General features: G+C 37.6%; 2 protein-coding genes and 1 pseudogene across 2 annotated transcripts; 2 read left to right on the forward strand and 1 right to left on the reverse strand.

Annotated features, from left to right (window-relative positions):
• Positions 1 to 3,878: 3,878 nt before the first annotated feature.
• On the reverse strand, positions 3,879 to 4,282 carry LOC116468405 (ATP synthase subunit g, mitochondrial-like). The gene has a single exon (XM_032753972.2). It carries the CDS (start codon positions 4,238 to 4,240, stop codon positions 3,929 to 3,931), a length of 312 nt encoding a protein of 103 aa, XP_032609863.1. The 5' UTR covers positions 4,241 to 4,282; the 3' UTR covers positions 3,879 to 3,928.
• A 4,175-nt stretch (positions 4,283 to 8,457) lies between these two features.
• On the forward strand, positions 8,458 to 58,718 carry LOC116468383 (transmembrane protease serine 11E). The gene is made up of 10 exons (XM_032151979.2): positions 8,458 to 8,518; positions 23,622 to 23,746; positions 26,695 to 26,816; positions 29,213 to 29,280; positions 31,661 to 31,824; positions 34,901 to 34,939; positions 36,423 to 36,600; positions 37,529 to 37,788; positions 38,977 to 39,119; positions 57,769 to 58,718. The coding sequence occupies exons 1-10, from the start codon at positions 8,508 to 8,510 to the stop codon at positions 57,928 to 57,930; spliced, it is 1,272 nt and encodes a 423-aa protein (XP_032007870.1). The 5' UTR covers positions 8,458 to 8,507; the 3' UTR covers positions 57,931 to 58,718.
• On the forward strand, positions 55,521 to 56,447 carry LOC116468392 (small ribosomal subunit protein uS2-like; annotated as a pseudogene).
• Positions 58,719 to 72,089: the final 13,371 nt, after the last annotated feature.

Here is a 72,089-nt window from a genome sequence, read left to right on the forward strand (position 1 = left end):
TTATTTATTTTTGAGACGGAGTCTCGCTCTGTCGCCCAGGCTGGAGTGCAGTGGCGTGATCTCGGCTCACTGCAAGCTCCGCCTCCCGGGTTCACACCATTCTCCTGCCTCAGCCTCCTGAGTAGCTGGGACTACAGGTGCCCACCACCGCCCCCGGCTAATTTTTTGTATTTTTAGTAGAGACGGGGTTTCACCGTGTTAGCCAGGATGGTCTCGATCTCCTGACCTTGTGATCCGCCCTCCTCGGCCTCCCAAAGTGCTGGGATTACAGGCGTGAGCCACCGCGCCCGGCCTGCTTTTCTCTGTATTGTAACCAAAATCATTTGATGACTTCCAAACAGGGCAACATATGTGTCAAATACGGTCATATTTAAATAACCGTGCCAAGGTTCTGCAGTTCAAGTTCAGTTAACTTCATTTAATTTGGACACTTCTAGTATTAGAAAAATATCTTTTTTTGCTATCATCCATTAAATCATTAATATTTTTAAAGATTCACTTCCATCTCTCTTTTTAATAATGAAGTGTTACATAAAACTATAGATAAATAAATTTGAAAAAGAAAGCAAGTAAGGCTGAGTGCAGTGGCTTATGCCTGTAATCTTAGCTCTTTGGGAGGTCGAGGCAGGTGGATCACTTGAGGTCAGGAGTTCGAGACCAGCCTGGCCAACATGGTGAAAATCCAACTCTACTAAAAATGCAAAAAATTGGGTGTGTTGGCGTGCACCAGTAATCCCCATTATTTGGGAGGCTGAGGCAGGAGAATTGCTTGAACTCAGGAGGTGGAGGTTGCAGTAGGCTGAGATCGTGCCACTGTACTGCGCCACTGCACTCCAGCCTGGGTGACAGAGCAAGACTCTGCACCCCCACCCCCCCAAAAAAAGCAAGCAAGTGCAAATAAGACTTTGTATCTCTGATTAGATGTTGAATAGTGAATGTCTCTTCCCAGACAATTTAGATAATTTACATATATTCTTTTTCTGGTTAGCCTTACAGATTAAAAAATGGTGGCCTTTTAAGTTTTAAGTTGAGTGACTTATCAAAAATACTTTAAGACTTGAAGACCACCAGTCTAGAAGTTAGAGATGAAATATTAGAATATGGCAGTAAACAGTCCAGCCTATGAACTAGAACTAGATTGACTGGGTTCAAAGCTTAGCCACCTACTAGTATGAGACTTAGGTTAAGTTAAATAAGTCCTTGTATCTCAGTTCTCTTATTTTTAAAATGCTGATAACAATAATGTTTGTAAGATGTGTGGGCATTAAATCAATAAATATATGTGAAGTGCTTGAAAAAAGGTATGGCATAGGCAAACATTTCATAGAGTGTCACCTATTATCATTTTTGTGTGAGTGTGGGACCTGCTATCCAATGACATCAGTAGTCTCCCACTGTTGACACAAAAGGATTGCATACAAAGAAATGCCTAATAAATAATTCATTCATTCAAACAAGTATTTTTGAGAGCCTAAATTCTAGATTCTGGGGATAGAGCCAAGGAAGACAAGCCGAAGTTCTCAGTTTTAAGGGACTTTCATCTGAATGAAGTAAACTGATGATAAACAAGAGGAACAAACATATATAAACATATTAAGCATTAATACCTACTTTGAAGAAAAAGAAAGCAGGCTAAAGGGATAGAGACTAATAAGGAATAATAATGGACAAGCTGTTATAGATGGGGGGATTTACACTCTTTTGAGGAGATGATATTTAAGTAGAGATATGAATGAAATGAGAGTGAATGCTGGGAAAATCAACAGGAAAAGAATTCTAGAAAGTGGGAACAGCAGAATAAAGGCCAGGAGGCAGAAGTGGATTTAGGGGTTCAAGAGTAAACAGAAGGCCCATCGTGGCTTGAAGTAAGATCTAGTATTCGAAGATGAGGTAGAAGTAGTCAAATAATTTTGGATTAATAACAGATACATTTAATGACTCAATCAAAATGATGAGACATCATGCTGAAAGGAAGCTTAAGATACATTTGTAAACATGATTATAAGATGTTGAGTGGGACTTTTTTTGTTGCCCATAATTGAAAATAACAAGAGCTAAGTAACCCCCTTTCTATGAGAAGCTCCTAACAGATGCCAAATATTGAGGCCAGACACTGTCCCCACCTACTAAAGGGTATGCTACGAGGCGAAAAAAATTCTCTCCTACCAGCAACTAGCACCCAGCTCTGGTTACGCATAAAGAGAAAACTAGAGAGAGAGAATCAGTGCAAGTCAGCAGACAGTGCTCACAGGGAAAGGTTACTCCTCTTCCCAAGGGGAACAGAAGGATTATTATTTTTTTCTTGCTGAAACCAATTAATGGGAGTCCATCAGAGAATGTTTAGAGATTGTGTGCGAGTTTGTGGGAAGGAAGATTGGCAATTCATTTCTCAGGTGGCTGGATGGTAATTTACTAAACACACCCGTCCATCTGGAGCGACTATGGCGGATCAGGGGCGAATGTCTCCGCGGAGTTGTGTATTTGCTACCTGAAGTTTAGGATCACCCGTGAATCCAAAACAGCTGCTAGTCTTAACATTTCTGAAGGAGAGGAAATTGCTGGAGTAGCTTATGATAAGAGAGTTAGAAGGAACTGTGGTTTACAGTTTGTTCTTGAGAGGGGTTAAATTCCCTCCTTTATCCCCATCCTGCTCTTTTGTGGCCCTTGGAGCATTTAGAAGATGGTCTCAGAGGTTATTGTGGCTCAATGCAAAGCAGCATGGTGCTAAGGAAGGGAGCAGAATAGCTGGTAGTGAGGAGACACTCCAGCTGGGAAAGCAGTTAGGGGCATGGTCTGGTGTCAGGGTCCAGGCTTTTCTCTGAGGGATTCCTCAATGAGTGAGGGGGCAAAGCAAAGACGAACAGTGTCTGTAGAAAACCAAGCACACCACCAGCACAGATTTCTCAACACCACCATCTGTTAGCAACAGACACAACTAGACTGAACCAGAGAAAAACCCAGGACACTTTCTCACGCAGACATATAACTGATTATGTAAGATCTCTACCACCCTTGTCTTCTCTCTCTGACCCCAAAACTAGAGGAGCTCAGCAGCGGGGAGGGTGGTTGTCTCAGAGTCAGACCTCCTTCCAACTTCTCTACTCCAAGCAGTCAGCCTCACAGTTTGTGTTGAAGGGAAAGAAAGGTAATCATATTTATGTTAGTTTCACAATCCAAGTTTTAAATTGGACAAAAATAAACTTCAAATAACTGAAACTGGTAGAAAGTTAGAAGATTTGCACTTTGGGAGGCCGAGGTGGGCGGATCACGAGGTCAGGAGATTGAGACCATCCTGGCTAAGACGGTGAAACCCTGTCTCTACTAAAAATACAAAAATTAGCTGGGCGTGGTGGTGGGCGCCTGTAGTCCCAGCTACTCGGGAGGCTGAGGCAGGAGAATGGCGTGAACCCGGGAGGCGGAGATTGCAGTGACCCGAGATCGAGCCACTGCACTCCAGCCTGGGGGACAGAGGGAGACTCCATCTCAAAAAAAAAAAAAAAAAGAAAAAAAAAAAAAAAAAAAGAAAGAAGACTTGCTAGGATTTCATTAAAGGACACGAGAACAAGATTTGGCAATCATGATTGGAAGCCTTGATTAGAATAAAAAATATAACTAGTTTGTATTTATGCTCTTGTTGAGACATATTACATGAGTAACCAAATGATGAAACATAACACTATAAGCCACAGCACATCTATGGAGAGATCAAAATGCACTAATTGAAAATTATAATTTCATGGGACAGTTTATTTAAATGTAAAATTTCACCTGGCTTCTCAGTTTTGATAAAGTAAAGATTCTGCCAATTGCTTCTTTCTTTCTTTCTTTTTTTTTGACAAATATTATTTTATTCAGATAGTCTGATCACATATGGTCCAACAACACTCAAATAATAAATCAAATATAATCAGATGTTAAAGATTGGCCTTCAAACATCATAGCCAATGATGCCACGCTTGCCTATAATCTCTCCGACATAAAACCACATCAACACCTCAGTGGCCACCAAACCATTCAGCACAGCTTCCTTAACTGTGAGCTGTTTGAAGCTACCAGTCTGAGCCCTATTGACTATTTTTTTCAGGCTCTGAATAGCTCTAGGGCTCTCAGCAGGGGTGGGAGGAACCAGCTCAGCCTTGGCGTAGTACCAAAATGTGGCCAGTGGAGGCTTCGAGTAAGTCACAGCAGCGTTCACCAGCGCCGGGGTCTTCTCCACAAGGTTACGGACAAATTGGGCCATGGTTCTGGGATGGAGAGTCTGTCGCCCCGAACCGCCGGCTGAATGTCACTCGCCGGCACTTCTTTCTTATAATAAAGTGAGTCAATCTTCCTTCCATCAGCAACATATAATACAAATTCTTCAGGCCATTGTCAGGAATATAAACTCCTATTTTCTCCTATTCCGTTTCTAAAAAGCTCTTCTGAGAGAATATTTAAGAAAGTTCATCTAAGGAACATTGTACCCTTTGTCTAAGTACTTTGAATTCTGCCTTTGAATCAAGCTAGACCACTGGAAGTATATGCACCTGACCACAAAAATATATCTCCTTTAAAAATCTGTCACCAACTTTAACTTCAAAATTTTATTCTTAGGCTTCTTTGAATTATCATAAGAAAGTTTATAAACTTCTCTTCTTTTGGTTGGTAAAAATATTGCTGATATTATTCAATGTGTTGCTCAGTGTCATCTCCATATGAGAAATTTCTCCATCAACTTAGTGGCAGGAAAAATTCTCTCTTGATTTGTTTCTTTCTTTTAAATAATGAGAATTGTGAAACAAGTTTCCCTTGTAATTCTTGCTATCAGCAAGTTCAAAGCCAAATTTGCAGCTCTGTCAGAGCAAGTCTCTTAAACAATATGTACAATGTATTGCACTTCTGTTTTTTCTTGAATTTGATCCTTATTTTATCAGTATATTTTATATTTTAGGGGCGGTGTCTATCTGTAAAGAAATGGAGTATAGGTAAATAAATTTGGTTCGTGTGCTAGGAAAAGTTGGTTCAGATGACTGAAAGTTAATCTCCTAATGTGAAATTGATTAATCTTTGAGGTGTTTTTCAAAGACTACTTGCAAAAAAAAAAAAAAAAAAGAGAGAGACTTAAAACGGCTCCCAAAATGTTATCTTCATTCATTAGTTTAATAACATTAACCAGGCTATACTGTATATTCTAATAAATTGAACAATAATAGGATTATTTTAACATTATGACTGTCAGTTAATTCCAAAAACCTTATCTCTGGTTTTTATTATATGTACCATTATATATTGAAAAGCTTAGCAGATCCTCACATCAATGCCCAGAAAAATTATCTCCAGCATTATGAAGACACTTATATCAGTTGTAGAACATCTTATAGAAGAATAGAGAAGAGAGGTAATTTTTTTTTTTTTTTTTTTTTTGAGATGGTGTCTGGCTCTGTCACCCAGGCTGGAGTGCAGTGGCGCAATCTCGGCTCACCGCAAGCTCCGCCTCCCGGGTTCAGGCCATTCTCCTGCCTCAGCCTCCCAAGTAGCTGGGACTACAGGCACCCGCCACCACGCCCGGCTCATTTTTTGTATTTTTAGTAGAGACGGGGTTTCACCGTGTTAGCCAGGATGGTCTCGATCTCCTGACCTCATGATCTGCCTGCCTTGGCCTCCCAAAGTGCTAGGATTACAGGCGTGAGCTACCACGCCCGGCCAGTAATATTTTGGGTAAGAACGTAGCACAAGGAAAAGGAGAGTCAGTGACAGAGTAGTGACAGCTTATCTCTAAATGCTAATTAATTATATTGATCCTCTTTGTTTTCTCAACTTAAACAAAATAAAGTGCATGTGAACCTTCAAAACAACACATGTAGAAGGGAATGGATTCACAAATGACAATAGCTGTGTTTACCGGGACACCTAGTTAATTCACTAGTTTAACAATATTGGCCAGTCTGTAATGTACATCCCAATAAACTGGCCAACAAAAGGATTGCCTTAGCATTATGCAAATATAACTAAAGTATAAGTTTAAGGGCTTCCATAAATGAATCAGATAGGCATTTATGTATTATCAGGTATAAGAGAACTTTGTTCAAGCTAGGAGATATTCAAACAATGATAAAAATCATCTATGACCAGCCACCTGGGAAGTATACTTCTGTAGTTTAAGGCCATAAGATGCCTCATTGCTTTGACCTTGCTAAGTATAAACAGGACTGTGGAATAAGTTGCTGGCGATAAAAATGTCTGTGGTCACATTGCTGTTTTATTTATTATGCAGTGTAAGATATCTACTGTGGATTTCTAAGAGACTCAAGTCCACAAATATATTTCTCCTGACTGTTCCTGACATTGCACAGAATGACACAGGTAACACAGACCAACACAAAAAAAGAAGAGTAAGTCTCCGAAAACATTTTCTTCACATGTAGTTTAGGACAAAAGTATTGCGGAATAAAATTTATGGTTTTAGAAAAAACAGCAACAAAAATTTGAATGAAAGACAACTTTTGCTTTTTTGAACTTTTGGAAGACAAAATTATGACTCTAGTGTTTCATTCCTTCTTTCCTTGCCATTCAAATTTCTACTGAAGTGTAAGATATATCATAAGATTTGATAATATACACCGCAATGCCCATTGAGCAGATGGCCGTCCCAGAAATAAGACAAAGGCCATTAATACAGCAAGGAAGACGTAGTTTTAATATCTTTAGTCTGACATTCACTTATCCTTCATTTACACATGCTTAATCTCTTAATTTTCTACAAGTTGTAGCTCATACTCACAGAGTTTTAAAAAAATTCATGAGAGCCCTCTTATTTTCTGTATCTACAATTCTAGGTTATATATAAACCTAAGTATACGGTCCATAGGGCTATATAAAGAATTTACTTGAATTTGAAATCTTGATTTTGTGAAAGAAACAAACGTCTTGAGATTTTGTTAAAATAAGTCTGGCAAGTCTTGGCGCAAAGTTACACTGAGAGGGAATCTGTTTCCTTTGAAAACAAAAGTATAGTCAATATTTTCATAAAATGTGAGTATAAAATAGAATATAGTGTTATTAAACCATATTAACATTTCATTGGCAGAGATTTCACTTTGTTAAAGGCTGTATAAGAACAGCTTAATCTCACAACCCAGAAGTTTTGCTATTGTTGCTTCTTTGTTTTTGGCTAAATTGTAATTTTTAAATGAGTATACAGAAACACAATGCTATATATTGAATGACTTTAAGTAAATAAATATCCATGCTATTCATCAGGGTAAGTGATCTAGTGACCAGAATAAAAAGGACATACGTTGCTAGCCCCTAGCACAGTATGCCTCAGCACAGAGGTTTCTTGGGTTACTGCTAGAGAGTGATTCCAATTCTTGGCAGTCTGATCCCACACATTATATACATTCCAACTCCTGCATCTGTTTAGGTGAGCTGTTGGCTAAATGGATGTGTAATGAAATTAAACAATATTTTTAAAGGTGATTTTTAGGATGGGTTATACCCCCTCTTTTTCTCCTCATTTCCTTGCAATCCGCCCTCTACTCATTCTTTTTATGCATATTTTAGAGAGCCTGAATATGCTAGGAACAGGATTTCAGTCTGTTAAGAATTCACAACCTTGTGGAGTTGAGATACAATTAATAAAAAATTCTAGTATAATGAGGTAAGTATTATGATACCATCAAAGCACAGAGGAGAAACACCTACTCTGTTTTGTGAGGATTAGGGAAAGCAATTTAGAGATTATACCTAACACAAACACACAGATATTTGCATAGTATGTGAGCACACATTAAAAAAAATGTTATTTACATCCCAGAAATAAGACAGTAGGGACTCAGTGTGAGCTGATATGCCTGTCTCCACTATAATGAAAGAAATATAATGTCTCAAGGGTGGGTTGACATTTGCAAACTACCAGATTTTTCTAGAAGAATGATGCCACATAATTTAAAAATATTAAGGCTTTTCTAATCTCCAATGTATTTTCAATGGCTAACATAGTTAAAACCAAAGGGAAACTTTTATTATGTACATAATCGAATGCAAAATGTGTCAGGCTAGTTTAAAAAATATGAATGTCAGTCCTGGCTTGGCAGTTTAATAACTATTTGGTTTTTGACCAAGTCATTTAACTTAATTAAACCTCAGTTTCTTCTCTGGAAACAAGCGAAGGTCAAGCAAGATAGTTTTAACATTTCTTTCCAAATTTATATATCTGACTTTTCTAAAAATCTGATTTACACTAATAGTTAAAATAAATTATCGTAAGACATAGTTTTTAAGTTCCCACTCCTAGGAAGGGCTTATAAATTAGTTTTTGCTCTTGCTCCCTGTAAAATTTGTCCTTGTCCTGCTCGTCACATATAGTCCCCACTACACCAGCGAAGACTCGTCAGACTGGTTCTGCTGAGATCATCAGTGACTTATTTCCTCACTTCAATTCAGCCCACAAAGTCACTGATAGAGCTGGATGCACACACTTGGATGTAGACCTCAATCTTCACAGGACTCTTCATTGCTGGTCAGCAATGATGTATCGGTGAGTTTCTTTTTCTTTCTAGAAGTCTTAAGGTAACTTTTAGTTTAAAACAGCATGAGCCACACCAAGGAATGTGTAGATCTACAGTTTCTTATTTTTTTAAATATAGAAACATATTTTTGAGATTTTGCATAAAATATGTCAAGAAAAAGACTTCTTTCTGCATTAGTGTTTCCTGTCCTCTCGTGTTGTATCCCAGTGTTTTCCTGTTACTTTTAGAAGGTTTCTACACAACGTAAAGGTACATGGTGTTTGACAGCTGTCTTTTAGTTAGTTTGCCCATATGTTTCAAGAAAGATATAACATATTTTTAGCTTGGGCTTTGTTTGTCTTATTGAGAAATACTTTTATTTTAGAAGGTGTACATGAAAAAAAGTCTGAAATAATGCAGATAAAAATATGTTTATTTCTGTAACTAGTTAAAAATTCAAAAATTCTAGATGTTTTGAAAGAATCAGAAACAACTGAAGAAAATAATATGACTAAATTATTATAGCCTGATTTAAAAAATAAATCCACTGATACGCCTGGTCATAGTCAACTTCTCCAAAGATAAGTCATGATCCTTTTGAGGTTTTCTTTCAAAGTTAGGAACTAATCAGTAACAAGGTTTTGGGGTACTAGTTTTGTCTTTGAAAATAATTTTATCTTCTGATGAAAGTTTATTTTCTCTGATTCACATATTGACCTATCATTTTTTATTAGTTTTTACTTTGAGAACAGTTTGAAAATGTTAAACTTTGAATGAAATCTGTGGTCTTCATTTAACATGGAAAAACAGGTTCTGTCATCAGTTGAAAGTTCTACATACTTGTTATTAGAAGTTTAATACTCTTCTGTACATATCCATGAAGCAACTGAAAGCTACGGATACTAAAAATTTTGTCAGGCTTATCAAGGCTCCCTGCCTTTCGCAAGTATTTCTTTACGACCAATGATGGTTTTGTACCCTATTCTCTTTTTCTCATTAACTTTACTATAGAAAACAGTTCTTCAAGAAAGTTTCCAATAAACTTAACATACTAAATAGATTCCAAGCCTTATCTATGGTATATGTCAGATATTTGGAATTTGGTTATAAATGTGTAGAAGAGGTATAATGTGGGAATACTGGAGTCAATTTTTCTGAGTGTAGTGTCTAATTTGAAGCAAAAGATGTGCCTATTTTTAAAAATCCTGCTGCAGAATAGATGCAAGTAATCTCTCAAGGAAAAAAACAAAAACCAAAACTAAACATCCAACAAACAAATACATCTTCCTGATCTGAAGATTGTATAACAGATGAAGCACATCTATGTTTGAGTGGGTCTAGATGAGATAAAACGTTAAGAGCATGTGCTAGAGCGAAAAGGGATTAAGTTTATTATTCACATTTGCTGTCGTAAATGTGCCAACAGGAGTGTTATCGAGGAAGAGGGATAATTGAAATCCTAGGATATAAGCAGACAATTTCTTTTTAAGGTCATTGGTTTTACTCAGAAAGAATATAAGAAACAGGTGGGGAATTTTATTAAATAGTCAGATTTTGGATCGCCTTCTCCCTGACTCTACCTGAATAAGAATCAATTTTTTTTTAGAGTTTAAGGGTAGGAAAAAATTTAAACTGGGTAAACATTATTCTTCTTGTACTGCCATTTTCTCCAAACTCTTATTTTGGACTATTCTTTGAGCATGAAGAGGTCAACACATGAATTTTATAAACACACAACAGAAAGTTAAAGAAAACTTTATCAGGCATAAGCTTATAGAAAACAGATTTGGGAAGAGAAGAATGTGTCCATTAAATATACTTATTGGTGATAGGGGTGTATACTAACTATATTTATCAGCAACCACTGAGAAGTAAAAATAAGCAGACTGAATTTATAGGCATTGACATGCACACATATTGAGATGGCTGAAGGTGAAATGAGTAATATTCAAATGAGACAAAATGGACAACTTTAATTTTTACTTAATAGGGTAAGCACTGTCTCTAAAAGTGTGGTCCATAGACCCGTGCATTACAGAGCTTATTAAAAATAGGAAAGTCCAGCTCTCATCCCAGAAATTCTAATGAATCTCTGGTTGAGACATGGAAATTATATTTAAAACATTTACACAATGTAATTCTTATTTACCCTAAAGTTTGACAAGCACTAATAGTGTAAAGACATAGAAAAAGCAAAAGAAACGTGTAAGCCTGAAAAAAATTAAACCATAAATGAAATAGGCCAGTTGTTAAAAGTAGTTCTTTGTTTTATTTAAATTGGTGTAATTACATCTTAATGGGAGGTGCTCTTTCCCAGTCACCTTTCCCTTCAAGGGAGAAGAGTACTCATTTATGCAACATGGTGATGATTAAGAAAGAGAGGATAATTTCAGGAAGGATGGGAAACTGAGAGGGGAGAACATAGACATTTTTTGGTTAATTTGTGTCTGATAAGGGGGATGACTTTATTTGGATCATAAAAATCTATTTGTTTACAGGAAAAACCATGGTATAAAATTAATCTAGCAGTGTTACCCTGTGACATTACTCAGTAGGGATACTGAAGGGAAACTCCTTTGAGGCTTAGGCCCAGAGGTGCTATGTGATTGTTCTGTAAGTATTTAACATGTGCTCATACTTCCCCTTCAACTAGAATCAGCCCTGATCCATATAACAACTTCTAGTGTGTTCTCATTGCATACTGAGTCCTGTGTGGAAGAGACTATCTGTTGAGCATCTACTATATATTGTGTATTTTATACAACGCAATTTCATTAAATTTTGATAATGCTTTGATAAGTGGTTATTGCTTTCATTCGTTTTAAAAGATGAAATACCTGTGGCTCAGATTGTCTAGGCGGTAAGTGTTGAATCTAGAATCTAACCTTGATCTTTCTGATTTTAAAATCTATACTTTTTTCCCCATAACATATTGTCTACCATGTGTAGGAAGCTAAAAGTAGAATCTTTGGAAAGTTTACAGAGAAAATAGATGGCAACAGAGAAATAGAAAATAAACCCACACATATCCACACATGGAGAAAATGTCGCTGCATAGATTTAAAAAACCAGAAGATGTAAAGACTAATATGAAATCATGCACATTTATGCTGAGGAAAGAAGTGTGGAGGTATAATTTTACTTTCATTTATAAGTTTTAAAAACATTTTTAAAAATGCACTGCCTGCCCTAATGCAACCGACTTTGTATTTAAACTAATTAAGCAGTGATTTATCTTTTCTGCACTGTTTCAAAGGTGATCAGGCTATAGCACTTTAACTACATCATCTCTGTTTTCTAAAAAGGATTACATTTGCTATATTGTGAAAATCATGTGTATCTTAGGGCAACATTTCATGGAACGAATTCACTGGTCTGCAGTAGCTGTCTGCTTAATGAATCTTTGTTGTTCTGTCATTGTCTGCTTTCCTCCAAAAATATGTCATTGCTTCAACTTAAAGAGAAAATAAATAGAAACAATCCAGAAAAATATGAAAAATAGCAGTATCGTGTGTTTCCGTATTAGCACTGAGATTTACAAGCATGCCTGATGGTTTTAGTGCTTGTGAATAAGGTAGACTGAACAGTCGTGAAGCAGGTCTTCTGGAAGGGTAAGAGTTGAAATGGGTTCTCTGCCTTGTTTTATGGCTCTATCAGGGTTAGAGTTTAGAGAAACTGCACAGAGAAGTTCTTCAAGTGTACTCCTTTGGATCTGCTCTCATTGAAGACAATAGATAAGAACTGTGAAGAGTACTTTCACATTTTCAGGTTTTAATAGGTTTAAAATGACTGGATTAGAGAGAAGGAAGGTTTTAAGAGGTTGAGAAAGAAAAATGGGCTGCAGAAACACTGAGTCATGCCAGAAACTGTGAGCCCAACCTTCTTCTCCCATGTACACACATGGCCTGTGTGGTAGGGCAATTTCTGAGATTTTTAGAATTGTAATTCTAAGATGATAGAACTAATCTTAGGGGGATCCAAAGTACCATACAGGCATATTTAAATTCTATTTTGCAACCTTTTATCTGAAGATGTCAGATGATATCTCTGTTTTGAAGCTGCAAAAGCAGACACAGAGGGATTTAGCACTTTGTTTAAAGTTGAACTGTGAGTCAGTGCAGGACAAAATAATAATTGCTATCTTTAGTTTCACATGTACTATCTGCCAACTACTGTCTTAAAACATCGCATGCATTTAAACTTTATATCAACCTATGGTTATATTATCATACTCATTTCACAGATGAGAAACATGAGGCTCAGACAGGTAATTATTTTTTTTTTGCCCAGGGGTAATAATTAAAGGCAGAACTGATGGTTAACCAGGGTCAATCTGACTTCAAAGCCTATGCTCTTAATCACAATGCTATACCACACTCACAATGTCTCCTTTGTCTGCCTAAGTGGTTCTTTTACTATGATTGAACTGACTTACTGTCTTAAAAGATGAAAAATTTACATTTTCAAGAAACATTGTTATGGATGATCTTTGAAGTAGACCTCTAAGGCCAGCGGATAGGAAGCATTGCTCTCTGCATTCTCTAAAGGAAGGGAACAAAATGCTCAAAGATGAGATCATTTGCTTGTGGCCACAGGAATGGGTGAGTCAGTCAAGACAGAGATAGAGTCCGTCCTCCCACTTCACCTGTATACTGATGTCAATACAGTCAAATAGAAGAGTTAAATTAACACTGGTGACTACATGACCCAAGACGTATTATTGTTATTTTTATTACTATTACCATTTAAGCTTGTATGAAAATATATGGCCCATTTAAAATTAGTTACTTCACATCAAATCTTGTCAGGTCACAGTTAGTAAAATTTAGGGAGGGTACATAATGTAAAAATAAAAATATTATTTGACATAAATGTGCTACATATATAATTTCAACATATGTTTTCTCATTTAGTACTTTACAACCCTGAGAATCAGATAATTTTAATATTACCATGACTTTACCGCTAGGGAAACCAAAAATTAGGAAGACTGAGACTTCCAAGTGTCTGCTAAATGACTGGTAGAGCTGGAATCCGAGCACACCTGTTCTCACATCAGCCCTGTGCTTTCTAGTCCTGTCTTCTGCCAGGTCATGATTCTGGGATCAGAAGTGCTTCTTTGGTGAAGCACAGATAACTTACCTTGGCTTTCAAAAAATTACTTTATCTTAGTGTTTCAACTTTCCTAATTCAGAAAATACCAAAGATAATAAATGAACACTTTAAAAATATTTCAAACCAATCTTTTAATTATATAGTACATTCAAGTCATTTTTAGGCATTTGGGGATACATTATTTGATTCAACAATAAAGCTATATTTGGCCTTTTAAAAACAGGGCACTGAATTCTTGTACTAAACTGTAGGGCAATTGGCAGCTGCCTGACTCAAGTCTCTGAATTGTATGGGTCCGAAGAGGAATGCTTCTTAAAGTTTTCTTTACTAGTTGAATCCCTTTTTGCACTGGAAGCTTAATGCAGACCCTGGATGTTTGGAGCAGAATTGCTGTGGGTGGAGTGGGATAGAGGCTAGAAGCTTCCTCTACCTTCCTTTTATTCCCTTAGGCATATGTGAGGCATCTGGGTGGATTTTTCAACCCACCTTAAAACTAATTTTTCATTATGAAAGAGGAAGTAATGACAATGGCCAACTTTTGTGGTGTATTTACTGTGTGCCTGGCATGGTGCCATCTGCCTTGTGTTACTTTAATCTTCAGAAGAATCTTCTGAGTTAGATTCTATCATTGTCTCCATTTGTGGGTGGGGAAATGTAGATTTAGAGAGGGTGAGTAACTTTCCTAGTGCCACCTAGCTAGTAACAGGCAGTTAGGACTAATCCCAAGCTGTTGGATGCCTAAGCCCAAGTCTTTATCCACTAAACAAGAAAATGGAAGTCATTTGCTTGAAGTCGTAGACAAGGAGGCTCTTGACTAGAACCTTGGTCTTCTGATATATTAATATTATAATTAATCATATCTCAAAATTATGCTGCTAGAGAAAATTAAGTTAAAATAGTTTACCATCTTTCATATATACAGAATTCGCAAGAGAATTAGTAAATATGTGTCTTCATGTCCTCTTTTCCCAAAGATCATTATGTGAAAATGGCAATTTCCCTTGATTGCAACAATCTGATTTGCATATTATAATAGTATCGGATTTAGCTATGAGTGTCAGGAAACCTAGAGTAACAGGGGATTACATGAAATGGAATTTTGTTCTGTTTAATGCGAAACAATTCTGGAGATAGGCAGGGAGGAGCTAGTAGGGAGGTTCACAAAATAATCAGGAGTCTAGGCTCCTACTGTTGTGCTGTTCTACCAGCTTGATTATGTGTCTTCCAAATCCTGGTCTACTGTGGCAACCTGTGCTTCCACTAGCACATATGTATTCTAACTGTGAAATGCACATTAGAATTCTAGCTGACAAAATAGAGACTCCATTGGAAAGGAAGTATTCACATGCTGACTCTTACGGACAAGGGGCACTATTTGATTTTTCTGGTGGCTGTGTGCCTAACCAAAGGTCAAGGTTTCTGTTATTAGGAAAAAAAGAATAAATATTTGGGATAGGCGTCTAGGAGTTTCTAGTACAGCTGTATTAAGTTTGAACGGTAAGAGGTATAGCCCATTGTGATGAACATAGGCTGGTCGATATATAGTTCTGAAGTGTAGGCAAGTGAGCTGAGCTGCAGTTGTGGATTTGGTAGTCATCAGTATATAGATATGAATTAAACACATGGACATTGGTAACTAAAAGTATTTGTTCTTTTGGGTAAAATAATGCATTTCTTATAATTTTTATGGTATTAATTTGCACAGAAATCCTACTTTATTCTAATATGAACCTGAGCTTATTTTACTATGTTATTATTAAATGCCAATATACTAGAACATAATTGTCAAGGTGAGTATATAATAAAAAATTTCATAAATTTTGTGTACCATCCAAAAATTAAAACTGAATTCTTACATATATTTCAGGTCGGTAATTCAGGCAGAAAATTCTTTAATCAAGAAAACTCACTTTTTTTTTTTTTTTTTTTTTTTTGAGACAGAGTCTCGCTCTGTCTCCCAGGCTGGAGTGCAGTGGCGCAATCTCGGCTCACTGCAAGCTCCGCCTCCCGGGTTCACGCCATTCTCCTGCCTCAGCCTCTCCGAGTAGCTGGGACTACAGGTGCCCGCCACCATGCCCGGCTAATTTTTTGTATTTTTAGTAGAGACGAGGTTTCACCGTGGTCTTGATCTCCTGACCTCGTGATCCGCCTGCCTCGGCCTCCCAAAGTGCTGGGATTATAAGCGTGAGCCACCGTGCCCAGCCACTCACTTTTCATTTTGGAAGAATTATTTAAACATCGACAGGGTCTATACATTTTTCAATTTCTCTTCATTGCTGAATTAATTCAGATAGAATTTTGTTACATGTAGAAATTTCTAGATTGTCTAAAGAATTCTTAGTGTATGGTTTAGAGTGCTTTCTAAGGAAACAGCAAGCCAGAGGACACAACAGGGTGTTAGCATATGGCCCAACTGTCACATTCAGGCACAATTTAATCAGGGTCTAGAGATTTAAAAAAATTGGTGTATAGTAGTTATACATATTTTGGGGGTATCTGTGATATTTTGATGCTTGTATGCAATGCGTAATAATCAAATCAAGGTAACTGGGTGTCTATCACCATCTTGTGTTGGAAATATTACAGTTCTCTTCTAGCTATTTTGAAATGCACAACAAGATATTGTTAACTAAAAGTTCCCTACTGTACTGAATAGTAGAACTTATTCCTTCTATCCTTACTTTTGTACCCATTAACCAACTTCTCAATGCAAGTAGTAAAGTATGATTTTCAAAGTCTGGCTTTCTTTCTCAGGTATGGTATTTAGATCGTTTCAAATAACTTGTAGTCTCTTAGTTTGACTGCAAATTATTTCAAATTATCTGACATTGTAGTCAACAGAAAAATGAGGCATTTGAAAAATTACCTGGAGTCTGATTGTTTAATAAATGCTGAATTTTTTTTTTTTTTTTTTTTTTTTTTGAGACGGAGTCTCGCTCTGTGGCCCAGGCTGGAGTGCAGTGGCGCAATCTCGGCTCACTGCCAGCTCTGCCTCCCAGGTTCCCGCCATTCTCCTGCCTCAGCCTCTCTGAGTAGCTGGGACTACAGGTGCCTTCCACCACGCCTGGCTAATTTTTTGTATTTTTAGTAGAGACGGGGTTTCACCGTGGTCTTGATCTCCTGACCTCGTGATCCGCCTGCTTCGGCCTCCCAAAGTGCTGGGATTACAGGCATGAGCCACCGCACCTGGCAATAAATGCTGAATTTTAATTAGGATATTTAATATTTTTGTGTTATGTGAGGCATGGAACATTAGCTTGGATGGCAATTGAAGAACATTTAGATGAATTTAAATTTCCACTGATTTTTTAACATGTGAAGAAAAGGAGAGCTCTCAACATCATACAAGTTGGGGCTCAGGGGATGCTAGAACTCGTGTGATGTGTAATATGCTCTCAGATTTCTCATCTGTTTGAACTAACACTAAGACATAGGTTACTGGTTTTCCAGTTTAGATCTACTTCCATTGTATCACGCAAACTGTCTTGGAGTCATCTAGACAATGTCAAGAGGAAGATTCGGTAGTTTCTGAAAGTCTCAAGCTATCTGTCAGCAGCCACAAGAGTGTCTCTAGCTCAGGTTTCCCAATCATTTTCTTCTGATACACTTGCCACGATATCAGCACACTGCTTGTTAATTCTTATTTTTCTTTCACACTTTGAAGTGTGTAGAATTCCCTATGATTGTCTGCAATGGCATCCCTCATTAACTTTGCTGTGGGATATTGTTGCGTATAAAGTTGCTGACTCAGATAATGCCAGTTTATTATCTTGAACTAAAAAGAGTTTGAGGAGAAGAAAGCAATTATATCAGTAGAATTCAAACTTCAGTAGCTTAATTTAAGTCTATAAACCCATAACTAATTACTTAATAATATCTTTAATTTTTTTGCAACTCACCTATCTGTACCTAGCTGCAAATTTCTAGAGATTAGGCCAAGTGTCAACTTAAATATCAGTTTGTAGTCACCTGTGCTGTACCATATCTAGCTGGGAACTTAAATAAAGACCTTGATGATAATCACAGTGGAGGTCAGAGACATTCCTTACTGTTGAGTTGCCACTAATATTTATGTAGTACACTTATCTAACAAAGTCTGTTGATATCATATGCAATCGTCACAACCTCCTTTTAAAGGTAGGGGAAAGATACTGTCACTTAAGTTTTATGGTTGGTTAAATAGAAGTAGTTAAATTCTGGGTTTTGTAACTTCTCTATGAGAACTAGCCGTAATTACTATGGTAGGGAATGCCAACATTGTAATTCAGCCCAAGGGCCTGGCTGATGCTATTAGATACTTATAGATGTGTTTTATCTTCCAGTGGATAAGGCAGAAATATGTTATTTGTAATTTTATATGGAGTAATTTGCTTGTATTTCTTCTTTAAAAAAAAGCAATGAAAATATATACTCCATGTACATATATATAATATTCTTTTTTAATTCTACTGTGGATATTTTTATAGTCTTGTTCTAGAAAGTGTGAGAAGGATGAATGATGTTACCAATGCTTGCTGGTTTGGGCTTTTCACAAAGTAAAACACATCTCAAATACTTTTGCTGATAGGATAAGCAGGCACAATCCTATGAGCTAAGCTACTGTCAAATACGTAACATATGCCAAAACAGATATATAGACAAATGGAACAGAACAGAGGCCTCAGAAATAATGCCACACATCTGCAACCATCTGATCTTTGACAAACCTGACAGAAACAAGCAATGGGGAAAGGATTCCCTATTTAATAAATGGTGTTGAGAAAACTGGCTAGCCATATGCAGAAAACTGAAAGTGGACCTCTTCCTTACACCTTATACAAAAATTAACTCAAGATGGATTAAACTAAAATGTAAGACCTAAAACCATAAAAACCCTAGAAGAAAACCCGGGCAATACCATTCAGGACATAGGCATGGGCAAAGACTTCATGACTAAAACGCCAAAAGCAATGGCAACAAAAGCCAAAATTGACAAATGGGATCCAATTAAACTAAAGAGCCTCTGCACAGCAAAAGAAACTATCATCAGAGTGAACAGGCAACCGGAAGAATGGGAGAAAATTTTTGCAATCTGTTTATCTGAGAAAGGGCTAATATGCAGAATCTACAAAGAATTTAAATTTACAAGAAAAAAACAAGCCCATAAAAAAGTAGGCAAAGGATATGAACAGACACTTCTCAAAAGAAGACATTTATGCAGCCAACAAACATGAAAAAAAGCTCATCATCACTGGTCATTAGAGAAATGCAAATCAAAACCACAATGAGATACCATCTCACACCAGTTAGAATGGCGATCATTAAAAAGTCAAGAAACAACAGATGCTGGAGAGGATGTGGAGAAATAGGAACATTTTTACACTGTTGGTGGGAGTGTAAATTAGTTCAACCATTGTGGAAGACAGTGTGGCGATTCCTCAGGGATCTAGAACCAGAAATACTGTTTGACCCAGCGATCCCATTACTGGGTATATACCCAGAGGAATATAAATCATGCTGCTATAAAGACACATGCACATGTATGTTTATTGCGGCACTATTCACAACAGCAAAGACTTGGAACCAACCTAAATGCCCATCAGTGATGTCTGTTATACGCATCTCCTTTCTTCTTCAATGATAGACTGGATAAAGAAAATGTGGCATATATACACCAGGGAATACTATGCAGCCATAAAAAAAGGATGAGTTCATGTTCTTTGCAGGGACACGAATGAAGCTGGAAACCATCATTCTCAGCAAACTAACACAAGAACAGAAAACCAAGCACTGCATGTTCTCACCCATAAGTGGGAGTTAAACAATGAGAACACATGGACACAAGGAATGGAACATCATACACTGGGGCCTATCAGTGGGTGGGGGGCTAGGGGAGGGATAGCATTAGGAGAAATACCTAATGTAGATGACTGGTTGATGGGTGCAGCAAACCACCATGGCACGTGTATACCTATGTAACAAACCTGCACATTCTGCACATGTACCCCAGAGGTTAAAGTATAATTTTTCTTTTTTTAAAAGACCCACTGTTGATTGGTGGTATTGCTGTGAAGAGGCTTCTTCTGGTAAATTTTTCTTTGAAACACTGAGCCTTGACTTGTCATTATTACCTTTAGTACCTTTTTCCCCTTGTCTTTTTGCTGTTGCTGCTGCTTTTCTTTTTTAGCACTATTGTAAAAATGACACATTAATAAGTGATAATAATAATGCAGCTCTAAACATATTGCTTGTTTTCTGGTAATTTGGGGCTAAAAAAACATAAGCATACTTTAACTGTTATATTCACTTGACTTGTCACTAATTATACATGTCTCCAGATTGAAAAGAAAATCATATAAAGAAAGCAATTTGATATTACTAAAGCTATTAGAATTCAATCAGTCTATCTGAAGGTGATTTTACATGAATAGGTGCACATAAGTTTTGACAGATGAAAATAATGACTGGACAAGTGTTTATGTATGTTTAGGAGGAGGTTAATTATACAAATGTCTGTTGATATGTAAAATAAATTTATTCCTTCACTTTACTACTTTCTTTGAGCATACTTTTTTCACATCTAATTTGAAGGAATTCAGTATTGAATCACTTACTGAGAAAATAAAAAAGTAATTAAGAAATAGGGTCAATTAGATCTCAAAAAAGCTAAAAAAATAGTGTGAATCAGTTTGAAAAACAATGCTATACAGACTGGGAAAAGAACAAATAATGTTTCAAATGACAAACATCTTAGTAATGTGGTCACTACCACTATTACGAATAATTAAAATAATGATGATGATAATTATCATCCTTGTTATTTGTACAATGATTTTTCCACTTGGGAGCTCAAAGTACAAACGGCCTTATCATTTTTATCTCTACCTAGCTCATTAGGTTAAGAGGGGTCTGGACTTATTATCCTTGTTTTTCATATGGAGAAATTAAGACAGATGATTGAATCTGTGCGTACAAGACTATATAATAAATGAGTTGGTGGCAGGGCTCAGAAATATAATCTCTTAATTGTTTATTCAAAGTACTTTTGACTGGATTCTCTTTTTTCTTTGTCCCATGTTATCCCTTTTGTCTTCTTCTATCCAACCAGGACAGCATGTCACTAAAATAGTTGTGAGTAATGTGGGAAGGTGGGGGTCAGAAAAGGAATCACAGCGGTACCTTGGACACTGCAGTGATGTAAATTCCATGAAAATACATATATAATCTTCCTTAGTTTTTTTTTCATATTTTAAGAACGTCCTATGTCTCTCTCTATCTTTTTTAATTCAAAAGCCATAATGTTGTTCTTAAAAAATCCACCATAAAACAAATAAAACCGTAAATTAAAATTAAAATTTCTTGCTTATTTGTTATTCTGCTTCTTACTAATAAATATTTGTTGTGTCTTCTATATATTTTGTTACGCACACATGTATATAGTTTTATTTATAAAAACTGAAACATGGAATGCATATTATTCTATAACTTTTTAAAATTAAAACTTATCATTAACCTTTTTAATGTTAATACATGAAACCTACCTCATCAATAGAATGGGTGCATTGTCTACATTTTTGTCTTGATTAAAACTTACTGTAGCCAGGCGCGGTGGCTCATGCTTGTAATCCCAGCACTTTGGGAGGCCGAGGTGGGCAGATCACGAGGTCAGGAGATCGAGACCACGGTGAAACCCCGTCTCTACTAAAAATACAAAAAATTAGCCGGGCGTGGTGGCGGGCGCCTGTAGTCCCAGCTACTCGGAGAGGCTGAGGCAGGAGAATGGCGTGAACCCGGGAGGCGGAGCTTGCAGTGAGCCGAGATTGCGCCACTGCACTCCAGCCTGGGCGACAGAGCGAGACTCCGTCTCAAAAAAAAAAAAAACAAAAAACAAAAAACTTACTGCAGAACAAATAGAACGCGTCTAATATTTCACAATTCTACATAACAATCATATACTTTTGATGATTTCATGTTTTCTACAAGCACACATTCATATTCTTCATCTGACATGTTTTGATATTAGTTGAGAAACCCTCCTCTCCCTGTATTCCCCCTCAAAGTTTTGCTTACGTCTGTTACAGGCATCTCCTTTCTTCTGCAACAGATTAATAGCAAGCATTCAGGGATGAAGGAACAGGAGGCAGTTTTGCGGGTTTCTTAGGCACAGTTGCACGTAAAACGTAACCTCATTGTGGAGAAGACTTTTTATATTGCAGTAATTGCCATTCTAGGAACAGGTGTTTGGAATTCTACTCAAGGGAAAACTGGAGATGGGAAAGGTTGGGAAGAGTAAGATAAAGCTTCCCTGGTTACGGCCCTGTGGAAAAATCACAGGAACAAGGCAGGAGAACAAGCAGAGTCCCTGGAGCCTCCTTCCACTACATCTCAGTGCCTTTCCCAGGGACAGGATTGTATAGCGATGATAACACCATTGACTTCTGTGCCAATGCTGTTTATTTTGTGTCCAGCCAGAGCCAGGATGTAATGATGGTGTGATAGGGGCCAACGTGATAATATCATCACTTCCTGATCCTATATCATCAGGAAACAGAGTGTTCTTGATTTTTGTAAACAAAAAGTATTTTTTGTGAAATGCTTTGCTGTTTACACATTCATGATCTAATTTTAGGTCCCAAAGTGCTTTAGATGGAACGGTTATCCCACTCTTTACTGATACATGGAGAAATTGAGCTCGAAGTTTAAATGATTTGTCCAAGTCGCAGATCTGTTATGGAAAGGGCTGCACTTAGAATTCTCCTTTTTCTGATTCAACACCCAGTACTCCTCCAGGAGAATATCATGTTTTCCTCAAGTCCTCATGTAGCAGACAGCACTCTAGAAAAAAAAAGCACAGCACACACTGGCATAGTAAATGCCTCAAGAAATCTAAAATAAGAGTATCGTATTCAAACTCCTTAGTCATCTCTGACTTACTATTTCACATTTCTGGCTTTAGAGTTTGCTTACCAAATATTATAACCCAATGGGACAGCAACTTTACCAATCAAACAAAAATCATGTGGACCAATGTTTTTCAGTAACTTGTATTTTTGAAGGCAGAACAAATAGAAGAAGTTGAGGGAATCTCATGCAAAAAGAATTTCCAGTGGCATCTTTTTTTTTTTTTTTTTTTTTTTTGAGACGGAGTCTTGCTCTGTTGCCCAGGCTGGAGTGCAGTGGTGCGATCTCAGCTCACTGCAAGCTCTGCCTCCTGGGTTCATGCCATTCTCCTGCCTCAGCCTCCCGAGTAGCTGGGACCACAGGCACCCACCACCACGCCCGGATAATTTTTTTTGTATTTTTAGTAGACATGGGGTTTCACGGTGTTAGCCAGGATGGTCTTGATCTCCTGACCTCGTGATCTGCCCACCTCGACCTCCCAAAGTGCTGGGATTACATGCGTGAGCCACCGTGCCCCGCCTCCTGTAGCATCATTAAAGCTTAGAGGTAAATATTAGCTCAAAACCTCGGGGTCTTTAGGAAGCGGCCTCTGGTTGTCTGTTCTATGTATCCTCAAAGTTTGGTTTGGTAATAGATCAGAAAATTAGAAGAATAGAATTAGCAACTCTATGTGAAACCTGGTATGCTTCAAGCTATAACACATTTCAAAGGCTATTTAAGATTCTAGAGTGCTAGAGAAAAGGCTCAAAATATTTCTGTAGCTCCTGAGTGTCTAACTCTATATCAAGTACATGGCTGGCTCAACAAGTGATAGCTAACATTTAATATTGCACTTTGTACATGTCAGGCATTGTTAGCCCTAACCCTAACCCTAATCTTATGAAATAGGTACTATCATTGTCATCTTCCTTTTGTGGATGAGGAAACTGAAGCACAGAAAAGTCAAACTACTTGCCCAGAAACAGGAGTCAGAATCAGGATTGGCCTCAGCAGCCTAGAACCAGGGTGTGCTCTAAACCCAGACAGTACACGACCCTCCAACTGAATGTCCTTTATTCCCCAAAAATATCTGTTTTGTCTAAGGAGTGGATGTGTTGCATGCTCTGAAATAATCTATCTATTTACTTTCTTCCTTAGGCCAGATGTGGTGAGGGCTAGGAAAAGAGTTTGTTGGGAGCCCTGGGTCATCGGCCTCGTCATCTTCATATCCCTCATCGTCCTGGCAGTGTGCATTGGACTCACTGTTCATTATGTGAGATATAGTGAGTATAAGCTGCCTTGGCATCATGTGATTTACCCCAAATATTTCCTCATACTTTGCTGTTTTGATTTGTCTCAGGCTTATTCATTCATTACTATGATTCATTTGCATAGCCTGTACAAAGGAATCTTTACCTGCTTTGTCTCTTATTTAGTCCTCATAAGTCAAGGAGGATTCTTTTTTCTATCTTTGATGTAGTGATGCTTTCTGCTGGGAACAGCATGCTTATTTGCATCTTCCTTAATAAGCAATAAGTGAATATTAATCAAGGGAAAACTACAGGATAGCTAGAACCAATGTCTTGAGTTGTTTGAGGTCACAGGGCAAGCATCTTGATTTAAAATAATTCTGACCGGGTGCAGTGGCTCACGCCTGTAATCTCAGCACTTTGGGAGGCTGAGGCGGGTGGATCACTTGAGGTCAGGAGTTTGAGACCAGGCTGGCCAACATGGTGAAACCCTGTCTCTACTAAAAAAAAAAAAAAAAAAAAAAAAAAAATAGCCAGGTGTGATGGTGTACACCTGCAGTCCCAGTCCCTGGGGAGGCTGAGGCAGGAGAATCACTTGAACCCAGGAGGCGGAGGTTTCAGTGAGCGGAGATCACACCACTGCACTCCAGCCTGAGCAACAGAGAGAGACTCGGTCTCAAAAAGAAAAAAAAAAAATCCAACTCGTTGAAATCCTGACATCCCAATAAATCAATGACACAATCTGGAGTCATAAAGAAGTAGGCTCTATTCTGTACCAGTAAGTTACAAAAATAGTCATAGTGATGTATTGTTGAGTAAGTGCCTATTTCTGTTATTAAAATCTCATCTTAGGATATATTGTAGGTGATTAAAGAGGATAGGGTATGCCAAGAAAGCTCATTATAAAGACGTTCACCCTGCGGTTATCAGGTACCTCATTGCTAGATGAACTGTTAGTTGCTATGTTATTAGAAAGGTCTCCAGGGTACTTCAGAACTGTTCTTCTGGGATGTAACAACCCTTCTGAAGTTCCCTCCTACTCTGCCTAGGGTTTTAATTACTTGACTCAACCATGACCTGTTAGTTTAATATCTTCCTCTGTTACTAGATTATACTTGGATGTTCAAGGCACCGTAACCATAGAAGCTAATAACTTGATTCTAATTTAATTGGGACCTTGTTGAAGTTGCTTTCCAGTAACGAGAACGAGTACTCTGTAACCTGGTTATCTTTCTCTACTATCCATGCAAGTGTAATCTCAATTTCCAAAGCAAGGAAATTGTAGGTATGAAATGAGAACCAAAATGATGTTTTTTTTTGGTTAACTATAACAGAGAGTTATAGTTAACCATGAGGCAGATGTTAAAAAATACAAATGTAATAGAACAGTAGTTTACAGAGATAGTTATGAGTTAATTCCCAGTATTTCAATAAATTTAAAATCTTACTTGAAGTTATGTATATTTCCAGGTACCTGCCTGAATTTCATGTCACCCTGGCCATTCAGAGAAAGGGAGGTGAGGAAGGATGGAGGAAGAGTAAAACCTCCCAAGTCCTTCACTTAGGTCTCTTGTACTCTGGCGACTCAACTTTCAGTGTCTCCTGCCTGCCATTCATCTCTTTTATTCATCACCAACCACACCCCAGCCCTTGTCAGAGTCTGATGGCTGCTTCCCTCTCTGTCCCATCAAATCCTCTGGATGGCCAGGGTGTTTTATTTTTGAAATATACCAGTAGTTTTTTGCATAACTTTTATACAACAAAAGACTTGTCCTCTAGCTTCAAAAAGTGGCTTTTTTCCCTACTCTAAGAAGCAGCATGTGAAATAAGTGGGTACTTTGGAAGTTAGTCTTGGCTATGTCCTGCTGGCCTTGGGCAAGTTATTTACATTTCCAAGACTGTAATCTATTAAATGTGGATGACATTGCCTTTTCACGGAGTTATTGTAAATTAAATGAGATATGTGAATGTGCTGGGGACACTGGTGTTCAGTGTTCGTTTCCTTTTCTTCTGTGGTTTAACTGAAGAGGGAAAGAATAGGGAGGAAGAGAAAGGAGGAGAGAGACTGTGACTGGATGAGCCACACTCTGCTTTCCTATAGTAATTATATACAACTGTCTTGATCACCAGTGTATTTCTAATGCTTGACACAGTGTCTCTTGCTGAAAAGTGGTTGGCATTAATATTTGTTGAATGAATACATTAATTTTCTGAGGGCTGTGTGCTTGCTTTATGCACTGGAGGGTGGAGGAAAAGTTATATGACATTAACTTCTCAGCAGGTCAAAAATGTGGGTTGCTTAAATTGAATGCAGAATGTAGAGACAGTGGCTAAAGCAGACAAGCCAACCCCTGTAGTTGGTGGGAAAAACATACATGCAGTGACAAGGAACCAGGTGAAACTAAATAGTGACCCTGGAAGGTTATGCCAGGTGGCAACTTTAGCTCCCTAAACTTCTATTTACTGAATCCCTTGCATTTTAATTCCTAACCTCATCTTCCTTTTCAGCCAAAATAAATTTTCTCAAACTAGAGTTCTTGTGGCCAGAATTGATGTATAGTTGATGGAAGGGAAGAGAAAATCTATGTTTGGAATATAAAAATGCAGTGACCCTTGGGAGGCTTCTGAATCCATCCCTGTTTGTATGCTCAGATGGCATGACTTGCTGTCTCTTGTGGCTTACTTAGGAGTGAGTAACACATGAATAATCAGCCCACTCTTCCAATGAGCTACTTGGACAGTACTCCAGGAACACCAGGCATTTCTTACAGCTTTTATACTCTAAATCACATGATGATAAATGTTGTTTTTTTTTTTTATCCTGAGATAACTACGAGGCCTGGGGCAGGATGATGATGGTGACCTGTGCTAAGAGCACTCCTTCCTGTTTCAGTCTTCCAGCAACCACCAAGCGGGGAAATAATGATGCTTTACACACATCTGATAAAAATTATGATAGTGTTTTGCTTCTTTCCTTGTAGATCAAAAGAAGACCTACAATTACTATAGCACATTGTCATTTACAACTGACAAGCCATATGCTGAGTTTGGCAGAGAGGCTTCTAACAATTTTACAGAAATGAGCCAGAGACTTGAATCAATGGTAAGCAACTTGTCCTCCACTTCTAGTGCATTTGCTGTCACTTTTTACCATATTTTTAGCATCCTAGCTTCTAAAAGATCCATTCAACTAACGGATCCCTGTGTATTTGCAAAATGAAAAGAGGCCCTAACCCAAGGAATATAAAACAAAACGGACAATACATCACTTAGCACAGTATGACTGGCAGGGCTGAACCAAAGAAACTTTAGCCATTCAGTCAGGTCCTTCTTACTCACCTTTCCTTAGCTAGTGCTATACTCTTGAGTGTGGCTTAAAATACATTTGTTGTATCCTAGACTTCCTAAAAAAGATACCCTGAGCAGAAGATTGCCGAGATTGAAACTATTTAGGCACATACCTAAATAGTCTGTTAGTTTTTAAAAATATCTAACCTTCAACCAGCTTTTGGTATATAAATCTGTAGTAAATCCACAGATATGCAACTCTACCCAGTTTTTTTTTTTTTTTTTTTTTTTGAGACGGAGTCTCGCTCTGTCGCCCAGGCTGGAGTGCAGTGGCGCAATCTCGGCTCACTACAACCTCTGCCTCCCGGGTTCACGCCATTCTCCTGGCTCAGCCTCCCGAGTAGCTGGGACTACAGGCGCCCGCCACCACGCCCGGCTAATTTTTTGTATTTTTTTAGTAGAGACGGGGTCTGGATCTCCTGACCTCGTGATCCGCCCGCCTCGGCCTCCCAAAGTGCTGAGATTACAAGCATGAGCCACCGTGCCCGGCCTACTCTACCCGTGCCCGGCCTACTCTACCCAGTTTTTAAAAACATTTAACCTTCGACTAGCTTTTGGTATGTAAATCCACAGATAAGCAACTCTACCCTTAACGCATCAACATTCATCTTGAGGGATCAATTAAATACTTAAGAAACTGGAAAAATTAGCAGCAGGGCCAAAAGAACAAGGGCCTAAGTGGCAACTTCTTATCATTATCAGATTAATTAAAGAATAATGTAACTTTTCCTGGCAACCTGTGAGGTAACTCGTGGTATAATGTGATGGAAAGAACACTGAGCTAGGAGCTGGGAGGCACATGTAGCTCCAGTGGTATCTACTAGCTAATGATACATCACTTGGAATATTAGTTTATCATTCTGGACAAAGTTCTGTATATGAAAATTAAGGCATTAGATTAGATAATTTCCAAATTGTCTTCCAGTTCCAATAACCTGAATAAGAATGGAAGTGAGACCCTGGAAACCGCCCAGTAGACAGAAGCCTGGGGATTTGGCCACCTTGTTGAGACAGTGGTTGAATCCTGGTTACATTTGTACTTGAAAACACCAAATCAGGGAAATATTTGACCAGGCTCTCCTCTAAGGCTAAATACATATGCAAAATGAAGGAAATGAAATTGAATTAAAAAGGTCAAAAAGAGATGCCACTTTGTGCCATTCATTCAAATAAATTTTATTTAAGTAAACAAAATCCAGACAGATTTAAATCTAAAGGAATATACACAAGGCTCTTTAATGCCTTCAAAATTAATAATAGTTTTGAAGTTACTTGACAAAAATTAACCCTTAAATAAAAATTTTCTTGTGAATACTGCCGTCCTATTCAGAGGACTTGTGCTATGCAGCTTTGTCTCATAATTGCAAGAACTGTCCTTAGGTAAAAAAATTCAGAATTAATAAGACGTAAGAAAGAATTAAAAGGCTCATTTCTCCTGTTAGTCACCAGCAAGTCGTAAGTGTTTACTAAATATCCACATACTGGAAACAAGAAATCTTTGAAGTGTTTCCTTACATAAACTCCTAACTAAAAAATTAAGTTGCCTAGAATTCTTATTTAGAATAATAACTAATGTCTCTACAAAAATAGATTCTATCACTTTAGTAGAGTAAAACTCATAGGTGTGTCAGGCTAAGTATCCCAGTTCACCTGGGCCTTTCTAAGAGCACTTGGAGTGCTGAACTTGGTGTACATTATGCCAGGATACCTGACAACTTTGTCACTAGGTTTGGGAAGCATTTGACATGGTCATGCACTCATTTCTAGAATCCAAGTATTATGTGGCAGAATTATTTCATTTCCTTTGTCTATGGGCAGTAAAAGTCCTTATTTCAGTGTAAACTTTCTCACTGTTAATTTTCAAGAAACAGCATGTTCATTTTCTTTGGTCTCTCTCTGAGCATTAGTACAGCAGATGTCACTTCTGGCCCCACCGTGGTTCCCTACTCCTATCATCCCTAAGACAGAGTTCAGTTGAAATCACTGAGAAAACCACAAGAGATTCCTCAAGCTTCCTCAAGTTCCACTCACTGCGAAATGTCAATGTTTTTTGCTCTGTTTTGCTTTTTAATTTTCTAAAAAGCTTTGAATTAATTTGTGGAATTTCAGAAAGTTGTTCTTGCTGATATATTTTGAATATTTTTCAAACAGGTGAAAAATGCATTTTATAAATCTCCATTAAGGGAAGAATTTGTCAAGTCTCAGGTTATCAAGTTCAGGTATGTAAATCTGAATTGCTGACTTCTGAATTTAAAGTTGAAGCTGTTAATCTGCTCAGCAATAAATATGTTTTGAAGTGTTAAAGATATAATTCAATCCAACAAACATTTGACACTTGTCCTGTGTAAGTCATGGGTTACAAAGTCCCTTATTCGTTCCTTAAATCCCAAAGAAAGCATTTGCAAGATGATTGCTGGAGACAGAGAGATAATTGGTGCCTATGTTATAAAATTGTTTTCTGGGAAACTTACCAAGTACAGATAGTACTAAATACAGATAGACCTAACACACATCCTTGGTTTAATGGCAAGTAGTGCCCCACGTAAGACAATATAGTAGATCAGGTTTGTCTTTAGCTCTTCTTCCTCCTATTAATTCATCTTCTTTACCTTCTTCTATTCCATCCCTCTGTTCTCAAAATATGCAGCTGAGAAGATCTCATCTGTCAACTAACCATTGATAAATGAGTTTAGAACATAATGTTAAGGAAAATATTATAAGAATTTTCAATAAGATATTGACATAATACAAATTATTTGTATTAAAAAACAGAACAAGAACTATTTCCAGTATTATTCCAATGACAAAACTTTAAAAGTTTCCTGCCATTCTATTACTTAGCTGATATCTCTAAGGCATTACTTTGATCACTGTCTTCTAAAAATTCTGTACTCTCTGGTGTTTGAGACAGTGCCCTTTCTTGGATCTGCAACTAATTCTGTCATCTTTAAGTTTCACTTTCTCAAAGGGACCTCATTCACCCACATGGCCTCATATGCTATTGAAATACAAGTTTCTATCTCCAGTCTGAACTATTTTTCTGATTTCTATTTTAACTATATACACATCCCCATGTGGAAGTACCACAGAAAATTCCCTAACTCAGGAAGAATCCAATCACATAAATGAGAAACCTGGAAGTCATCAAACACTCCTTCCTTTCCTGGTCCCCTCATACTTTATGAATAACTAAGTTCTACTAATTCAATTTTCCCAATAACTTTCTAATTTGCTCACCTCTTTATTCCAGTAATCTTGCTACTGCTACTCATTATTCTGTCTTCTGTTACTGCAATAGTGAGAAGAGCAAGTTTATTGGAAAGATGAAGTCAATTTTGGAGATGCTGAATTTACATACTAAAAGACCATATGAACCTGAAAAATGAGTGTGACTTGGTAGAGGGAAATGGAACTGAGCAGAAGATAGAAATTTGCTCATGACCAACTCAAAAATTTGGAAGCATGGGCGTAAATTTCTCAGAAAAAGAATAATAAAAGGGAATAAAAAGGATGATGAAGAAAGCTTGAAGAACAATATTTAAGGTGATGGAAGGAATATAGGAACCTTAGATATAGGGAAGGGCAGGAAAATAGAAAAATCATGACAGAAGCACCACTGATGCAAAAGATAAGAAGTTTCAAAGAGAGTGTGGTCAGCACTGACAAATATTCCTGACTGAGTAATATAAATACTGAAAAGAATCCACTGGCTTTGTCAACTAGGATACTTGGGTTGTTACTTATTTTCCTGTCTTGAAAATAGTGTTACAGTTAACATGTTTATAGGTATGTCCTTGCACAAATGTATGAGTGTATCTCATCAAAAGATGAGAGTAGTGGTTGGTGCAATATATAGTGAAGGGTTAGATTCTTTCAGAAGTGACTATGAAAAGGAGTGGGTAAAGTAGCCAGCAGGATGATTCCAAGGTAGTAATTCATACAAATAGTATTAAGACTAATTAATGCTCTGTGTTGAAAATACAGTCACATGAAGTCAGTACAATTTGGTAAAGCGGTCTTATATCTTTAGGATTAGGAGTTGCTTAGGATAGCCTGAAGATTGTTTAGGGGAGGTTAGTACACTTGAGTCACAAGAATAAAACCTGAAATTCAAAACCACAGTTGATTTCATATTTAAGACACATTGTATTTGATAATTTTGAATGGTTTTTGACAAGGTGTCTTTTTATATTAATAGCCATATACTTAACTAGACCTTTTGATGGTAAGGGAGACCATGAACAGACTAACTCACTATATGAGAGGCTGAATTTGTGGTTCTTCACATAGTAAACAGTAGCAATATAGAAGGAAACATTTATGGATGTATTTTATGTGTGCATTTCATGTAAGTGATAAAGATATTACTCTTCTTTCTTTTCTTTTTCTTTTCTTTTCTTTCTCTCTCTCCCTCTCTCTCCTTCCTCCCCTCCATTCCCTTATCTTCCCTTCCTTTCCCTTCTCCTTCCTTCCTTCCTTTTCTCTTTTCTTTCTTTCCTCCCTCCCTCCTTTCTTCACTTCCTCCCTCCCTCCCTCCCTTCCTGCTTTTCTTTCTTCTTTTCTTTTCTTTCTTTCATTTTCTTCTTTTTTGGCCCACAGTCAACAGAAGCATGGAGTGTTGGCTCATATGCTGTTGATTTGTAGATTTCACTCTACTGAGGATCCTGAAACTGTAAATAAAATTGTTCAACTTGTTTTACATGAAAAGCTGCAAGATGCTGTAGGACCCCCTAAAGTGGATCCTCAGTCAGTTAAAATTAAAAGTAAGTTAATTTCTCTTATTTTTCTTTCATAGAACAGCTTCATGTTAGGTTTGATCTTGGAATTTTTTTGATGTCCTTTAATTCTGGGGTCTTGCCACCAACAGTATATTTCTTTGGAACTAAATTGGTCCTAATGAAGTATTTTAATTTTTAAAACTACCCTAAACTTAGGCCTCCCATGCAAGCTTTTTATTAACTCCTTAGCAGTTTTCTTTATATTACACTTTATACTTTGGCTATAGAATCCAATTGTAAGTGAAGAGAATGGCTTTGTATTTTCTTCTTTTTCTTGTTGCTTTCATTGTATGTTCTGAGGGTATGGTGTATGGAAAGGTTCATGCCATTTACACATTTGTTTTCAAATGTCATTAATATACCTTGCTATACTTTCTTCCCTTAAACTTTTCACCAGTGAAACATTTATAATAAACTTATTTTTGGTATATTTACAACTATAAATGAAAAATTTAGGTAGATTTTTGTTGTTCTTGTTGTTATTGTTTGTAGGGCCACATGGGACAAAACAAGTGATGATAGGTCCTCACATTTAGAAAATGAGAAATATGAGATCCTTAGTGGAAATTAAGGTCTGGCTAAGGGCTGGGTCATATGTTACAGAACAATGAAGGTCTATAGAAATACTATGTGGGCACAAGTATAATGTTACATTTTCCAGAAGTTACATTAAAAATAAAAATAAACAAGTAAAATTAATTTTCAATAATTTGTATATTCAACCCAATATGTCCAAAGTATTATCATTTAAACAAATAGTCAATGTAAAAATTATTCATCGAATATTTCACTTTTTTTGTAGTAAGGCTCTGAAATCTAGTGTACGTTTTATGCTGATAGTACATTTCCATTTAGACTAGCCACACTGCAAGCGCTCACTGGCCACATGTGGCTAGTAGATACAGTAGTGGATGTGGCAGCACTGGAAACTACAGAATAGGGAACAAGTAGAGAGAATGAATACAAACTGCTAATATAAAATCTGATAGATCTAAGTAGATGCCTAAATTGATGGCCAGCCAACCCACTTGCTTAGGAAGGAGGCTTCAGTAGTCAGTGACAGATACATAATTTGTTCACCTTAGCACAAAATGAAAATGCTAGACCTGTTTTCAAAAAGCAAGAAAAAAGTGCTCTTAAAAGTACAAAGATAAGACTTTTCTTTCTTCCCTGGTCTCGCTCTCGACTTTCCATGGTGTTTTCATTTGCTGATTATTGTCATTCTAAGAGAAAAAAATTAAATTTGTAGATTACTAATATGGGTTTAGTTGTTTATATCATGCAATGTCGATATAAATGCATATATAAGAATATTTAACTTGTATTTCAAATCATGGAAATTATGCAACTATATTTCGTAGCTTATACATACATGTTTTTCATTTTTGCCTCAATGGAAATAGTACAAAAGGCTAATGACTCTTTTTATTTTCCTGGTTAATATGAGAAAATTCTACCAACACTCTCTGCCTTCAGCTTATTGAGGAGTGAGGAAGGACTAGAAGGAAAAGAAGATCTGGGTTTCCCTATCTTTCTCTTTCTACGTTGTAGTTTTCAGCAAAAGCTGTTGGCTGATACACAGAAGTAACAGAAGCAAGAAAGGATATGACAGGATCTGTTGTTCATTTGTGTTAATTAGAATGCTATTGTCTTTTCTATGGGTTCTAAGCAAGTTTTGGTTCAAACAGAAAACATGGCCTCCAAGGCATGTCAGTCCACCTCTGTTTACTTAATGGAAGGGATAGCACACTTACCTTGTACTTGCTTTGAGTCTTGCTGAACCCCTGTGGATTGTGGGTCCACTAGAATTCTGATTCCATAGGGAATTGTGAATGATATAGGCAAATGGGGTAGGAAGAAACTATGGACACACTTATTGCACATATGTTGTCTGCCAACACTATGATCTATTATCCTATTGAACTTCATTTTCAAAATACAAGTTACAGGATAAAATTATTAAGGATGTCAAGTGAGCAATAGCAGAGCATTGTACCAGGCACAAGGCCATTGTGAGTGTGAGACCCAGTGCAGATGTATAAGTCACACATGAAGCCAGACTTGTCAGTGCTATCAATACACAATGCTTGACATTTTCCTAGGAAAACCTTGAGATGGAGAACAGGTTATTTGAAACAAAGAGATCAGAGGTGGTCCTTTTAATATTAACTGAGACTAAATTGTAAATTCTTCCTTATTTTTGCCATTTTCCCACAAGTAGCCAGAATAAATAAAGTCAGAAAGAAGGCTTTCTAGCATATAGATTTCCACTTCATTCATACTATTAAATACTAAAGAAAAAAATTAACACTAATATTTTTGCATTTAGAGCATCCATCCTTCCATGTACAAAGAATAGTTTTGGTCATTAGAACTCTGCTGAGTCAGGAAGTTTGAGCTTAGAGTTTTACGTATCTATTGGCTGGGTTAGTGTTTGCATAGGGTTTGAGACTGACTAGTGAGAAGTCAGCAAGCTAAGAAGTCATTGGCTGGAGCTAAATGACAATTTGAGGGCAGACTGTCTTTTCAAATTTGACTTCAAAAGGGGTAACATTGTTTTTAACTGTGAGTGAGTACAAATTTATGGAGATGCTACACAGGTGTGTTATACAAATGGGACTATGCTTATGAGCTCAATGATACCATCTGAAATAATGGTTAATAAAGGTATTGTTATATTTGGGGAATCAATACTATGGTTTAGAGTAGTATTTCCCATGGAGGGGCTGTGAACTCTCTGCATCTTATTTACTGGTATAAAATCCAGATTCTTGGGCTTCATTACAAGCTTCTGAATTAGAGTTACTGGGAAGGGGAACAGGAGTTTACATTATAAATATGCTCCCTATGTGACTCTTACCCACATTAAAGTATAACACACCATTCACATTCTCTGCAATGCGATGATCATCCTATGTCTACGACAAGCTACGTTGCCTTCTTTATAATCTAGAGATACTGTTTTATAATAAAATTAAGCAGCCTTTTAGTGTTTGAAATACTCGGAGGCATAGTATAATTCTGATGTGTTGACCCTATTTACCATTTGTGTGTGTTTCAGAAATCAACAAGACAGAAACAGACAGCTATCTGAACCATTGTAAGTTTAACATATTTATTAAAATAGCATTACCTGAGGGTAAAAAGCTAACACTATAGGTCATTTAGGTTTACTTTGTGTTGATATCATAGGGACAGCATAGATAAAGTTGGATTAATTTGTGTACAGTTCATGGTGCTTTATCATATCTCGGAGATACATTTTATTAGTAAAGGGTAGCAAAATTGAGATAACTTTGGAGTGGATGTATGGGTGCCTGTGGCAGATGTGTAGTGGAATTGAGTTGTACAGCTGTTAAAGAAGAGGCAAGAAATGTTTACTTATCCATGTTCTGTTTGTAGATATCTATAAGATAAAACAAATCTGTACATTGTGTTTTTCAGCTAGAGGCAGAAACTTATTGTCACTATATCCTAGATAAAATCTTCCTGATGTTATTAATCCTATGGATTATACGAAAGTGCAGGAAATTATCGGGTCATGGAAAAGTCACAGAAAGTGCAGGAAATTATGGGGTATATTTTAATAAAATTACTAAAGACACATAGATAATATCTTCACCTATATTTTAAAAGTGCTGAGTCTAGGCCTAGCACTTTTCTTCTCCTATAGCCAAGTACGCCACCGTGATTTACAGTATACATTCAATAGTTATGGGGTTGTTGCACATTACATTTCTCTTAAAAGGTGGAAAAATATGTGCTACTCACCAGCTCATATAGTTGATTAATTTCTAAAATCAACTAAACACAAAACCAAAAGACAGTCTCATTACCTAAATAGCATATATTCTCGCCACCAATATTTATTGGGAACCTACCAAGTGTTAGCACTGTGTTAGACAACAGGCATTCAAAATGGATAAGATATAATCTCTACCTAAAGCACCTCATACTCTAATGGGACTAGATGCATGAGACAAATTCATGAACACATGATTCTTAAACAACACTTCTCAACCAAGGGAAATATTGTTGACCAAGCTATCATGCCCCACTGTGGCATTTTTGTCATGAATATAGGGGGAGGGCTACTGGCATCTAGTATATATAGGCCAAGATCTTATGATGCATAGGGCAGCCCCCTACAACAAAGAATTAAATGGTTCAACATGTTAGTGGTGCCAAGGTTGAGGAACCCTGTCATAAACAATGTCAGTATGTATACATACACATAAGCACACATACAGAGTGTTTGTTATACACATAAGCACACACACAGAGTGTATTTGTTACTATTATTATTTTGGAAGCACCAAGAAAGTAATAACTAATCCAGATTGGAGACAGGGGAGTTAGAGAAAGCATCCTAGAGAGGTAACAACTGATTTAAATTTTACGAAATGAACAGGAGTTAGCTAAATAAAACATTACAGTTTACAGAAAGGTAAGAGCATGAGAAAACATTTGATCCTTTTGGAGCACAAAGTAGAAGAAATATGGGACATAGTAACACAATTTGATTCTTAAAACAACTGCTAATTAATGCACCCACCAATGCACCCACTCTCTCTCTTTTGCAGGCTGCGGAACACGAAGAAGGAAAACTCTAGGTCAGAGTCTGAGGATCGTTGGTGGGACAGAAGCAGAAGAGGGTGAATGGCCCTGGCAGGCTAGCCTGCAGTGGGACGGGAGCCATCGCTGTGGAGCAACCTTAATTAATGCCATGTGGCTTGTGAGTGCTGCTCACTGTTTTACCACGTAAGTCTTGAAGCTCGAGAATGACTGGGAATGAACAAAGTGCACTGGGTTTTGGTGGGAAAATACCTCATGAATTTTGGGAGATATGAGTTTAGCATAAATTAAAAATAATGTGTGTATCACAAAAGACTGGAACATTTGTAAACATTAGTAAGAGGTTTTAAAGTCTGGAAATGGAAATGGAGTCAAAGTATATGTAAACAAATAATCTTTTGATAAATACACAATAGTTTCTCAAAGAAAGCAGGGATTTTAAAGTCATTTTTGGATTTGAATTTGCTGTCAAACAGGAGTGCTCTATCTCTCTGCTGAGTATCTTAATCAGACATAGAGTCTGGATAGGTTGTAGGTTTGATCCTAAGGGGGAAATTTCACATGGTAAGAAAAACAATTAAATACGAAGAATTATATAATGAAGATATGAAGAATTTGGAAGTAGCAAGTTGTACAAACGAATAGATTGACTAATTATATTGCAAGAAATGGAGGACCCTTCAATTGATTGTCAAAATGTCTGTAGTATATAAAATAGTAATACTTTAATTATTGTGTGGACTTTTTGGTTTTCAGAGAAATGTGTATATTTCTGGGTGGGGTACATGAGGCACATAGAATATATTAAGTTCTCTTATTCTGTACAGGGTACTTTCCATAGGTCCCTTGGAGTCATTAATATACAGAAAAATCAAAAAGCCCTAGCATTTGGAGCGGATGACCTGGCCTATGGAGTGGCATGTATCTTATAGGAAATGATGGCTTTTTCACCTGGTCGGAACCCTGAGCCTCATTCTCAAATTGGAAAGAGTTCTATACATCAAAACTACAAAAAGAAAAAAAAATCTACACCTGTAGACTAAATTATTTAATATAAATTATTCGACTGGTAGCATGGTAAAAAGAAATTTATTCTTCATTTTTTTCTCCCCAGATATAAGGACCCTGCCAGATGGACTGCTTCCTTTGGAGTAACAATAAAACCTTCGAAAATGAAATGCGGTCTCCGGAGAATAATTGTCCATGAAGAATACAAACACCCATCACATGACTATGATATTTCTCTTGCAGAGCTTTCTAGCCCTGTTCCCTACACAAATGCAGTACACAGAGTTTGTCTCCCTGATGCATCCTATGAGTTTCAACCAGGTGATGTGATGTTTGTGACAGGATTTGGAGCACTGAAAAATGATGGTGAGCATCGGAAGAGAAACTCAAGTAAAAGTTAAATTGGTATTTTATGGCATTTAAACAATGAAATGCCATTATGCCAAAAGATGTCAGCTGTGTGGTCATATGACCTGGACCAAGTCAGGCCCTAAAAGTGAAGTAAATAACTTGGAAGACACAAAAATTCCTTCCTCCCTAAGTTAATATCAAGCAAATTGCTACTACTGTATACTACAGTCATAGTACTGCTAAGATGTCTGAAAAAGCAAGTATGTCTCCTAGCCATGAACTTTTCTTTAGAGAATTAACCAGTTTAGAGATTAGCAATCAATAATATACCCAATTCTGAAGACTGGAGAATCATAAAGCCACCATTCTCCCCTACTGAAACTTCCTTCTAATCTTAACAATGGAATGACATTATTTAGATAACTTGTGGTTCTAGGCACCCAACCTTTTGCTCAAAGTAGGAACAAATTATCTTCCCAAATATTATTGTTCTAAACATATGTATTCTAAGATTCTGCATCACTATCTTTTTTTTTTTTTTTTTTTGAGACAGAGTCTCCAGGCTGAAGTGCAATGGTGCGATCTTGGCTCACTGCAACCTCTCGCTCACAGGTTCAAGCGATTCTCCTGCCTCAGCCTCCCCAGTGGTCGGGACTATAGGCACCCGCCTAATTTTTCTATTTTTAGTAGAGACAAGGTTTCACCACGTTGGCCAGGCTGGTCTCAAACTCTTGACCTTAGGTGATCTGCCCTACTCAGCCTCCGAAAGTGCTGGGATTACAGGCGTAAGCCACCGCACCCGGTACCCCCTGCTTTTTTTTTTTTTTTTAAGACGGGGCTTCTCTCTGTCCCCCAGGCTGGAGTTCAGTGGCTCGATCTTGGCTCACCGCAACCTCTGCCTCCCGGGTTCAAGAGATTTACCTGCCTCAGCCTCCTGAGTAGCTGGGATTACAGGTGCATGCCACCACCCCTGGCTAATTTTTGTATTTTTAGTAGACAGGATTTCACCATGTTGGCCAAGCTGGTCTTGAACTCCTGGCCTCAAGTGATCCTCCAACCTCGGCCTCTCAAAGTGCTGGGATTACTGGCGTTCGTCACAGTGGCTGGCCTGTATCACCATCTTATTCCTAATCATGAAACATTTTCTTCAAGTTTATAAAATACATGTATGTCTACAAATACAAAGCCTTTTTTTTCTTTTAGGTAACAGTCAAAATCATCTTCGACAAGCACAGGTGACTCTCATAGACACTGCAACTTGCAATGAACCTCAAGCTTACAATGACACCATAACTCCTAGAATGTTATGTGCTGGCTCCTTAAAAGGAAAAACAGATGCATGCCAGGTAAACGGTTTTGACCGTTAGTATGTTGTGTAATTTTTTGTTTACTTTTCTTTGAAATAATTATATATCTACAGGAAGTTGCAAAGCTAGTACAGAGGAGTCACAATGTCTCACCCAGTTTTCTCCAATGATTACATCTCACATAACTATAGTTCAATATAAGATCTGGGAAATTGACAGTGGTACAAAGTATGTGTCTAATTCTATGGCATTTTATCACATCTGTAGATTTGTGTAACCACCACCACAGTTAAGATGAAGAACTATTCTATCACCACAAAGATCTACCTCTTTCCCTCCTCCTACTATCCCTAACATCTGGCAATCACTAATTTATTCTCCATCTCTATAATTTTTCGATTTTCAGAATGTTATATAAATAGAGTAACAGTAGCTTTTTAAACAGAATTTAATTTTGGATCATCTATTGATATTTTTGGCTTTTTTTTGTAGAAAAATTTTAGTGGTTCCTGTAAGTTATATATATGTGTATATAAATATATATTTATTTATATATACATACATAACTTATCACTGTCTACGTGTATTGAAATTTTACTAGTTTTGGTGGAGTATAGAATAAAAAACTTACTTCCCCTTAAATCCCTTTGCTTTTCCCTCTTTAATATTAAACATTAATAAACATAAACATTAAATATTAATAAATATAAATATTAAATATTTACTTTATATTTTGAGAACCACAGAAGACAATGTTTTGCTTCGACTGTCAAATGTAATTTAGAAAACATAAGAGGAAAAGGAAAGACTATTTACCTATAGATTTCTTCTTTCCTCTTTCCTGATTCCTTTTTTAGAAACCATCATTTCTGTTTTAGGAACTTCTTTTAGCCACTCTTTTAGTACAGGTATGCTGGTGAAAAATTCTCTTAGGTTTTCTTTGTCTCTAAAAGTCTTTATTTCTTCTTCATTACTGGAGCATAATTCAGCACTGACAGTTCTTTTCTTTCAGCATTTAAATCATTGCCTCTGTGATTTCTGCAAGGAATTTGCTGCTATTAGAATTATTTTTTTCCAATAGATGAGGTGTTGTTTCTTGCTGTGTTCAAGAGTTTGTCTTTAGTTTTCAGAAGGTTGATTATGTATCTTGGCATGGATTTCTTTGGGCTTATCCTGTTTGAGGTTTGCTCAGCTTTTTGAATATGTAGACTTATATCCTTTGTCAAGTTTGAGAAATTTTCAGTCATTATTTCTTAAAATACTCTTTCAGTCCCACCTTCTTCTTTCCTTCTGGAACTCTAACCACAGCAATGTTTACTCTTTTATTATAGTCCCAGAGTTTCCTAAGCTTCTGTTTATCTTTTTTTCCACCCTAGTTTCTCTCTGTTGTTGAGATTGAGTAATTTCAATGTATCTTCAAGTTTACTGATTCTTTTCTCTGTCTTCTCTATTCTATGTTAAGCCCATCCAGTGAGTTTTGAATTTTGCTTATCATATTTTTTAGTTCCAGGGTTTTTCTTTGTTTCTTCTTTTTATATTTACTATTTCTTTGTTGACACTTCCTATTTCTTTTCCTTTGTTTTAAACATGATGATAATTGCTCATTGAGATGTATTTATGATGGCTGCTTTAAAATCTTTGTCAAATAATTTCAACATTTGTGTTATCTCAGTGTTGGTATCTGTTGATTGCCTTTTCTCATTCGAGTTAAAAATTTTTATATTTCATTGTATGATGACTGATATTCAGATATATCTTGAGCATCTAATTATTATTTATTCTGTTTTGTTATTGTTGTTGTTATATCATGCTTTTAAATTTATATTATTTTATTTAATTAATTACTTTGTTTGTTTCTTCCAACTTTTATTTTAGGTTCAGTGGTTACATCTGCAGGATTGTTACATGGGTAAATTGCGTGTTGCTGGGGTTTGGTGTACAGATTATTTCATCACGCAGGTAGTAAGCATAATAACCAATAGGTGGTTTTTGGTTCTCATCCTCCTCCCATCCTCAACCCTCAAGTAAGCCCCAGTATGTGTTGTTCCTCTCTTTGTGTCCATATGTACTCAATGTTTAGCTTCCGCTTATAAGTGAGAACATGAGGTATTTGCTTTTCTGTTCCTGCATTCATTTGCTCAGTATGATGGCCTGTGGCTGCATCCATATTGCTGCAAAAACCATGGTTTCATTTTGCTTTCTGGCTCCATAGCATTCCATGGTGTATATTTACCATATTTTCTATATCCAGTCCACTGTTGATGGACATCTAGGTTGATTCCATGACTATTGTGAAAATTGCTGCAATGAACATATGCATGCACATGTCTTTATGGCAGAATGATTTGTATTCCTTTGGGTATAATATACCCAGTAATGGGATTGCTGGGTCAAATTGTAGTTCTTTTTTAATTTCTTTGAGAAATCTCCAAACTGCTTGCCACAGTGGCTGACCTAATTTACATTCCCACGAGCAGTGTATAAGCATCCCCTTTTCTCCACAACCTCAACAACATCTGTTGTTTTTTTGACTTTTTAGTAATAGCCATTCTGACTGGTTTGAGATGGTATCTTATTGTGGTTTTTAATTTCCCATTTCCCTGATTAGTCATGTTGAGCATTTGTCCATATGTTTGTTGGCTGCTTGTGTGTCTTCTTTTGAGAAGTGTCTGTTCCTGTCTGTATTAGGATGTTCTTACACTGCTATAAAAAAAATACCTGGGTCGGGCATGGTGGCACATGCAGGTAATCTCAGCACTTTGGGAGGCCAAAGGAGGTGGATCACTAGAGCTCAGAAGTTCAAGACCAGCTTGGGCAACATGGGGAAATCCTGTCTCTGCTAGAAATACAAACATTAGCCAGTGTGGTAGTGTATGCCTGTAGTCCCAGCTACTTGGAAATTATGAGGCAGGAGGATTGCTTGAACCCAGGAGGTCGAGGCTGCAGTGCACCCACTGCACTCCAGCTTGGGTAACAGAGCGAAACCCTGTCTCCAAAAACAAACTAACAAACTAACAAAACCAAGTAAACAAAAAGCCAATATTAGGTAATGTATAAAGAAAAAAGGTTTAATTGGCTCATGATTCTGCAGGCTTTATGGGCAGCATGGTGCTGGCATCTGCTCGGTTTCTAGGGAGGAAGCTTACAATCATGGCAGAAGGTGAAGTGTGAAATGGGAGGGAGCAGGTACATCACATGGTGAAAGCAGGAGCAAGAGGGATAGAGTGGTAGGAGAGGTGCCATACACTTTTAAACAATCAGATCTCACAAGAGCTCACTCACTATTGCAAAGACAGCTCCAAGCCATGAGTGACTGGCTCCCATGACCTGAACACCTCCCACCAGGTCCTACCTTCAGCATTGGGGGTGACAATGCAACGTGAGATTTGGGCGGGGATAAATATCCAAATTATATCATTCTGCTCCTGGCCTCTCCCAAATCTCATGTCTTCTCACATTGCAAAACACAATTATGCCTTTCTAACAGTCCCCCAAAGTCTTAAGTCATTCCAGCTGTAACTCAAAAGTTCAAAGTTGGCCAGATGCAATGGCTCACACCTATAATCCCAGCATTTTGGAAGGCCAAGGTGGGTGGATTTCTTGAGCCCAGGAGTTTGAGACCAGCCTGGGTAACATGACAAAACTACATCTTTACAAAAAAAAAAAAAAAATTAGCTGGGCTTTGTGGCATATGCCTGTAGTTCCAGCTATTTGGGAGGCTGAGGAGGGAAGATTGATTGATCGTGGGAGGTTGAGGCTGCAGTGAGCTGTGATCACACCACTGCAGTCCAGCTTGGGTGACATAGAAAGACTTCATCTCGGGAAAAAAAAAAGTCTGAAGTCCAAAGTCTCATCTGAGATAGGGCAATTCCCTTCCACCTCATCAACCTGGATTTCACTGTCGATATAACTATCAGCATTTTGGTCACAACCATTTAACCAGTTTCTAAGAAATTTCAGATTTGTTCTTATCTTTCTGTCTTCTGAGCCTTCAAAATTCTTCCATCCTTTACCTGTTACCCAGTTGCCAAGTCGCTTTCACATTTTCCAATATCTTTATAGTAATGCCACACGCATAGTTACCAATTTTCTGTGTTAGGCTGTTCTTGCATTGCTATTAAGAAATATCTGAGGCTGGGTAATTTATTAGAAAAGATGTTTAATTGGCTCATGGCTTTTCAGACTTTATAGTAAACCTGATGCTGGCATTAGCTTGGCTCCTAGGGAGGCATCAGGAAGCTTATAATCATGGTGGGAGGTGAAAGGGGAGCAGGAACATCATGTGGTGAAAGCAGGAGCAAGAGAGAGAGAGAGTGGGAGGAGGTGCCACACACTGTTAAACAACCAGATACTGTGACAGTTCACTCGCTATCGCAAAGACAGCACTATGCCATCAGGGATCCGTTACCCAAACAACTCCCGCCAGCCTCACCTCCAGCAATGTAGGTTAAACTTCAACATGAGATTTGAGAGGGGACAAATATTCAAACTGTATCTATGTTTTTTTCCCCATTTTTAAATGGAGTTGTTTGTTTTTTGCTTGTTGATTAAAGATTTCTTATAGATTCTGGATATTAGACCTTTGTCAGATGCATAGTTTGCAAATATTTTTTCCTATTCTGTAGGTTGTCTGTTTACTCTGTTAATAGTTTATTTTGCTGTGCAGAAGCCTTTTAGTTTAATTAGATCCCAGTTGTCAATTTTTGTTTTAGTTGCAGTTGCTTTTAGAGTCTTTGTTATAAAAGCTTTGCTAAGGCTGATGTCCAGAATGGTAGTTCCTAGGTTTTCTTCTAGAGTTTTTATAGTTTTAGGTTTTACACTTAAGTATTTCAACCATCTCAAGTTGATTTTTGTATATGGTGAAAGAAAGGGGTTTGGTTTTAATTTTTTGCATATGGCTAGCCCGTTATCCCCAGCACCATTTATTGAGTAGGGAGTCCTTTCCCCATTTCTTGTTATTGTCGGCTTTGTCAAAGATGAGATGGTTGTAGACATGCAGCTTTACTTCTGGCTTCCCTATTTGGTTCCATTGATCTATGTGTCTATTTTTTTGTACTAGCACTATGATCTTTTGGTTACTGTAGCTTTGTAGTATAGTTTGAAGTCTGGTAGTGTGATGCCACCAGCTTTGTTTTTTTTGTTTAGGATTGCTTTGGCTATTCAGGCTCTTTTTTGGTTCCATATAAATATTACAACAGTTTTCACTAATTCTGTGAAAAATGACATTGGTAGTTTTATAGGAATAACATTTAATCTGTAAATTTCTTTGAGCAGTATGGCCATTTTAACAATACTGATTCTTTGTATTCATGAGCACAAACTGTTTTACCATTTTTTTGTGTCAACTATGGTTTCCTTCCTTTTTTTTCTTGAGTCAAGGTCTTACCCTGTTGACCAGGCTGGAGTGCAGTGCCATAACTGTAGTTCACTGCAACCTTGAACTCCTGGGCTCAAGCAATCCTCCCACCTCAGTCTCCTGAGTAGCTGGGACTATAGGCATGCACCACCACACATGGCTAATTTTTTAGATTTTTGGTAGAGATGGAGTCTTGCCATGTTGCTCATGCTGGTCTTCAACTCCTGAGCTCAAGCAATCCTCCTGCCTCTGCCTCCTAAAGTGCTGGGATTATGGGCATCAGCCACTGTACCTGGCCTTCAACTATGATTTCTTTCAGCAGTGTTTTTAATTCTCATTGTAGAGGTCCTTCATCTTCCTAGTTAGCCTTAAGTCTATGTATTTTATTCTTCCTGTGGCAATTGTCAATGGGACTGCCCTCTTTATTTGGCTGTCGGCTAAGATGTTATTGTTGTATAGAAGTGCTCCTCATTTTAGCACATTGGTTTTGTATTCAGAAACTTTACTGAAGTTGTTTATCAGTTCTAGGAGCCTTTGGGCAGAGACTATGTTGTTTTCTGGGTGTAGAATCATATCATTTGTGAAGAGAGATAGTTTGACTTCCTCTCTTCTATTTGGTTGCCTTTTATGTCTTTCTCTTGTCTAATTGCTTTGGTTAAAACTTCCAGTACTATGTTGAATAACAGTGGTGAGCGTACACATCCTTGTCTTTTCTGGTTCACAGGGGGATGCTTCTAGCTTTTGCCCATTCATTATGATGTTGGTTATGGGGTTGTCATAGAAGGCTTTTATTATTTTGAAGTATGTTCCTCTAATGCCTAGTTAGTTCAAAGTTTTTTTTTTTTTTCTTCTTTTTGAGACAGAGTCTCGCTTTGTCACCCAGGCTGGAGTGCAGTGGTACGATCTCAGCTCACTGCAACCTCTGTCCCCCAGGTTCTAGTGATTCTCCTGCCTTAGCCTCCTTAGTAGCTGGGATTACAGGTGCCCACCACCATGCCTGGCTAATTTTTGTATTTTTAGTAGAGATGGGGTTTCTCCATGTTGGTCAGGCTGGTCTTGAACACTTGACCTTAGGTGATCCACACATTTCGGCCTCCCAAAGTGCTGGGATCACAGGGATGAGCCACTGTGCCCAGCCATATTTATTTATTTTCATATGTTGAACCAGCTTTGCATCCTAGAAATAAGCCTACATTACTGTGGTGGATTAGCTTTTTGATGTGCTGCTGGATTTGGTTTGCAAGTATTTTGTTGAGGATTTTTGCATCAATGTTCATCAAGGATATTGTCCTGAAGTTTTCTCTTTTTGTTGTGTCTCTTCCAGGTTTTGGTATCAGAAAAACACTGCCTTCATAAAATGCGTTAGGGAGGCAGCTCTTTTTCTAGAATTTTGGGAGTATTTTCAGTATAATCGGCACCAGCTCTTCCTTACATATCTGGTAGAATTTGGCTGTGAATCTCTCTGTTCCAGGGCCTTCCTTGTTGGTTGTTTTTTTAAAATTACTGGTTCAATTTTGGAACTCATTATTGTTCTTCTCAGGTATTCAATTTCTTCCTGGTTCAATATTGGGAGTTTGTGTTTCCAAGAATTTATCCATTCCTTCTAGATTTTCTAGTTTGTGAGCATAGAGGTGTTTACAATCATCTTTGAAATTTTTTGTAAAAGATATTTCTCTTCCCTTTGGCATTTCTGATTGTGCTTATTTGAAAGTTCTCTCTTTTTTTTCTTTGTTAGTCTTGCTAGCAGTGTATCAATCTTATTTATTCTTTCAAAGAACAAGTTGTTTGGTTTCATTGATCTTTTATATGGATTTTTGTGTCTCTATTTCATTCAGTTCAGCTCTAATTTTGGTTATTTTTTGTCTTGTGCTAGTTTAGGGGTTCACTTACTCTTGTTTTTCTAGTTCCTCGAGGTGTGATGCTACATTGTTAATTTAAGATATTTATATCTTTTCGATGTTGGCATTTTGCCCCATAAACTTTCCTCTTAATACTGCTTTACCTGTGTCCCAGAAATTCCGGTATGTTGTACTTTATTTTCATTAGTTTCAAAGAATTTCTTGCTTTCTGTCTTAGTTTCATTCCTTACTCGAAAGTCATTCAGGAGCAGGCTGTTTAATTTCCATGTAATTGTATAATTTTGAGAGATCTTGGTATTAATTTCTATTTTTATTGCATTGTGGTCTGAGAGTGTGATTGGTATGATTTTTAAAATTTGTTTAGAATTGCTTTATGGCCAAGTGCGTGGTTGATCTTAGAGTATGTGCCATACACATGCAGATGAAAAGAATGTATATTTTCTTGTCGTTAGGTGGAGTGTTCTATAGATATCTCTTAGGTTCATTTGGTCAAACGTTGAGTTTAGGTTCAGAATATCTTTGTTAGTTTTCTGCCTTTATAACACCTTTACAGGGGTGTTGAAATCTCCACTATAATTTTGTATTTATCTAAGTCTTTTTTGTAGGCTCTAAGAACTTATTTTCTGAGTCTGGATGCTCCAGTGTTGAATGCATATACATTTAGATAGTTAATCTTCTTGTTGAATTGAACACTTTATCACTTTGTTATACCGTTTTTTGTCCTTTTCAATTATTGTTGTTTTAAAGTCTGTTTTGTCTGAAATAAGAGTAGCAACCCCTGTTCTTTTTTGTTTTTCATTTGCTTGGTAGATCTTTCCTTATGCCTTTACTTTGAGACTATGAGTGTCATTGCATTTGAGATGGGTCTCCTGATGATAGCATACAGTTGGGTCTTGCTTCTTTATCCAATGTGCTACTCCGTCCCTTGTAAGTGGGGCATTAAGCCTGTTTATATTCAAGTTATAATATTGATATGTGAAGATTTGATCCTGCCATCATGTTGCTAGCTGGTTATTCCATAGGCTTGATTGTATAGTTGCTTATAGTGTCAGTGGGCTATGTAATTGTCTCTTCTGTGGTGTCAGGTAATGGTTTTTCTTTTCTTTTTTTTTTAAGACCGCATTTTGCTCTTGTTGCTCAGGCTGGAGTGCAAAGGCACAATCTGAGCTCACTACATCCTCTACCTCCTGGGTTCAAGCAATTCTTCTGCCTTAGCCTCCTGAGTACCTGGGATTACAAGTGCATGCCATTACACCTGGTTAATTTTGTATTTTTAGTAGAGATGGGATTTCGCTATGTTGGCCAGGCTGGTCTTGAACTCCTGGCCTCAGGTGATCTGCCCACCTCGGCCTTCCAAAGTGCTGGGATTATAGGCGTAAGCCACCATGCCTGGCCAGGTAATGGTCTTTTGTTGCCACATTTAGCACTCTCTTAAGGACTTTTTGCAAGGCAAGTCTGGTGGTAATAAATTCCCTTAACATTTGCTTGTCTGAAAAAGATTCTGTTTCTCCTTCGCTTATGAAGCTTAGTTTGGCTGGATGTGAAATTCTTGATTGGAATTTTTTTCTTTAAGAATGCTGAAAATACCAGCCTGGCCAACATGGTGAAACCCCATCTCTACTAAAAATATAAAAATTAGCCGGGCATGCTAATGGGTGCCTGTAATCCCAGCTATTCGGGAGGCCGAGGCAGGAGAATTACTTGAACCTGGGAGGCAGAGGTTGCAGTGAGCTGAGATCATATCATTGCACTCCAGCCTGGGTGACAAGGGTGAGACTCTGTCTCAAGAAAAAAAAAAAAAAAGAATGCTGGCTGAGTATAGGTCCCCAATCTCTTTTGGCTTATAAGGTTTCTGTTGAAGGTTTTGCTGTTATCCTGATAGCACCCCCTTTGTATGTGACCTGTGCCTTCTCTCTACTGCTTTTAAGATTTTTTTCTTTCATGTTGACCTTGGAGAATCTGATGACAAGGTGTCTGGAGGATGGGTGTCTTGTATATTATATCTCTGGGGTTCTCTGAATTTCTTGAATTTGTATGTTGACCTCTGCAGCAAGGTTGGGGAAATTTTCATGAACAATATTCATAAATGAGTTTTCCAAGTTGCCATCGCTCTCTCTTTCCCCTTTTTGGGGATGCCAGTGGATTGTAGATTTGGTATATTTATATAATTCCATATTTCTTGGAGATTTTGTTCATTAAAAAATATCTTTTTCTTTATCTGACTGAGTTGATTTGAAGAACTGGCCTTCAAGTTCTAAAACTGTTTTCCAGTTTGATCTGTTCTGCTTTTAATACTGCTCATTGTATTATGAAATTTTTCAGCTCTAGGAGATCAGTTTTTTCTCTCTTCTCTTCTCTTCTCTTCAATTCTCTTCTCTTCTCTTCTCTTCACTTCTCTTTTTTTTCTTTTCTCTCAGAGTCTCACTGTTGCCCAGGCTGGAGTGCAGTGGCATGATATTGGCTCACTGCAAGCTCCACCTCCCAGGTTCACGCCATTCTCCTGCCTCAGCCTCCCGAGTAGCTGGGATTACAGGGACCCGCCACCACGCCCAGCTAATTTTTTTGTATTTTTAGTAGAGACAGGGTTTCATTGTGTTAGCCAGGATGGTTTCGATCTCCTGACCTCATGATCCACCCGCCTTGGCCTCCCAAAGTGTTGGGATTACAGGCGTGAGCCACCGCGCCTGACCCTGATTCCTTCTTAAAATGGCAATTTCATCTTTCAGCTCTTGTATTATTTTATTGATTCCATAAGTTCCTTAGATTGTGTTTCAACTTTCTCCTGAATCTTGATGATCTTCATTGACATCCGTATTCTGAATTCCATGTCTGTCATTTCAGTCTGGTTAAGAACCATTGCTGGGGAGCTAGTTCAGTCATTTAGAGGTAAGAAGACACTCTTGCTTTTAGAGTTGCCAGAGTTCTTGTATTGGTTCTTTCTCATCTGTGTGTGTGAAGTCGTTGTCCTTTGTATGGAGCTTTTTACTTTTAAATTCTTTGATGCCTTTTGTGGTTTGATTGTGGTATTAGTTGTGCTTAGTTAATTTCGTTCATTTTTGGATGATTTCAGGGTCCAAGGGTTAGCTCAGCACTCCTGGGCTGCATGCTGTAGCAGGCTGTAACCTTGGGAAATTGGGACCAGGTCTGAGGCTGTTTTCTCTAGCCCCTAGCGGTTAAGTACCTCCTGTGTTGGAAGGAATGAGGTGTTCCTGGTCCACTGGCAACAAAACTGTGCTGGCAAAGGCACTTTGGCGGGGTGGCAGTGGGTCATTGAGGGTCCTTGTGCTCACATATGTGCTGGTGGTGGGGTAGTGGCAAGTCCTGCACAGGCATGTGTGCTGGTGGTGGGGCGGTGATAGGGTCAGTGTGCATGCATACACCAGTGAGTCAGTGGCTGGAGGCTGCAGGCAAAGGCGTGATAGCAAAGCAGCAGGTAGAGGCTGCCAGTGAGTGCATGCTGGTGGGTGCTCACTGACAGGGACCTGCCTTCAGGAGCTTTCCAGCTGTTAGGCAGGGTCTGCCACCAAAATAGCAATGGCTGTGGCTGTCAAAAAATGCCTTGGCTGGGAAGCTGAGGCAGTGCTGCAAGTTTTCGTAGCCAGGCAAGGGCTTTGGAATAGGCCAGCAGACAAGCGAGTGCTCGGATCAGGCTGTTCCCATCCCACAAGTAAGAGAGCCCTGTGATGTCCAGGTCTGTCCATCAACAAAGGCTAAAGCCACCTAGAGATGTATGATGAGCTTTGGGGGATAGGCACCCATGCCATGCTCTGCTGTAGCCATTCTCATGCCAAACCCTGTGGACTCTGTGCAGGCTAGAATTCTGTCTCTTTCAACTCTCCAGGCCATTCTCCCTGCCACCTTAACTGTCCATGGGGGATGAGGGGTCTCCCGCAGCTAAGATTCTGGAGGTCTGTGGTGTGAGTTGGCCACTCCATGACCATTTAACTTACCCCTTCCCCAGGAGCCTCTGTAGGCCAGGAACAAGTTCTGGTGCTTGGCAACCCTGTGCAGGGTTACCAGCTTCCTTCCCTTTCAGCCTGGGGTCCGCATTCTCCTTCCATCAACTCTCAATGCCTTCTTTCTGAAAATTTGTTCAGAGTTTGCCAGTCTTCTTGATGGTCTGGTCCCTCACTGGGAGAAGGTCTTCTTGTCTGCGACTAGTCAGCCATTTTGTTTTAGTATTTGTTAAATAATGAAATAATAATAATTTGAAAAAATTAAATTATTATTATTTAAAACTCTAGATCTTATTTAAATTTTCTATTTAACGATGCCTCAGCAGACATTGTGATGCAGAGGGAGGGGGATGTATGAAGGAATTGCCTCATTTCCCACTCAGCTTCCTTTGATACTCAGGTGAGGGACTAATGCCTCATTACTACTGTGTGGAAGTTAGGCCTCCTCTGATAACACTGTGGCTGAAGGTACTTTGTTACTGCTCCCCTTTTGGCCTCCACTGACATCATGGGGTAGTGATTTCATTACTGCTCGGCAGTGGTGAGAGACTTGACTTCCCTCTACATCTCTTCAGACATGGTTCTAGTAGATGGGGAGAGTTATTCCGCATTACTGGGTGATAGTTCATGCTTCCCACTCAGCATATTCTTTTTTTTTTTTTTGAGTTGGAGTCTCACTCTGTTGCCCAGGTTGGAGTGCAGTGGTGCCATCTCGGCTCACTGCAACCTCTGCCTCCTGGGTTCAAGCGATTCTCCTGCCTCAGCCTCCCGAGTAGCTGAGATTAAAGGCATGTGCCACGACACCCGACTAATTTTTGTATTTTTAGTAGAGACGAGGTTTTGCCATGTTTGCTAGGCTGGTCTCAAGCTCCTGATTTCAGATCATCCACCTGCTTCAGCCTTCCAACGTGCTGGGATTATAAGCGTGAGCCACTGCACCTGATCCCTATTCAGCATATTCTGACACCAATCTAGTAGGGAATTGGGCCTTGTTACAGACTGGTAAGCATGGAAGTCTTTTCAGTTGGGATTTATTATCTTCCTGGATTTGCTGTTTTCCCAAGTTGCCCTCTTATTGATTATTTTACTAGGGAGAGCAGGATTTTCTTGGAGCCTTTTAAAAAACTTGCACCTGTTGGCAGGTTGCCAGGTTGCTGACTTCTTCCAAATCCGTGATATATGAAGCAAAAAAAAAAAAAAAAAAAAATTGAGAGAACTCACTGGTGTATCATTCCTTTTGTCCTGCATTTCTGAGCCCACCTGTCTTCTTCTCTCTAATTTTCAGAGTCTTTTTATGTTTGTTTTATTTGTAATGCCCACGTATTTTTTTGTTTGTTTTAGCTGTATTTAGCTGGGGAAAAAAGAATAAGTAAGTCTGTTCCATATTGGTCTGGAGCATTTACATATTTTGAAGCTGGGTTTTGTTTCCCAGTGCTTGGCTATTGCCACCAATTTTGTGCCTTTGGTGGATACAAAACTTTTGACCTCTATGTCTTCATGTGTATCACCGACAAAATCATGGAGGGGGCCAATAACTGGTTCCTTCTGTGTGTCACTAAATGCTATTATAATTTTCACTTTGTGATTTGACAGAATTTTTGTTTAATGTGCTTTCTAAGCCCTATAGTTCTCTTCAGAATTCCATGTTACTCTGTGTGCTTTCTAATCTGTATTCATAAAATGGTACCATTAATTTCTAAGTTTTTTTTTTTTTTTTACAATTTTTAATGTTATTCCCTTCATGCTTTCACATGAACACTGTATCTGTATTGCCTTGATTTTCTCCACCTCATTTAATTCACTGTTGGCATCGCTATAGTTCTTTCCCAACTTTTACCTTTGGGTTAGTCGTTTTAGCAATGTTCAGTTTGCTACATTAAATTCTTTTATTCAGTTGACCTTTGTTTATACTCTGGCAAATGCCCAAGTTTAGACTCACTTCATTGTGTTTCTTTTTCTGTGTTTCCTAATTGCTCCTGGAGGAACACACGGAACAAAGTAGATTGGTCTCATTACCACACTCTACTAAAAATTCCTTCCTAACAATTGAAATTGATTCTGTAATTCAATCTCCTGAAATGAATTCAACTTAAAAGATGACTTGAAAATATACTTGATCCTTGTTATTTGCAGATTCCATATTTGCAAATTCACCTACTCACTAAAATTTATTTGTAACCCCCAAATCCATACTCAAGGCACTTTTACGATCATTCACAAGCATGCACAGAGTGGCAGAATATCTTATTACCCAATGAGCATATTCTTACCTGAGGTTGAAAAATGTGATACTGTGCCTTTTTGTTTCAGTTCTCATTCTGTAAGCAAGTGTCCTTTTCTTGGTCTACATAGTGCTACATTTTTATTATCTTTGCTGGCAATTTTGCTGTTTAAAATAGTCCCCAAGTGTAGTGCCAAAGTATAGTGCAAGAAGGTTGTGATGTGCCATATGGAGAAAATATGTATATTTGGTAAGCTTTGTTTAGTTATAAGTTTTAGCGCTGTTTACTGTGAGTTTAATGTTAATGAATCAACGATGTATATTAAATAGAATGTCTTTAAACAGAAACACACACTAAATCTGTTTATGTATTGGGCAGTTGACAAAAACGTGACCAGAGTCTCCTGGAAAACCAACCCTGTATTTCTCCTAAGAACAAGGACTCAACAGTCATTAATTCAGTGTTTGTGGTGACTTCACAGAACTACCATGAATAATGAGAATAACCTGTATTGTATTTGTCTTCTTGACGGTCATGGAATCATTGATGGTTTAGATATTAGGCTAGACCTTCTTTTGTCCTAATCATCATCATCCTACTTGCCTCCAACTTTCCTGAAACTGTTGAAAACATCGTGCACTTTTACATTTATGATCATCCATTATGTTCTTTATTCAACTATCTTGGTTTCTATAGTCTTTACAGTAATGTCCTTCCTAAAAATTTCAGAGAAACAGATGTATGCCTCTTAACCTTTTATTTTATAATTTTTATTGTAAAACTTTCAATGGTGTGCAAAAATAGGGAGGATAAAATAATGAACTTTCATGTACTCATCACCTAGTTCAAAAATTTACAACGCATGGCCAACCCTACGTTATCCGTACATACCCTGATACAATCCCCTTATCCCCTTCCCCCACCAAAGTATCAAATCTATTTTGAAGTTAATCCCAGATGTTATATACTTTCATCTAAAATGTCCCCATTCAAAAATACTATCTTGATGGTGATATTAGAGGTATATACTCTTTACAAACTTTGTGAGCTACAGAAGTGAAGCCAAATTTGCCCTATGATTACAATATTCTACTTTCTTGTCTCTGGAAAGACATTGCACCCATTTTTTTGGAGGGGAGGTATGGAGTTTCATGCTTGTCACCCAGGCTAGAGTGCAGTGGTGTGATTTCAGCTCACTGCAACCTCCACCTTCCGGGTTTAAGCTATTCTCTCACCTCAGCCTCCTGAGTAGCTGAGATTACAGGCAACAACCACCACACCAGGCTAATTTTTGTATTTTTAGTAGAGACGAGGTTTCACTATGTTGGTGAAAAATTCCTTCCTAGCTTCCAGGCTGGTCTCAAACTCCTGACCTCAGGAGATCCACCTGCCTCAGCTTCCCAAGGTGCTGGGATTACAGGTGTAAGCCATTGTGCCCAGCCTCCATTTAAAAAATGTTCATGTCTAGCATCCACAATTTTTCCCACTTGCCTTGTTCTTTATATTTTAATATCACAAAAACCGTTAATAACCTCATATGTAAAAGTTTTTCCTCGAATCTCCTACTGTTTCTCATCTCAGTGGTATCTGGCCACCTTGTCTTTCTTAAAACATATCCCTTGTTCGAATTTCATAATTCTGAAATTTGCTGATATCTTTCCTCCTTCTCCATCTACTCATTTCTGGCTCTATCCTTTGATTACTCTTTCTCTCTCTCTCAACCTGGCTATCCTCAAGATTCAGATCTCAGATAAAATTTTTATCTGCTGTCTATATTCTCACTCAAAGAAGCCATCTTTTCTTTGAACTCAGCTATCACCTTAATGAGTGCCAAACCTATGTCTCCAGAATTCAACTCCTGCCCATATTTAGTCTTACATTTCTACATACTTCAAACTGATTTCTATTTATATGTTTTAAGTTCTTAATATGAAATGAAAATTTGTGTATGTGCCATTTGAAACTCAACAGGCATCATGAAATGTTGCCTGGGTTTTTAAGTTTCTTGCTAATATTATTGGGGTTCACTATTCTTAGAGTTTTTTTTTACTCTTATGTTTCCTCCACATGTATTCGGTTAAGTCCTAGACTATTTTCCCACTTTACCATATCTTTTATGTGTATTTCTTATGCCCCTATTATTTCTGTTAACACCCTAATCTATTCCCTCATTTCTTTGTGTCTTAATACTTCCACGGCTTCCTGTTTGGCTCCTTCCTTCCAATTTTAGAAGTTTCTGTTGTGATATGCACATTCCTGAATACACTTCCTGTTCTGTTTCTCACTAAACCATTCACTAAAAATAACAGGATTAATGAGACAAATAGGGATAGAGACAGACCGGTCCCTCAAAAGCTATGCAACTTTATAACTGAAGAATTAACAAATATAATAATTGGTACCTTTAAAAATAGCTTGCACAACGTAGGCAGGCAGAACGCCCAAAGTCTGGTGGCTTACTCAGGGCATGTTAAAAATGCACAGAAAAATAATGTGGAAAGACAGGTTTGCTGCTGGTGCTAAGGCAATATACACAGGGAAGTGTAGTCCTGAGCAGAAGAGGAAATGCAACCTAAAACTGATACAAAGCTAGGATACATCTCTCTGGGGAGGGAGTTTTGGGTACAGGAACTCAGGCATTTTCTTTTTCTTTTTTTTTTTTGAGACAGAGTCTTGCTCTGTCGCCCAGGCTGGAGTGCAGTGGCGCGATCTCAGCTCACTGCAAGCTCTGCCTCCCGGGTTCACGCCATTCTCCTGCCTCAGCCTCTCTGAGTAGCTGGGACTACAGGTGCCTGCCACCACGCCCAGCTAACTTTTTGTATTTTTTTAGTAGAGACGGGGTTTCACCGTGGTCTCGATCTCCTGACCTCATGATCCGCCCGCCTCGGCCTCCCAAAGTGCTGGGATTACAAGTGTGAGCCACCGCGCCCAGCCTAGAACTCAGGCGTTTTCTTAAAACAGTGCCCCAGCCTTTCCACGCTACCTGTAGAGGGGTCCGTACGGCATTGTTCTGGATTCCCGTCGTAACTTAAAGGGAAACTTACACAATGTCCGGAGCCCTTGATGCCCTGCAGATGAAGGAGGAGGATGTCCTTAAGTTCCTTGCAGCAGGAACCCACTTAGGTGGCACGAATCTTGACTTCCAGATGGAACAGTACATCTATAAAAGGAAAAGTGATGGCATCTATATCATAAATCTGAAGAGGACCTGAGAGAAGCTTCTGCTGGCAGCTCGTGCTATTGTTGTCATTGAAAACCTGCTGATGTCAGTGTTATATCCTCCAGGAATACTGGCCAGAGGGCTGTGCTGAAGTTTGCTGCTGCCACTGGAGCCACTCCAATTGCTGGCCGCTTCACTCCTGGAACCTTCACTAACCAGATCCAGGCAGCCTTCCGGGAACCACGGCTTCTTGTGGTTACTGACCCCAGGGCTGACCACCAGCCTCTCACGGAGGCATCTTATGTTAACCTACCTACCTACCATCGCGCTGTGTAACACAGATTCTCCTCTGCGCTATGTGGACATTGCCATCCCATGCAACAACAAGGGAGCTCACTCAGTGGGTTTGATGTGGTGGATGCTGGCTCGGGAAGTTCTGCGCATGCGTGGCACCATTTCCCGTGAACACCCATGGGAGGTCTTGCCTGATCTCTACTTCTACAGAGATCCTGAAGAGATTGAAAAAGAAGAGCAGGCTGCTGCTGAAAAGGCAGTGACCAAGGAGGAATTTCAGGGTGAATGGACTGCTCCAGCTCCTGAGTTTACTGCTACTCAGCCTGAGGTTGCAGACTGGTCTGAAGGTGTACAGGTGCCCTCTGTGCCTATTCAGCAGTTCCCTACTGAAGACTGGAGCGCTCAGCCTGCCACGGAAGACTGGTCTGCAGCTCCCACTGCTCAGGCCACTGAATGGGTAGGAGCAACCACTGACTGGTCTTAAGCTGTTCTTGCACAGGCTCTTAAGCAACATGGAAAAATGGTCAATGGAAAATAAACATCAGTTTCTGGAAAAAAAAACAAAAAACAAAAAACAAAACAAAACAAAACAAAAACAGTGCCCCAAAGGTGTCTGCCTGTGTAATAGCTGAGTTGAAAGAGTTTTCCTTTTCTTCTGGAGTTTATAATTCTACTCCCATTATTCTGGCTCCCTTGCCTAAAAAAAAGCATATATAAACCATCATAATTTCCATCTTCGACTGGCATACCTCTGCCATTCACTAATCAATTGTAAACTCATTAGTGCTGGTAGAATAGACTCTATATTTTTTTCTGTTTGATACTTGCTGGACATCACCTTACTTTTCAGCTTGTAATGCTATTTACTGCTATTTATATACTATTATTTATATTATTTACTATTTACTGCTATCTCTTTAAAATAATTATTTATTCTCAGACTCATTTATTCCTGTCTCTTATGCTGATTTAAGCTTTGTTTTCTCTTGTATCTTCTATTTCTCTATCCTGATTTTCTCTGGGATTTTATTATCAAAATTATTTACTTTCAAATAGCTTCATATGGTATATCTTATTTCTATAAGCAGATTGTGGGTTCCTAGAGGACAAGATCCATGTGTTTATAATACTCTTTTTATATCTCCTCCCACATATGAGGGTATCAGCAAATGCTTATTGGTTAGTTGATTTAAAATCACAAATGTATTATTTCAAATTTACTATTATATAATTTTTTAAATGGACAAAAGAAAATTCACAAGGAAGTTAGCATAATGTAGGGAAAAATGCATGGACTTCTGAATTAGATCACTCTGGATTCAAATTCAAGGTCTACCACTAATTAGCACGTGATCTCAGGCAAATTACTTAATGTTTCTGAGTTTCAGTTTTCTTAATAACCCAGAAAAAATTAACCTAGTTCTACGTTTTTTGTAAACAAGAATTACACGAATTAACGAGATAATACTTTAATCAGTTAAGAACTTCATAGAGTGAGTATGAATACTTGATGGGTGGTCAATAATTAGAGGCTCCAGGATCTTGAGGGATAATCAGCCAGTACCTCGTTATTACCAGCCACATAAGGAAGTAAAACTCTGGAGTTTGCAGGATATAAATAATTAGAATTTGTGATTTTTATATATGCATTTCCTAAGTTCTGCCTTTTGCTAGACTAAGCACTTTACATTCACTGTCTTACATCATCTTCGCAGCACTCATCACAGGTGGGTATTATTAGGAGCATTTACGGATAAATAAATTAAAGGTCTTAGCCAGCAGGGAAAGGCCAAACTTGAGATAGAAACCCTGGTGTCTGACTCTAATGTCTTCTCCTTTAGGGTGACTCTGGAGGACCACTGGTTAGTTCAGATGCTAGAGATATCTGGTACCTTGCTGGAATAGTGAGCTGGGGAGATGAATGTGCGAAACCCAATAAGCCTGGTGTTTATACTAGAGTTACGGCCTTGCGGGACTGGATTACTTCAAAAACTGGTATCTAAGAGAGAAAAGCCTAACGGAACAGACAACATTTTTTTGTTTTTTGGGTGTGGAGGCCATTTTTAGAGATACGGAATTGGAGAAGAAGACTTGCAAAACAGCTAGATTTGACGGATCTCACTAAACTGTTTGCTTGATGCATATATTTTTTTCCCAGCTCTGTTCCACACATAAGCGTCCTGCTTCTGCCAGATCAACTCTGTCATCTGTGAGCAATAGTTGAAACTTTATGTACATAGAGAAATAGATAATACAATATTACATTACAGCTTGTATTCATTTGTTCTCTAGAAGTTTTGTCGTCAGAATTTTGACTTGTTGACGTAAATTTGTAATGCATATATACAATTTGAAGCACTCCTTTTCTTCAGTTCCTCAGCTCCTCTCATTTCAGCAAATATCCATTTGCAAGGTGCAGAACAAGGAGTGAAAGAAAATATAAGAAGAAAAAAATCCTCTACATTTTATTGGCACAGAAAAGTATTAGGTGTTTTTCTTTTTCTTAGTGGAATATTGGAAATGATCAAGCAAAGACAGCAGAATGCCAATCACTTCGTCATTTAGGAAGTATGGGAACTAAGTTAAGGAAATCCAGAAAGAAGCCAAGATATATCTTTATTTTCATTTCCAAACAACTACTATGATAAATGTGAAGAAGATTCTGTTTTTTTGTGACCTATAATTATACAAACTTCATGCAATGTACTTGTTCTAAGCAAATTAAAGCAAATATTTATTTAACATTGTTACTGAGGATGTCAACATATAACAATAAAATATAAATCACCCATTTGCTTGACATTATGATATGATAATCCACAAAGAAGGGGAAGATGGGAAAAATGTTACTAGTCAATTTATTGTAAATTATTTTAAAATTTGAGGCTAGGATGAAAATTAATTTAATAACAATCAGCATGCCTATGTACTAAAATAATTGTGTTGTGGAATGGGAGGGAACAAAGAGTTCAAACAATTGACTGGAAAGGTTTTATCCATCTAAGACTTTCCCAAACAGCAAATCCTTGAAGGGAATGAGATCCAGGGTGTTAGTGTATAGTCTAGTGATGCAACTAAACTGGGGCTCAGACCTCTATTCTGAGATGATTGCAGATATTTTTCTTCCCCTGCTGCTGTGTTTACAGTTCATGCATGGCTAATGGTCCTGTTAGACTCCTCTGGGCTGAGATGGAAAGATATCATAGAGAAGATATCCTGGAAGCTGCTTCGCTGCTGCATCTAGTGTGACACTGAATGGCTAACTGCATGGATAACAAACCTGAACAGTAAAATCATGATATTGGCCACCTTCATGATTTTAGTTTTGGTAAATTATTACTGAGCTGTTAGAGACACAGCTTTCAAGTAATCTAGACCGTAATGGAGTTAGGACTGGTACCATGATGTACGGCATGTTAATGGTGAGATTTCACCAAGTCTGTCCTCATTGCGTATAGCTACTCATATAAGTTCTATATTGTACAATAATTACCTTGAAAACCAGTATTGCCAGGAAAAATTTGAGTTTATTGATCTGAATAACATTGGAGTATGAACTGATAACATGTAGGCCCTTGGCAAAAATATGAAAACTGACATGAATTGGTATGTTAAATATTTTGCGTAAGCTATTTTTGTTTCATTTGACAAAGTGCTCTGGGAAAAAGCAAAATTGAGGAAAACCTTGAATTTTAAGCAAGGATATAAGTACGTTTAAAACTACTCTCAGTGTTCTGTTAAAAATGGATGCCCCTTGTTTCAGTGTATTCTGTAGCTGGGCCTCTAGGTGGCACCCACAAGCTGTAGGAAGCTATGGGGAAGGCTGACATCAAGAAGGATGTCTAGATCTATAAGTAATAATGAGAACTGTACCTGAAATTAGAGTCTTGCGAAACCAAAAGAATACAATTTATCTTTGCAAATGGCATTTAAAAATTAATTCGTGTTGATTTACATCATTATTAGTATTTTTCAAATTTCTGGAGATTTGATTCCAAACTAAAATAAAATTTATGATGCATGATTTGAGGAACTCCCTCTGCAAAAGCACCTGGCGCAATTTAAATTAAGAAGAAATTTTAAAAGCTTAATTTTACAATGACATCTTATTCCTAAGAGAAATACTTTTGATATTTCCTTCTACAAAGGATTTGAGAAATAGAAATTTGGGTCAAAGTGAAAATATGAGCAATAGTTCAAACTTTATGTACATAGAGAAATAGGTAATACAATATTACATTTCTAAAAGGGTAACTTCTTTTGAAAAATAATTTCCAAAGGGTTTTATCATTCTTTGGCATGTCTGTGTTAACTGTTTCGTTGGAGAAAGTTAAGAAGATGTGACTATAATATTTATTAATCTTTTAAAGAGGGCAGGCAGTTCCTCTTCTATATCTTCAATCTTTCTTCCTACAGCACCTAGTAAAGTACTCTGTATATAACAGTCCTTCAATGAATGTTGTTGAATGACTCTTTTATTTTTACATTATGCAGAAAACATAGCTTTATTATTATTTACACATTGATTTTTAAAAGTAATCCCAGATTTTACACTAACTGAGTGAATTAAGCTGGTTACTATTTATCTAAGCCTATAATCTCACCCATAAGATAGAGATGATATTTGCTCAAATGATTGTTGTAGAAATAAAACTGTGAGTGTTTAAAAAGTGCTTAGCACAGTTCTTGGAACATTAGTAGGTGTTCAAGAAACCATAGTAATAATAACTGTTGCTATAATGAAACTATACTCTTGTTTTAAAAATATGGTATTTGATTATAATAGGCTGAATACCTTTTTTTTTTTTGAAATGACAAGATAATTAGACCAACAAAATGTGCTAGTTAAAAAAATTTCTGATTCTACAAAAAGTTTTACTGGAATAATTCCGAAACATATTTATCAAAGTGGTCTGTCAATGTGAGGGTTCATTCTAACTTTTGACTTCAATTTTAAAAAATGATAAACCTTATTAACCACCGAGTGGCTGGATTATATCAAGATCTATGGTGTAGTTCAAATGTCGCCTCTTCCCTGAAGCCATTTTTTACTTCCTCAAGTGGATGTACTATACGTTTTTTCTGAACTTCCTTACCATTAATTTTTTTATTTTCAGATAATCATTGATTCAGATATGGTTAAGATATAACTGTAAGATATAATTCACAGAGATTCTGTGTACCCTTTACTCAGTTTACCTCAATAGTAAGATCTTGCCTAGGTGTAGTATAATATTACAGTGAAGAAGTTGACATTGAGACAATCCATTAACTTTATTAGGATGCAATCAATTATATATGTGTGTGTAGGTGTGTGTGTAATTAGTTCTATGTAATTTAATTACATATGTAGATTCATGTGATTACCAAGATACAGATAGTTTGTTCACAAGGCTACACCACGCTACCGACAGCCATCCAGCTCCCTCCCTATGCCTGTGCCTAGTCTCTAATCCCTGGCAACCACTAATCTCCTCTCCATCTTTATAATTTTTATTGTTTCAAGAATGGTATATAAATATATAATACGTAACTTTTTCAAGTTGGCTTTTTCGCTCAGTATAATTTTCTTGAGATCTGTCCAAGTTGTTATGTGTGGCAGTAGTTAATTCTTTTTTTATTACTGAGTAGTATTACATGATACGGCTGTACCTCAGTTTGTTAACTGTATGCCCATTGAAGGGCATTTAGATTGTCCTCAGGTTTTGGCTATTACAAGTAAAGCTGCTATGAAGATTTGTGTGTAAGCTTTTTGTGTGGACATAAGTTTTTACTGTTCTGAGATTTATGGCCTAGAGTATGCTGGGTCATATGGTAAGTACATGTTTAGATTTTTAAGAAACAGCTATATTCTTTTCACATGGCTCCTTACTACTTGTAAAACTCTCTGGACTTAGAATCTCTACCTGTGTATTTCAGATGTGCAGATAGATGTGATTTCAACAACTAGACTGTAAATTCCATGAGGGTGGGGATGGTAACTGGTTCATTTTTACATCCTTCACAGTTCACAGGAAACTATAATATTGTTTATGGCAGTTGTTCTATAAAGATTTATTAAATAAAAGTAAAGACAGTAATAAAAGCAAACAAATAAATGTACGTGAAATAAAAAGAAGAAATGACTTTGGGTAGAAAAGAATGAACAGTATTTCCTTCATGAAGGTATTATTGCTCAATTTCTCTAATTCTGCATGGACTTTACCATGGCACCTCCATGTATCTTATGTTGGTTGATATAAAATCTGTTTTTCACTTTTCCACAGGGTACACAATCAAACACAGACTAAAGACATTGTTGATACGGAGAATCTCTCTTTATCCCTGAATTTATTTTCTGATACATGTTATATTTAATAGTTTTCTGACACATCTGTATCAGCTTCTACTGTATTTGTGGAATGGATTCCAGTTTAGGAGTACAATCAATAAATATTTTTTGCTCTTACTTTTTATAACCATGATTCTATAATTTGTCCTAATGTAATTTTTATTATATAACTCAAGGTGGAGTGAAAGACAGAAACTTGTGAAATGTAATCAGAAGTTCTCTCTTAATTGTCCCTAACACATTAATCAGTACCTCTTTGGTGTAGATGTAGTCAGCTTAAATTTCACGATCACTGTACTCACTGCCTTGCATATACCCCTCACCTGCTTGTTCTCTTGCTCCACCATCTGTGACACTTGCTTTTTACTATGATCCTGGTAAAATTTAACTCTCCACTCACTGTTTTTAAAAACTAATTAATTTCCCCCAATTTTATTAAAGTATAATTGGCTAATAAAAATTGTATATAGTTACAGTGTACAATTTGATGTTTTGATATATGTATACATTGTGAAATTATTAAATCAAGCTAATTAGTATATTCATTACCTCAATACTTATTATTTTTAAAAGAACATTTAATATCTACTCAGCAATATCTACTTTTAACAATTTAAAAATACTCAATACATTATTATTAACTGTAGTCCCCATGCTGTAAATAGGCCTCCAGAACTTATTTCTTCTATGTAACTGAAACTTTGTACCTTTTAACCAGTATCTTCTCATTTCTACCACACTCCAGCCTCTAGCAACCACCATTGTACTCTCTGCTTCTATTAGTTCAGCTTGTTTAGATTCCACATATAAGTGAGATCATGTAACAATCAGCACTCTGTGTTTGGCTTATTTCAGCAGTTATTAACATAATAACATATTAACATAATATCCTCCAGATTCATCTATGTTGTCACAAATGACACGATTCCCTTCTTTTTTAAAGCTGAATCGTATTCAATGTGTGTATTTATTTATTCTTCCACCAATGGACATGTAGGTTGATTCTATATTTTGGCTATTGTGAATAATGCTACAATAAACATGAGAATGCAAGTATTTCTGTACTGAAAGTGAAAAACAGAATGGTTGTATGGTACTTAAAGCATGGTTTCTACTGAATATTTCAATTAATCACTGCTGAGATAACCAAAATACTGTGTAAAAAACAAGCAAATCAGCAAAACCAAAATTGCACTTTTTCAAAATGTCAGATAAATGACTAATCTTTTAACTAGACTGAACTCCCATAAAAGAGATGATTCACATTTTAATAATAAAGTCAGATAAAATAGTAAAGACATTATTACCAATCATACAGAAATAAAAGAATTATAATTGTATATTAGGAGCACTTGTCTGTCAACAAATTATAATAACTTAGATGAAATGAACAAATCTCTAAAAGACATACAGACTCAAGAGCTCTAACACAATTCCATTATGTTCAAAGCACACACTTTGTATGATTTCAGTACTTTCATTGAGAGCTTTATATGGCCTAGCAATGGCCGATCTTGGAAAATGTTAATGTTCTTGAGAATATTATATACAGTCATGCATTGCTTAACAACAGGGATACATGAACTGCATTGTTACATGATTTTGTTGTGTGAACATCACACAGTGTACTCACATAAATCTACATGGCATAGCCTACTACAGACCTAGGCTGTATGGCATAATCTATTGCTCCTAACTTACAACCTGTACAGCATATTACTGTACTGAATACTATAGGGAATTGTAACACAGTGGGCAGCATTTGTGTATTTAAACATAACTATACATAGAAAAGTTACTGTACAAATACAATATAAAACACTTAAAAATGGTATACCTGTATAAAATTCTTATCATGAATGGAGTTTTCAGGGCTAGAAGTTGCTCTGGGTGAGTCAGTGAGTGAGTGGTGAATGAGTGTGAAGGCATAGGACATTATTATACACTACTATAGACTTTATAAACACCATGCACTTAGGCTACACTAAATTTGTAAACAATTTTCCTTCTTCAATGAAAAATTAACTTTAGCTTACTGTAACTCTTTTAATTTATAAACTTTAAATTTCTTTTACTTTTTGACTCTTTAATAATAGCACTTAGCTTAAAAACAAACATATTTTTCAGCCATACAAAAATATTTTATCTTTATACCCTTATTCTATAAGCTTTTAAAAATATTTTAATAATTTATTATTTTTTACCTTTAAACTTTTTGGTTAAAAACTAAGAACCCACCACAGCTCAGCAAGGCCACTGTGGCCAGACTGACTCTCTAGATTCCCTCCTCTCTGGGCAGAATATCTCTGAAAAGAAGGCAGCAGCCCCAGTGAGGGACTTATAGATAAAACCCCCATCTCCTGGGACAGAGCAGCTTGGGGAAGGGGTCGTTGTGGGCGCAGCTTCAGCAGACTTAAATGTTCCTACCTGGCAGCTCTGAAGACATCAGTGGATCTCCCAGTATAGTGTTCAAGCTCTGATAAGGGACAGCCTGTCTCCTCAAGTGGGTCACTGACACCTCCCAGTAGAGGTGTCTCCCAGACAGACATCTCATACAGGAGAGCTCTGGCTCCCAGTAGAGGTGTCTCCCAGGCAGACACCTCATACAGGAGAGCTCTGGCTGGCATCTGGTGGGTGCTTCTCTGGGATGAAGCTTCCAGAGGAAGGAAGAGGCAGCAATTTTTGCTGTTCTGTAGCCTCCGCTAGTGATAGCCAGGCAAAGAGTTTCTGGAGTGGACCTCCAGCAAACTCCAGCGGACCTGCAGCAGAGGGGCCTGAATGTTAGAAGGAAAACTAACAAACAGAAAGGAATAGTATCAACATCAACAAAAAGGATGTCCACTCAGAGACCCCATCTGAAAGTCACTGACTTCAAAGACCAAAGGTAGATAAATCCACGAAGATGGGGAGAAACCAGTGCAAAAAGGCTGAAAATCCAAAAACCAGAACACTTCTTCTCTTCCAAAGGATCGCAACTCCTCACCAGCAAGGGAACAAAATGGGATGGAGAATGAGTTTGATGAATTGACAGAAGTAGGCTTCAGAAGGTGGGTAATAACAAACTCCTCCGAGCTAAAGGAGCACGTTCTAACCCAATGCAAGGAAGCAAAGAACCTTGAAAAAAGGTTAGACGAGTTGCTAACTAGAATAACCAGTTTAGAGAAGAGCCTAAATGACCTGATAGAGCTGAAAAACACAGCACGAGAACTTCATGAAGCATACACAAGTATCAATAGCTGAACCAATCAAGCAGAAGAAAGGATATCAGAGATTGAAGATCAACTCAACGAAATAAAGCGAGAAGACAAGATTAGAGCAAAAAGAGTGAAAAGAACAATGCATCCAAGAAATATAGGACTATGTGAAAAGACCAAATCTATGTCTGATTGGTGTACCTGAAAGTGATGGGGAGAATGGAACCAAGTTGGAAAACACTCTTCAGGATATTATCCAGGAGAACTTCCCCAACCTAGCAAGGCAGTCCAACATTCAAATTCAGGAAATACAGAGAACAACACAAAGATATTCCTGGAGAAGAGCAACCCCAAGACACATAATTGTCAGATTCACCAAGGATGAAATGAAGGAAAAAATGTTAAGCACAGCCAGAGAGAAACGTTGGGTTACCCACAAAGGGAAACCAATCAGACTAACAGCAGATCTCTCTGCAGAAACCCTACAAGCCAGAAGAGAGTGGGGGCCAATATTCACCATTCTTAAAAAAATTTTCAACCCAGAATTTCATATCCAGACAAACTAAATTTCCTAAGCGAAGGAGAAATAAAATCCTTTACAGAAAAGGAAATACTGAGAGATTTTTGTCATCACCAGGCCTGCCCTGCAAGAACTCCTGCAGAAGTTTCTGCTGCCTTATGTTCAGCTATGACCTGCCACCAGAGGTGGAGTCTACAAAGGTAGGCAGGCCTCCTTGAGCTGCAGTGGGCTCCACACAGTTCGAGCTTCCTGGCTGCTTTGTTTACCTACTCAAACCTCAGCAATGGTGAATGCCCTTCCCCCAGCCAGTCTGCCGCCTCACAGTTCTATCTGGGACTGCAGTGCTAGCAGTGAGCAAGGCTCTGTGGGCATGGGACCCGCTGAGCCAGGCACGGGATATAATCTCCTGGTGGGCTGTTTGCTGAGACCATTGGAAAAGTGCAGTATTAAGGCGGGAGTGTCCCGATATTCCTGGTAGAGTGGCCATGGCTTCCCCTGGCTAGGAAAGGGAAATCCCCCAACCCCTTGCACTTCTGGGGTGAGGCAATGCCCTGCCCTGCTTCAGCTTGCCTTCTGTGGGCTGCACCCACTGTCCAACCAGTCCCAGTGAGATGAACTAGGTACCTCAGTTGAAAATGCAGAAATCACCTGTCTTCTGCATTGATCATGCTGGGAGCTGCAGACCAGAGATGTTCCTATTTGGCCATCTTGGTTCATCACTATAGACACGTTTCAAAGGAAGATACACAAGCAGCCAACAAGCATATGAACAAAAAGGTCAATATCACTGATCGTTAGGGAAATGCAAATTGAAACCACAGTGAGATACCACTGATCATTAGATAAATGCAAATCAAAACCACAGTGAGATACTATTTCACACTAGTTAGAATGGCTATAATTAGTCAAAAAATAGCAGATACTGGTGAGGTTGCAGAGAAAAGGGAACACTTATACACTGTTGGTGGGAGTGTAAATTAGTTCAACCATTGTGGAAAGAGGTGCGGTGATTACTCGAAAAGCTAAAAGCAGTACTACCATTTAACCTAGCAATCCTATTACTGGATATATACCCAAAGGAATATATATCATTCTACCATAAAGACACATATACATTTATGTTCATTGTAGCACTGTTCACAATAGCAAAGACATGGAATCAACCTAAATGCCCATCAATGGTAGACTGGATAAAGAATATGTGGTACATATACACCATGGAATACTATGCAGTCATAAAAAAGAATGAGATCATGTCCTTTGCAGGAACATGGATGGAGCTGGAGACCATCATCCTTAGTAAACTAACACAGGAACAGAAAACCAAATGCTACATGTACTCACTTATGAGGTGGAGCTAACTGATGAGAACACATGGATGCAAAGAGACAACAGACACTGGGGTCTACTTGAGGGTGGAGGGTTGGGGAGAAGAATAGGATAAGAAAAAATAACTATTGGGTCCTAGGCTTTGTACCTGGGTGATGAAATAGTCTGCACAACAAACTCCCATGACAGGAGATCACCTATATTAGAAGCCTGCACTTTCACCCCTGAACCTAAACTATAAGTTTAAAAAAAAAATCTTAAGAAAGAAACGTAAAGTCAAAAGTTTTGTGAATATTATGTCAAAATTATATGCTCATCTTTTGTTGCCGTTCCTTTTTTAAAAAAATGCATTTTTTTCTCTCTCTGTAAAATAATGGTTTTCCTTTCCAATGGAAACATATTTTCAGATCCTAATCATTGGGGTAAACATTCTTTTTAAAACTATTGTTTACAAAAATAAAAATCTGACTTTGTCCATGCAGATCATATATTGCCAAGTATTTTTCAACAACATAATTTTAACCTTATGACATCAGTTTTAATAGCAGTCATTATACTATTATTCCAGGTGATTCATGGGGCATCTGGGTACTCTGTGTAATTGAAATTATCTGTAGCCACATTTAATATGACATGTTCAATGTTTTGTCTCACAAGCTCACTGCTTAGAGTCTTCTTCACCCACCCAATATTGAAGTAATGAAATGTCTGTTAATAGATTCATCACCGATCTCATTCTGTGACATCTTTATCAGAATAATATAAAATCAATGTAAGAAATTTTGTGAAATTATGAAAATTTAGAAAAAAATAAATTTCATTATAAAATCTGTGTGCTTTCATTATGGTTTTATTCTATTTATATAACTCAATGTACATATATTATATTTATATAAAAAATTTTTATCTGATTGCACATGCCTTTTCTTCTGACACAAAAATTGTGATGTTGTGCTGTTCATCATTTTGTTCCGTAGTATTCAACAATACCTGTACTATGGCTGACAGTGTAATTTAACATTTTTTGATAAAATAATTGTAATGGCATAGTACACACATTGTATACATTTTAAATCATTTCTCAATGTAAGATATTTGAATTATCTCCAGTGTTTATTTTATGAATGTCTGCCACAAATATTGAATCTGACCACCATGATTTAGTTGTTCTCTGTATAGTTTCATATATTATGAAGACAATGTCTATATGCATTTTTATAATACTGAATACTTTTCCCCAAGTGTCTTATTCTTTTAAAATATACAAACATTATCTGAGAATGTAATACATAATGGGAAAGTAAGCAAATTTGTGGCAACAATTATTTTATGTAAGAAAGAATGAGAGGACAGGCTGCACAACTATTGACTTGGATTCGAACTTACCTTCTGCAAATGAATAACAACAGCTAGTATTAGTATATATCACTATTGGACTGATAGTCATTCTTGCCCTTGTCTTCCTTCTCCACCTACTTTCTTCCCCCTTCTAATGGCACTATCACTTTCCTCTAACAGGAATGGGGAAATTTTTTGAGAATAAGGTTAGAGTGCATAGAATTTTCATTGGTCTTACCTCTGCCTTTGTCTTTTGGGAAATTACCACATAGAGACTACGCAATTTTCATTCAACATAAACATTGGGTTTTAACTCGACTAAGATTTCAGTTTTCTGTTGCTGCTAATAAGAAGGTAGACAAAAAGATCTCTTAAGGATTATATAATAAAGTAGTGAGGAATGCTTGCTTTCTACTTATGTCTCAAAAGAATAACATTAAAGTAAAATATATGAGGTTCTTTTGTTTCTTCATAAGGAAGATCATCCTATATCCTGACAAAATTCTTTTGTAAATCTCAGTGTAGTTTTCAGATGCAAGTGGTAGACATTATTTAGATCTTATTATACATGCATTGCTCATTTTTTTTTTTTTTTTTTTGGTGCTTCTCTGTCAGGCAGCTGTGATGATGAGTCCCAAGTTTCCCAGAGATTTTTACTGAAGTGTCCTATAGGCTTGGCATAAGGCAGAAAACATTAAAAGGGTAAGCTGACCCTTTTATGCTCTAAGATATAAACCTCTGGGATCTCACTGACTAATGTTTTAAATGCTAGAGTGAAAGCAAGTAAACATTGGCTTTGGCTGTGAATATTCTGGTGGCACACATTTATGTCGTTGAGGAATAGTGTACCTTGAAAAGCCTTAACCCTTACATGGTTAGCATTTCATCTTGTTCATCTGACTGACCAAACATCTATATTTAAACAAGTCCACAGGGGATCTATTCTCTAGGAATTTGCTGGAGAACCTTGATGTGTTGGAAAACCGTTCCTATTAATAGAGGAATTATATCTCAAGTGGGTGGCATATGTTAACTAATGGATACTATTAATAGTAATAACAAAAATAAAAATCATTACAATCTTACTACTATTTGAATCACTGACTATGTACCAGAGACATTTTAAGTGTTTTATCTGTATTAAACATATTTTCAACACAACACAATAGGAAGTAATTGCCATTATTATAGAAGTAGGCATAATTATCTCTATCAACATTCTAGTCCACTTTTCCATTATCTGCTGCATAAACTCATGCAAAATCTTTTAAATGATCTATGCTTTTCACAATCTGGCCTTTTGCAATGTAATCCATTGACAGCATTGAGAGCCTTTTAAAGAAAGGGAATCTGATCATATCTCTCCATTTCTTAACTCTGTGCAGTAGCTCCCCTTTGCCCTTAATAGACACTTCGATCTCCTTATAATCATGTTGCTTCAACTTACCTCTTTAGCATCATCTGCTACTTTACTCAGCTTTTTCCTGCATACTAATTAGAAATCTTAGGAACTGCCTATACTTCACTACCTGCTTTTCTTTTTGTGTTTTCCTCTCCCTCTCATCTTTTCACTTATTCCTACACATTATTGAGGACTCCCTTTATCAATGACTTTGAGATCTCTTCCAGATGTTTCCTTAGCATTGTGGTCTTATAACACTTTTAGACTTTTCCTTTTTACTTGCTTATAGTCTATCTTTCAAAGTGCAATGTAAGGCATGAGGGAGCAGAAAGTGCCTACATTTCATTCAATAAATGAAAATGAGATGCCTTTCTGTTTATTTAGATGTTCTTATTTCCACAGTGTGTTGTAGATTTTGTTACAGTGGCTAGCTAGTCAGACACAAACAGGGCAGAAGAGGGCTCCCACACCCTACCAGGAAAGTCGGGTGACCACAAGTTAATGGTCAGGCAGTTATCACACTGTCTCTCTAAAACAATAATTGGTTGCAGCCAGCCAGGGAAAGGCAGCTTTCCTACAGATAGAAAAAAAACAAATCTGGTAATCAGTAGCTTCCTGATAAGATCTCAGGAGTTGGGTGAGTGGGCTCACCCATGCACATCAAGAGGCCAAATGGTGGAGTACGACATTCCAGGGGCACCAGAAACGGGAGGAATGCCTCAGGGGAGCATGCTCATGACTCCAGTAAACATACTGTGCATGCTCATCTCCCAAGTGCTAGCAGGCCATCACACATGCCAGCAGGTCACCCTAAGGAAAGAATCAAGGAAAAGGGAAGCAGGACCCAGAAAGTATGCCAACATATAAAACCCTAAGTCAAAGGTCAAACACTGCACTTTACCTTCAAAATGGCTGCTTGGATATACCCCAAGTGTACTTTCCTTTCTTTCCTGCTATAAACCTTTTTAATAAATTTTCACTTCTGTTCTGAAACTTGTCCTCGTCTCTTTTTCTGCCTTATGCCCCCAAGTCAAATTCATTCTTCCGAGGAGGCAAGAATTCAGGTTGCTGCAGAACCATAAATACTTGCTGCAGTAACCACCACTGGTAATAATTTCACAGTGAGAGTTGTACAATTTTTTGTTAAACTTATTGTAAGAATTATATTTTTTCACGGTATTATAAGGGTGACTGTTTAATCTTTATTTTAGTTTAAATTTCCATTGCAATTGTGTAGATTTTGTTTGTTTATTTACCTTGTATCCCAAAGTCTTGTTTTATTGATTTACTTGAATATTTTTTAGTGGATTTGTAAAAATTTTCTATTATAAGATAATGATATATGCCAATAGAGATAGTTTAACTTCTTTCTTTCTAATGTGGATTCCTTTTATTTCATTTTCATTCCTATTTGTTGGCTGAAAGTTCTACTGCAATATTGAGTGAAAGTGAGAAGAGTCAATTTAGTGTGATGTTAGCTGTGTGTTTTTTTATAGATACTATTGATCAGTTTTAGAATGTTCCCCTTTACTTCTAGTTTAAGTGTTCTTATGATGAAGAATATTGAATTTCATTAAATAAGTTTTTCTGCAGTTATTGAAATGATTATGCAGTTTTTTCCTTTATTCTAATGATATGATATGTTAGTTGGCTTTTTCAGATGTTAACATAACTTTGCATTCCTGAAGTTCATTTATTTATGGCATTTAAGTTCATTTATTTATTGCATATGTTCCTGAATTTTGTTTGCTAGTGTGAAAAGAAAGTAAAAATCTTGAGACATTAAACTCACTATGTCAAAGAGAAAAGTTAATCTTGGGAAATGAAGCATGTAAAACTGGCTCCCATTTTGTTCCTAAACAGATAGCTGCAAAGATAGAAGGCCACATGCCTCCCCAGACGGCCTCCTTCCCAATTTACTCACAAGGAAATTCACAAGGCCCTAAAATAGAGTTCTCTTGAATTTTACCCCGACAGTATAAATTAACATTTTATATTCGCAGGCATATAAAAGACAGGACTTGAAGCCATTGTGTGGTTTTTATCAT

This window comes from Hylobates moloch, unplaced genomic scaffold, assembly GCF_009828535.3.
Source record: "Hylobates moloch isolate HMO894 unplaced genomic scaffold, HMol_V3 SCAFFOLD_2, whole genome shotgun sequence".
Taxonomy (NCBI): Eukaryota; Metazoa; Chordata; class Mammalia; order Primates; family Hylobatidae; genus Hylobates; species Hylobates moloch.

Excerpts from the sequence above, each read along its gene's own strand:
- LOC116468405 (XM_032753972.2), bottom strand. The coding sequence starts at position 4,240 with ATGGCCCAATTTGTCCGTAACCTTGTGGAGAAGACCCCGGCGCTGGTG.
- LOC116468383 (XM_032151979.2), top strand. Across the intron at positions 34,940-36,422 it reads AGACAGCTATCTGAACCATT|GCTGCGGAACACGAAGAAGG; the intron begins GTAAGTTTAACA and ends TCTCTTTTGCAG. Across the intron at positions 36,601-37,528 it reads GCTGCTCACTGTTTTACCAC|ATATAAGGACCCTGCCAGAT; the intron begins GTAAGTCTTGAA and ends TTTTCTCCCCAG.